We start from the raw sequence: 72,089 nt of genomic DNA on the forward strand, positions 1-72,089 counted from the left end.
TTTCCATGTGTTTAACTAATTTATATAGTTTGAAGATGGGGTAAAAGTGGAATAAAATTAAGTAAAAAATCTGAAATAAAAAAGCTATTTTTATTTTTTATTTCATACACTTCAGGAAATAGTAAACTTTAATAAAATAAAATAAACTTGAAGAGTTGTTTATAAATAAGTACCTCTAGGACTGATCAATATTATTTTCAAGGAATCTGCTTAGAGTGATGACCAGTCTTGCAATTTTTTTCCCAGTCCAGCAGTTTTTCATTGTCGTACTTGTACTGTGTAAAATAGGTCTACAAAAAATATTTAAGTGGCAAAGGGGAAAACACACGTTGAAAGGTACAAGTTACAACGTCCTTTTTCTGGCTTAAGAAGATTATGTACTCTGAAGGAATAAATGGGAAATAGGAACTGAATATTTAAGTGGAGCGCCCAATCAGAATATTAATTATCAAAAGAATATTCCAGCACACACTCATTGACTTTAGTCAGCATCAATTTAAGGTCTTAGCAATGAGGATTTAAAAAGGACAGAACATCAAGGAATTAAAGATCATATAATATTTTTTTCTCAGGAAATGGAAATGAAAAAGTGGAAAGGAAAATATCTTTCACTTTAATATTTAATTCATTTATTGTCTTACATTAATATCTAAAATGTTATTATCTGGGTAGACTTCAGGGACTTTTTAAAAAATCTAGTTTAAGTTTGTGTCTCCCTTTTTTTTACAATTAAAACATAACTTTGTCTCTAGTTAAAATAGAAACAACATAAAAATGTTTCTTCACTTTAGAATAGCTATATTAGATAATGGTAAACAACACATTCATATTTTGGAAAATATGACAAATAAACAAATGCTAAGGTAAACCAATTGAGCTCATCAGGTCCCAAACATATGAATGTTCGGTTCCATGGCAAAAAATAACTCTGCTGATGTAAAAGCGTGGACCTTTGACTAATGAGAGGATCCTGAATTATCCAGGTGGGCCCAGTCTTATCAGACAAGTCTTGAAAAGCAGAGACGTGTCTCCAGCTAGAAGAAGAAAAAGGCCGAGATGCAGGAGAAGGGAGGTTGGAGAGATTGTAAGTCTGAGGGGAAGAGGGCCCAACCACCATTGGAGGGGTGCACAGAGGTATTGGAAACACTTGGAAAGTTTAAGAATAAAGAAGCAACCTCTAGGAACAGCTAAGAAGCAGCATGGACGCAGACCTCAGTCCCAGGAGCTAGTGCCTCCACAACCAGAAAGTCTGGAAGCTCCCTCATGCCCAGAGCCTCCTGAAAGTGACAAAGCCTGGATGACACCAATTTCGGCCCTCGGAGACCCTAAGCAGAAAATGTGGTGAGCTCTACTGAATTTCCATACTACAGAGGTTAGTTAATACATGTGTTTATTTTCAGCTAATAAATGTGGTAATTTGTTAACGCATTAATAGAAAAGTAATATAGCAGTATAGAAATCTCTACCAGAGAATTGTTTCCTCCCAAAGAATCAGTGTTAAGTGCCTTAAACTTTGAAATGTGTTCAGGACATTAACATTGTGTATAAATTCTAATATTAATATGAAAAATGAAAGAAAAACATCCACACACATATGTGTTTTTTAAATTTTATTTATTAAATTGATTGAGGTGAGATATATATATATATATATACACTAATAAAAGAGAAACACGGTAATTAGCGTACGACCGCTACCCTTCCCATTGGCTAATCAGCATATCCTTATGCAAATTAACTGTCAGCCAAGATGGCGGCCGGCAGCCATGCACTGAAGCGAAGAGGGAGGCTCGCTTGCTCCAGTGACTGCGGACTTCAACGTTCCCCGCCTGAGTTGCCGGCCTCTCAGCTGCAACTCTAAGCAACTATGTACTATGTTGCAAATATAGAAGCTAAACAAAATCCCAGAAACCAGCTTTCAGTTAGCCTGCTTTCAGCCAGCCTGACCGCAACATTATATCAATGTTTTCAGCAGCGAGGCCTCAGAGCTAAAGCTGGCCCAGAATAGAAAAAAAGAAAAAAGAAAAAAAGGAGCAGTTGGGAGCTTCAGTCACCCGCCAACGTGAAAACGGCCCTCAGCCCCTCAGCCAGACTGGCCAGGCACCCCAGTGGGGACCCCCACCCTGATCCAAGACACCCTTCAGGGCAAACCAGCCGGCCCCCACCCGTGCACCAGGCCTCTATTCTATATAGTAAAAGGGTAATATGCCTCCCAGCACCGGGATCAGTGGAGCAGTGAGGCCTCCCGGCACCGGGATCAGCGTGAAGGGGGCAGTGCCCAAACCCCCTGATCGCCCTGCAGCTCTGTGTGTGACAGGGGGCGGGGCCACAACCTCCCTATCCGCCCTGCTCTGTTCGTGAAAGGGGAAGGCGCCCCAACCCTCTGATCAGCCCTGCTCTGTGCCTGATAGGGGGGAGCTCCCCAATCCCCTGATCGCCCTGCGGCTCTGTGTTTGACAGGGTAGAGCCATAACCTCTCCATCGGCCCTGCCCTGAGTGTGACAGTGGCGGCGCCCCAACCCCCTGATCGGCCCTGTTCTATGGGTGATAGAGTGTGGTGCCCCAACCCCCCTCCATGGGCCTTGCTCTATGTGTGACAGGGTAGAGCCATAACCTCCCCATTGGCCCTGCCCTGAGTGTGACAGGGTGCAGCGCCCCAACCCCCTGATCCACCCTGCTCTGTGTGTGACAGGGGGCGGTGCCCCAACTCCCCTATCGGCCCTACTCTGTGAGTGACAGGGGGGAGCTCCTCAACCCCCTGATGGGCCCTGATCTGTGAGTGACAGGGGGCAGCGCCCCAACCTCCTGATCGACCCTGCTCTGTGTGCGACAGGGGGCGGTTCCCCAACTCCCCAATTGGCCCTGCTCTGAGCCTGACCACGGGCTGCACCTAGGGATTGGGCCTGCCCTCTGCCACCTGGGAGCAGGCCTAAGCCAGCAGGTTGTTATCTCCTGAGGGGTCCCAGACTGAAAGAGGGCACAGGCCGGGCTGGGGGACCCCCCCCCCCCCGAGTGCACAAATTTTTGTGCACCGGGCCTCTAGTATATATATAATATGCTAATTAGCCGAGCATCAGGACCGCTCAGGAGCAGGCTGCATCAGGACCACTCAGGAGGAGCTGCGTGTGCAGATGGGCAGGAGGGGACTGCGTGCTGCCCCCACCCCAGCAGCAGTGGGGAGGCTGGGGCTGGGGGCAGGCCAGAGTGGAGACACAACACACAGGAGCACCTGCCCCCACCCCAGCTGATACATGCAGGTCAGGTGCGGGTCCCAGCACCAGGCGGGGTGCCTCCTCGCACGATTTCAATTGCACACTGGGCTTATAGTTGGTTTCTATGTTACAAGATCTGTATATTGCACCGTGTGGCCACCACCCAAAGTCAAATCTCCTGTCACGTCCTATTAGGAACCCCTTCTCCTCCCACTCCCTTTCCTCTGGCAACCACCACTCTGCTGTTTGTATTTATAAGTTTCAGTTTTTATTTTTAATACAAATATGGGTACAATATACTTCAATATCTATTCAAATGTGGAATTAGGGAAAACTAATATTCAAAATTGCATGTGAGTAGAAAAGGGAAGCTGCCTGGTATCCATTTGTTGTGATGACCCATCTAAAAAAAACCTGGGAAGCAGATTCAGGTCTCCTTCCGGAGCCTCCTCTCCCACACAGGCTCAGACCTGAACCTCTTCTAAGTTGGTGCTGTTAGCAGTGAAGTTGCTCAGATGACCTGACTTTTGTAAAAATGTTATTTCCTGACCTCATTCCAGAGAGGCAAACAATTTGCAGATGGGGAAAATATATTTTTTCAAAATCCTCTTTACTCATTTAGATGCCCAAATGAGAATCAATGAACTGTTACCATCTCTGGATTTATAACAGCAGAAACCTTTCTGCATCCTCCTTATTTCTTATAGCAACTGTCTTGCTGCTTTTTGTTTGTTTGTTCCTGAATATTGCTAAAAGCACACAACCTTGCCATTGCAATTTCAAACTGATTTTCTTTTCATGGTCTCTATCTAGTTGCCTAGATCCCAAAGTCATCTCTTAATTCCCCCTGTAGGCGCTAATGAAAAGGTAAATTAAAAAAAGAATGCAGGTAAGTCTCTAAATCCCTTCTGTGACTATGCCAACAAATTACTTACATAACATTTTAAACTGTTCATTTAAAATATGAAGATGTCTTGACGTGAAAACAATGGGAGATAAAGACATAGTTGACCAAAAGATTAAAAATGCAGTTTACGATATACCGATGATATGTTACAGAATTATACAATTTAAACCTCTATAATTTTATTAACCAATGTCACCCCAATAAATTGGATAAAAATACAAAACTGAAATGAAATGCATATTTCTTGAAATATTGGAATAACAGGAAGTCCTTATTAACTGAAATAATGCAAATAAAATTGTAGAGAATGAATGCTATACTCTTCAGCTGATTGTAATTATGTAGCCACATTAGGCCTTCTATGCATGCTCATGATCTGAAAAAGTAACACATCTCATATTTTATCATTCATAACATTAAATAGATTATTGTTCATTGGACTTATAAATTGCAGTAACAACAACAATAATAGTAATACCAGTATTTTGTCTAACACAAAATGTCATTAAAAAAAAATAATGATAAAAGATAATCAAAATATAGTTTTTTATTGTAGTTCTAGTATAGGAAACAAATAGAAAAAAAAGTATGGTAAAAGCAAAACAGACCAGTAAATTCAAGGTACATTGTTCTGATGTGATTTAATTGTTATAATATGAATTTGAAATATCTGCAAGTAATATAATGTGATAGTTATCTAAATATAGTAAGGTCTGAATCTTCAAAGTAAAAAATATTAAATATATTGTGTAATGAAAGAAAAAGTTCCTAATTTGAAACTATGTTCAGGAAATAAATTAGTTGCTAGATATTAAGTCATTTAAACATTATATGATTTGTAGTTATCAAAATCATTACTTTTTTAAATTTTAAATTAAATTTATTGGGGTGACGGTTAATAATATTTATATGTTTTAAGTGTACAGTTGTAAAATACCTCATCTATATATTGCATTGTATGTTTACCATTTTAAATAGAGTAGTTAATAAGACAAAAATATAGATATACTGAGTGATAAATTTTATTTCAGATGTCTTATAATGAGAGTACTTAGCTTATACTTGAAAATGTTAAATTTTAATGGTGTCTTTAAGCTCATCCCATGTATTTATAAGATTCTGTTATACAATAGTGATGCCATAAAAAAAACTAAATACCTTAAAATACTTTCTACTAAGCATCATAAGCAATAGAACATAGCACATGTGTCTATTAATATGATAGATGCTGTTGTGCCTCATCCATACATAACTGCTGTGATGGTTGGTTTTCTCTCTGAAGTTGTAAAGGCTATAGTGCACAGCTATTTAATCAAACACTAATGCAGGAACTGCTGTGAAGATAGATGTAGTTTGCAGCTACACAATCAGTTAAGATTAAGAACAGGTGGTTTCTCTCAGTCACATGGGTGCACCTCATGCCGTCACCTGAAAGACCTTAATAGCAAAACCTGATGTGTCCCTGAGAAGAAGAAAGGATGCTGCTCAGGACTGCAGCGTCTACTCTGCTTGAGTTTCCTTTCTGGTGGACTGACCTATACATTTCAGACTTGCCAGCTCCAAGGATTAGGGGAGCCAATTTCTTAAAATAAATCTCTTTACACATGAAAAGATATATAATATATAATAGAACAATTCTATTGGTCTGGTTTCCCTGGAGAAACCTGATTGACACACCATCACATAAAATAAAATGTAAAAATTAGAGGCATTCAATAATGCTGCAACAAAAGATATTTTTGACATCTAAAAATGAAATTTACAAAAACTCTTCCTAAATTCAGATTTCTGCATTTATCCAATTGCTTTAATACCACCAGATTCTGATATAGCACATAATCCTAATTGAGAGCTTTCTCATAATCACTGGTTTCCATAAAAAGAAATTAAATAGGAAGAGCATTAGAAGCTGAGCTAAAGTTTCAAGTCCTTTTCTGTCTAGTCCCTGCATGTCCTTGGGCTTTTCTAACTACTTTTGTCTGTGAGCTTACTTGTTTTCGTATCTCTAAGTGGATTTTTGTTTGTGATTAACACTCAGCCTACAAAAGTATCTGGATCTGGGTTTATTCTGTGGTTATTTTGATAATATTTTTAATATAAATAGTGATTACCATGTATTCCCTACTAACAGAAAAATAAGTTCATTGTATGTAATACCCACTAAATATTGTCACTTTACTATTATTTAAAGTAATGAAATGCATAGGTATTTTTTGCTTTTTTAATATTGTAGTTTTAAATCGCCAAACTCTATTTCTCCCTTTTTTGTTCTTCCATCCCTCTTCCCTCTTCTAAATCAGGTGACAGTGGAAGATGATACTACTGTATTTTTGTCAGAAATCTGAAATCAATTAAATAGTTAGCAGCAAAAAATTAAGTGAGTTGATACATAAGCTATTCTAATAACATGTGTTTATTGGTGCTTTGTGACTCTTGTGAGTTTATATACCACATACTTAGGAATATACATAAGCTAAGTTTGTTGGTTTCAAGAACATCCCAGAGACTCAGAGCTGTTTTGTAGAAAAGGAGGAGGAATTGGGTCAAAATATGTGTAGCATGTACAAATAAACATTGAAATTTATGTAGTATACTGTATTCCTTTCTATAAGGAATTAGGTTATAATTTCGGTTCATATTATAGAATTAAGTTCCAAGAATTAATTTAGTGAAGGGTAACTTAGTTAGCTTAGAAGTCCAAGTGAGCAGCCAGTATGTCAGGCCTGAGTCCATAAAATTAGCCAGTAGTTGAGAAAAGTTTTGGTAAAATATATATGTAATAGAAAATACAGGTGCAGATTGGCAAAGTGTGAATGCAATAATATTTTGAATAATTAAAGCAGACATAATGAATCTAGCAATTATGAGGGTTTTTCTTCCTAGAAATAAAAATTAATTGCAGATAAAACACATATATATTTTAATATAATTTTTAAATCTATATTTACCTTTTTTCCTTAGAAACAACTTCTACACTCTGGCAGACACTTTGTATAAACTTACACACTATTGTTTTGAAAAATAGGAAATGACTGTCATAAGTAATTGATATTAGTGAAATATAGAAAGTCAAACATTTTACTTTTGAATAATTTGATTTCACTCTATTATCTACCCAGCCACTCAATTACATATACTTAAAAATAATTTAGATTAATGAAATTGAGAAAGTGAAAGTATAACCCACCATTCTCTGTGAAAATATCTATTTATGAAAGATGTGAAAAATTGTACTTTTATAAACTAAACTTTTTGTAACTAAAATTTTAGATCCAACCGGAAGTGCTTAAATTTAGCATTCATGGAAAAACTATAATGTACACACAATTTATTTGAGAACAAATGTTCATAACAGTGGTTAAAATAATTTCATATTTCTAATTTCAGAATTGTTAAAAGTTACATGTACTTTTTTCACATTTATATTAGTGTCTGAAACATTTAGAGGAGAACCTATAATAACAATTACATAAGATTGTGGTCAGATTAATTTGTTTTTAATTTGTACTCCATTCAAACAGTAACTGTTCAGTATATTGCAGGCACTGTTTTGGTTCCTGTGGGTATTAGGAATGAGAGTTTAATGAGTCTGTAGCAAAGATAAGAGAAGCCATTGATTAAGTTTTGTGCATTCTGGACCCTAATTGCAGCCCTTCCTGTCCCTTGCACTCATAACGAAGAGGTGAGAATGTTAGGTTGTCAGGATAGTTTTGGATCTGAAGTGGTTTATAAAATAAAAGCTAAATGCATCCAGCATCGACTGTCTGCCTGGGACACAGCCACAGTCACAACTGTGACAACACTGTCAAGATAGGCTGTTTCAGAGGACCCAAGACTACCCTCCTTCCATTCGTTGTTTACCTCACTAGTCAGCATTGATGGCGCAGAAAACCCTAATCAGATTTCCAGAAATCGGTAGGTTTGTGGGTTGGAGAGCAGAAATTTGAGTGAGTACTCATCTGAGGGACTTTTTATTTTCTGTGAAGAAAATGGTGGCAAAGATTGAAGGAAAGAGATGCCGAAATTAAAGGTTAAGAAATGGAGGAGTTATTGCGGAGCAGGAGTGGGATCCGGGCTGTCATTAGAGACAGAGAGACTAATGTGCAATATATAAGAAACTCGTTCAAAAACAAAAACAAACTATCCCATTAAAAATGGTCCAAGGACCTGCACAGACAGTTTTCCCAAAAAGACATACAAATGACCAGCAGATATACAAAAAGATGCTAAACTTTACTAGCCTTGGGGCTTCATAGTCAAAAATGTGTCCTTCACTTCTTCACTAATTATACCACTGAGTTGTCGCAGAAACAGAATGGAGATCCACCCATATTTATTAACCACAATATATGAGGAACTTGCCTTGCTCCAGTCTGCACTAGTATCATTAATGATAATTCTGTCAAACTAGAGTGGGGATTTTGTTGGATGAATAAAGCGCAAAAGGCCAAATGAAGAGAGTATTGGTAAATTGAGTTTTTCTAAAGAGTGATTTAAGTGATAATCCATGCATCAAAAAGAAGGGGAGCAAGAAGAGGAAAACAGAAAATGAGATAGAAGAGCAGACATGCTAGAGATTTAAAAGTAGAAATGTTAGAAGACTGTGATCCTATAGTATAAAAACCTAGTTGATCATGTTAAGAATTTCGTGGAATGGTGAGCTCCATTGATGTTGGTCCAAATATTAGGGATCCACCCGAGGGAAAATTTCCTTTTGACTTAGACTTGCAGATGATTTTCACTTTCTCTTTTCCTCCACTGTCTGCTTTTTCCCGCAGTGCTCCCCAACTCTTTTCTGTACTGTCTACCTCATGCCAACCTTATCTCTCCTCAGAATAGCATGTAGAGCAAAGAAATCTGTGTTCTTATTATTGCTGGAGTCTGCTAAGAGATTTACTAAATCTTACGCAAAGAGTATTTTCCGTATAAAGATAACTCCAGTGCCTTCCTATATTAAACGTTCCAAGCAGTATTTACATAATAGCAGAAGCCTAATATTCTTACTTTCATTAAACTATAAATGGCAAAACTATTGTATAATTGAAATTCAGAGATGAGGAAAATATTGGTTTGGCTTATGCTACCCAGGACTCTGCTTTTGTGATACTACCCATCCAACTATTAAGGCCTCTAAGGAATTCTAGGTCTCAGAATAACGCAACTCAGAGTTGGCAAGTAAACAGCATGAATGCGGCCTAATTGATAAGTGCATTTTTCCTAGCTGTGTAGAGAATTAACTAAAGATTTCTTCTTGACATACTGTCTCAAGCAGTCACTTTCAATTCGTCAGAATTTATACTTCAGAAGCAAGCTATTTGACACTTTTCTAGGATTTCCTTAGACAACCCAGAAAGATTCCACATACTGGTCTTTGGCTGTAGCACCACAAGCAAATGTTCAAGGACATGCTACATCTAAAAGGACGGGGATGATTTTATTTGATGACATTCACAAGCACAGTGGGCTTCCTGAATTACAATCAACCCAAGACAGAGCTCCACAGAGACTTCTAAAGTTGGGGGGGGGGGAACCCAGACTTCCTTCTTTTCTACAAAGGCTCCTGTGGGGCTTTAGCAATTCTAGATTTCACATTATGAAGGGTGCATTGATTCTGCTTTCCATCATGGCTATATCTCACTTCCCCATATTTCATGTAAAGCAAACATATGTTTTATGTACCTTCGTAGGCTATTTGTCTTAAGAAATATGAAATCATTCTAGAAATGTAGCTAAAAAATCCATATCACATACTAGTGGCCTGGTGCATGAAATTCGTGCACATTAAAAGAGAATTAATGAGAAGAAATATTTTAATATTGCTATTTGCCCTTTCTCTATAATAGAAGAGTCAGGGATGAAAGAAAATTAGTAAAATGTATATAAAATCTCCCTCTTGTCAGAGTCTGGGGCGTGTCGCGGGACCTAGAGTCTAGTTCCCACCCACCACACTCACAAGCTTTGAAAACACAGGAGACCCAGACCTTGCTGCCCCTCCCCGACTGGGCGAGACCCAGACCTGGCCGGCTCCACCCTCATCAAGCCCCTCCAGGCGAGAAACACAGCCTCAGGTACCCCAGCCTGGTGCTGTGCGGTGCACAGCCTCGGGTCCCTCGGCCTGGAGCTGAGGCAGGGGGTGTGGCCTGAGGTCCCCTGTCAAGTCCTGCCAGGCAAGGGACACAGCCTGAGGTCCCCTGTCAAGATCCGCTGGGCAGGAGGCACAGCCTGAGGTCTCCCGGCCTGGAGCCTGGACAGGGGTCCCCCGTTAAGCCCCACTGGGCGAGGGGCATGGCCTGAGGTCCCCTGTCAAGGCCCGCTGGATGGAGGGTGCATTCTGAAGTGCCCCATCAAGCCCTGCGGGCAGGGGGCATGGCCTGAGGTCCACTGGCCCAGTGCCAGGGCGAGAAGTGCAGTCTGAGGTCTCCTGGCCCAGAGCCAGGGTCGGGGGCACAGCCTGAGGTCGGCGCAGAGCTGGGGCGGTGGAGTGGCCTTAGTTCCCCCGTCAAGCCCAGCTCCCCCCTCCCCTGCAGCGATATACCAGTGCTGAACTGGGATGCACACGGGCAGCGTGATGTTAGCGCTGGGGGCGGAAGTCCCCGCCCCTAGCCCTGCCCACAGACTAGTTGTGACGGGGACACCATCATGGACAAATTAGCATATTCTCTCTTTATTACATAGGTGTTTTGTAGTATTCCCGAAATGAGTACTATACATCTAGTCAGTGTTAACCTTGTGCGTTCATTCCAACATGTCAAATTTAGGTTTTTCTAATGCACAAAGGAGAAAGTCCGCTTCATATTTGAACTCTCAAATTTTCCAAATTTCTTCAATACATTTTAAATTGAGTACAGTTTACATTAACTTTTTTGAATATTGGAAGTAGATTTTCAGATAAACAAGCGTTTTGTTTTAGGGTAGTCATATTTTATCAGCTTCTACATAAATATGGGAATATATAATATATATGGGTCTGTCTGGGCTCTCTATTCTAGTGTATTGAAATATTTGGTTGCATTTTCAATAATACAACATTGCTTTAATTATATTAATTGTCTATATTAAAAATGATATTATTTATATTAAATTTTCAAATCTATAAATCATTTGATTTTCAGAGAGGATATGGCCTCCTCTTTGTTTTGCATTTAAACATTATGGTTTTCATTATGTCACATTTAATATTTCTATATTTTTAAGATTAGTTTGTCAAGGGAAATGTATTAAACATTTCCTAGTGATTCAATGATATATCAGTCAAAATATTGCCTCTTTTGTGGACTACTACACACATCTGTGTTTGTTTGCTTCTTTAGACATAAAAAAAACAACAAACACTTCCATGATTTTATAGCTTGAAGTTATATCACAGAATGTGAAATTTTAGTTTAACAGGTGTCCTATATATATGTCATGTTACCACTTCAAGATGACAGTAGTGGCTTCACTATAGTCCTTTTATTTATTGTCTACATATATCCCTTAAAGTCCTGAGACAGAAAGTAGCACACCCATTTTAAAGAACTGTATGCATTTGCTTCCTGATTCTTATGTGTGACTTAAGTTTCACACTGAGTCAGCTAATGTGACAATTCATGAAAGTCCAAATGTATAAAAATTTCCCGACATATTGAAACAGTGATAATGTTTTATTAAGCACATTTTACATGAAAAAATATGACATACAAAATTAAATGATGATTTTTATTTCATAGAAAGACCCCCCCAAGTTTTTAGAATAAGCATTTCAGATATGATTTAGTTGGTCAGATATGCAAATCTGTTTTGCCATAAACATTGCTTCTATTGAGATAAAGTATATGTGTAATTATTTGTTTGACCACTACCTTGATGTTATGATACTTAACATCATAAATTCTATGATCTTGAGAAAACTACTTAAGTTCATGGAGCCTTGGTCCTTATTTTATTTTTATTTAGGAAAATTATACTTTAGATTTCCAGTTTTGGCTATGGGAAATAAACTGGGGACACTACATTACAAGCTCCTATTAGATAAATTGTGAAAAGTTATTGTGACATACTTATGACACATTGCAGCTCCCAGTTTCTTGCAAGACTGTCAGGTTATATTTTATTCTCTCATTTGTTTTCATTGCTATGTCATATGCACAATTGCATGGGTGGCAGAAGCCTGTAACAGATTTCAACAGTTTTTTTCCAGGGAGATTTGTAATGAATTTTTTCCCCCAAGACCTACTTAAGAGGCAAAGTAACAAGTACTTGAATCTGTTACTTTTAATCAAATGTGTTATAAAAGCTGAAAAATTTAATGTAACATTTTATGTTTGTAGTGTTTTATCAGGAGGTAAATTAGAGACTATGAATTATATTGTTGTTTACATATGGAAAGAGTATAAAAGAAATTATGCATTTAAGAACACATATCATATTCTTGGAATATTATATTTCAAATAGACTTTTTAAAATTTTGATTGGGATAAAACAGAAATGTTATTCAATTGTCATTCCCTATTCATTCACTTAAGTTTTTAAGAGAAAATAAATTACATGGATTTTTCCATTTCCACCTCTGCATATTTGTCAGTTGAAGAATTATCTTTCCATTCCCCCTTTATTCCCACCCTCTGTCCTCCACATATACCTTAAGAGTTTTACCCAAACACAGAGTAGGTGACATTCAGTGCAACAAACTTAGGAAATATACAGAAGGCGCTCCCTTTGCCCATCCTGCAAACCAACTTTATCTCTGATAAGGCTGGTGTCTTTGTCTGTATTAGCTTGAAAACTCAGACCATTTTCTTCTATTTCTGATGAACTATCATATGACATAAATTACAATAAACATATCTCCCAAGAACACAGTATCTCATGTTTATCTGGAAGTTTTTACCAATAAGAATGTCCTATCATAATTTTCTCAAAAAATTTTAAAAAATAAAGTTGTTTGCTTTATTTTAACCCATTTTGTATCTTATCAATTAAAATATCATGTTATTAAGGACACATACTATAATGCTTATAAAAATTGCAGTCATATGCCTACCCACTTCATGCTAAAGTTGACTGCTGACTTTATATTATTTTATATTTTATTCATTTCCCTTTTACATACATACACACACAAAATGAAAAACCTACTCTGTTACTTCCTGATCTTTCCATTGTAGACATAATAATTGATTTTTATTATGGAAAATTAGCATGAAGTCAACTTAATACATAATTCCCCTCATCCCCACACCCAGACATACTACTTGTCCTATCCTCTCTGTATATTATATACTTTTTTGATAATTATTCAGGGCTTAATTTTTATATCTATAGAAGTTTTATTAGTGTGATATGGTTATAGTTTGTCTCTTATATAACATTAATGTGAGGGTTTGCAATCTAAATTTTTGGTTTCCTTTTCTTTTTTTCTACTTGAATTAATCTTAAAAAAAAGCACAAAATAATTAAAATCTCAATACAGAGAATGAAATTAGGTAATATCAGGTTAATTTCAGTCAGGAGATAGAGGTATTTCTTCTAAAATCCTTCTTTCTGATGTGTTCTGAATTCATTCAGGTCTTATTGGTTAGATCTAATTTTTACTACTTTCTTTTCTCATAATCTTCAAAAATTCCTAAAGGAAATTGTTCTCTCAACTCTGGTTTTATATCTTCGTTCTTGTTTTCCTGCCTGTTTTGTCAGATGACATTCACCATTAGTGCTTAAAAATACTCTGTAGGAGGATTTTCTTTTAGAAATTGCATCTTTGAAGAGGTTTTATTTTATGTTTACAGTTGATTAAACTTTAGGTTAAAAATATATTTCCAATGTGAAGACAGTGCTATATTGAAGTTTATTCTTCAATGTTGCTTTTTGTAAATTTAATGCCAGATCATTTTTACGTGAACTATAACTTTTTGTTAATTTATATACCCATAAAAATAACATCATTTAGGAATGTAAAATACTACACAGTTACACAAATCAATTAAATATGACTTTAAGACTAGTTTTAGTTTAACTAAACAATGTGATGAGAGAACATTATGCAAATCAGCATTTGAAAATGAGCCATTTCCTCATCAGTTTTGCATATTTCTTTCTAAATTTGTGTATGAAGGGCTAAGAGAGTAAAATGAAACTTGCAAAGCTTGGCTTTATGTCTGTCTATTCTAATCATTGTATCAAAAGACATTATATCAGAGGTTTGTGGACTAGAACTGAAGGCCAGTCTTTTTTTTATAGCTTTTAAACAGAGATAGACTATGACTACCTCTTCTGCATCTCCAGAATTAGCATAGGATATGGTACATAGGAAATATTCTCTAAGTGTTAAGTGAATTTTATATAATATGAATTATATAGTATCTATAATAATAAAAGTATAATATGCTAATTAGACCAGACATCCTTCTGGATGTCCTTCTGGATGACCTTCCAGACAAAGCCGTGGCTGTGAGGGAAGCCCGGATCCTGGGTGCCAGAGGGAAGCAGATGCTGGCAGCCGGGAGAAGGAAGGCCTACTCTTGCATAAATTTCATGCATAAGGCCTCTAGTACAATTATATAATGAACTACATAATATATATGATAAATATATGAATTATGTAATATAATGGAATTATATAAATACATTATAATACACATATATACAAATCTTAGTAACATTATTAACCAAAAATGCTGGCATGATTTTTGTGTCACCAGGCCAAAAGATCTTGACAACAGAACAATACTCTTTCTGACCATATTATTAACTTGATGGATGAAAATTCAGTTTGTTTGTTTGTTTGTTTCTGACTTTCCTTCTATTAACTACATGGTGTGGAACTGCTATAGCTTCTTTACATCTGTCTCTAGTCTGTCAAGTTAAGCTTTGTTGTTGTAGTTAAACCTGAAGTCTTTCCTAAGGTGGTTTGGGGATATTGAGAACTTGTGTGCTAAATGAAAGTTGAGCTTTTTCTGCAAATAAATTAATAGATAAATAGTCTAATCAAAGATTTTCAGAGGCCTGTTTTGGTACCAGATACGTAAAAAATAATCATCAGTCCTAGTACATACCAGTATATGAATCACCCTGACTGATCTCTTTAGAATTCAGAGATTAAACTGGTATGAAGCTGGGATAAGAGTATGCATTTTGAATTTATGTATTTTTAACACTATTAAAATAAAATTTCTCAGATGTAAAGGAATATAATTATTAGATTATAATTATTGAGAGACTTTGAAGAAAAAGAAATACTGAACAAATAGCTTGATCAGAAATTTTAGGCATATTCAAAGGGAAACTGAGAATGCTATATTTTTCAAGAGTTCATTTGAGTATACATCAATTGAAATTAGCAGTGCCAAAACAAACATGATCAGGAGTACTCCATAGACAGAAGGCAAAGGGGAAATTTTTGTACAGAAGTCATGGAGGCAAAGCAAGGGCATTGAGTTACAACTTAAGTAGTTGCCTTATTTGGGAAAACATTTTGTAGGCTATCTATCAATGGTTGTTCCTAAATTTCATTTTCTTGAATTTGAGTGCACTGACTCTGGCTGAGGTATTGTTGTGCTTACATAAACTACCAAGGCATTAGAGCTACCTCCTTGTTTAATAACTTTAACCGGTGTTTTTTTGTTTGTTTTCATTGTAGAGAGAAAGAAAAACTGATACTATTTTTCAATAAGATAATATTTTGCCTTTAAAGAACTTTACAACTTATATCATGGTTTACCAGATCTTTTAAATTGTTTTATAAAAAACAGTCACTTAGAATATTAATAAGGTAGATAATAACTAAATGTAAAGGGAAACACATCTATTATGTGTGATGCATATTTTTTTGTGATTCAATATTTTTTTTACCTTAGTATTTTGAGAATTACTAAGTTATAAAAATAATTAAGAATTGAAGATAATTAATAAGTATTTTCTTAGGTGGGTGATTTTAATCCTATCTAATAAAAGAGTAATATGCAAATTGACCATCACCCCAACACACAAGATAGCTGCCCACTGTGGTCAAAGATGTCCTCCACAAGATGGCCAGCAGGGGAGGACAGTTGTGGGTGATTAGGCCTGCAGGGGAGGGCATTTGGGGGGATCAGGCCTGCAGGTGAGGGCAGTTGGGGGTGACCAGGCCATCAGGGGAGGGCTATTGGGGGTGACCAGGCCTGCAGGGGAGGACAGTTAGGGGCAACCAGACTGGCAGGGGAGGGCAGTTAGGGGCAATCGGGTCAGCAGGGGAGTAGTTTGGTGTCAATCAGGCTGGCAGGGGAGTGGTTAGGGGGTGATCAGGCAGGCAAGTGGTTGGGAGCCAGCAGTCCTGAATTGTGAGAGGGATGTCCGTTTAAGCCCAATCCTGGTGGGCCTAAATGGGCAGTCAGACATTTATCAAAGGGTCCCAGATTGGAGAGGGTGCAGACTGGGCTGAGGGACACCTCTCCCCCCCGTGCACGAATTTCGTGCACCAGGCCTCTAATGTTATTATAATTTGCAATCCCAAAAACCAAGCACAGGAAGAACATGACAATATCTTTGTCCTTTTGTTTTTGAAAGTTAATTCATGGGGAATCTGTTTTAGTTTATTTAAAACATGTTTCCCCCAAAGTGCTCTGTTTTCCCATGTTTTAATGTTGTGGTCATTATTCTTATTTACTTTAGTTCATTAAGCATGGTAGCTATCAAAGGTAAAATGATGAACAAAACCTGTAGACTTCTGTCTTGAAATAATGTACAGTTCATCATAGAAGAAATATTTAAGAATGGCCATTAACAACAATTATAAATGAATGATAAGGCCTGAGGAGTCTAGTCAGTCAAGGATGAAATATTTTAAGACCACACAGTATTACATCAGATTAGCCACTCTTCAGAAATATAACTTGATTTAATATACAGCTGACTTGTACTGTATATCTGGAACAGATTAATTGTCTGGATAGAGATATAGTATGGATCAAATAATATGTTAATTTAGGTACATATTTGTCATTAGCAGGTCTGGTCTCCATGGCTTAAAATAAAATATTGAGATCTGACAGAAGTTTAGTGAAAGGTCTAAGAAAATGTGTATGTAAGTAAGAAGGTGGATTTTTTGAGGAAGAAACAACTGAACTTGAAAGCTGTGGTGGGGTGGGGTGTTAATACATCCATTACAAGGGTGAAGGGAAAGAGGAAGGTTTAAAGCATTGCCTCATGTGTCTTCCAGGCTCTGTCAAAGCATAATGAGAGTTTGATCATTGTTCAAAGCAAGGAGAGAATATAAAAAAAGAAAGAAAGAAAAGGGAAATCAAGTGGGTATTTGAAGGTAACAATGTTCAACCAATAATTTGAACATGAAAAGTGTTTTGAAGTTGATCTATTTAAGGAATAGTAGTACTCAAAGATAAATAAGTAATGAATTAAGGTTTAGTTTTTCAAGTAAGTACATTTAGTTTTTTAATAGGTTAGCTAAATTGTTTAGAGTTTCATTTTAAATATATTACTCAATTTAAAACTTTAACTGTATTAAATGTATGCTCTGTGGAAATGCAAAGTTTGTTCTACTTAAAACCATTAACATGTTCTCTCATAATAATCTTGTACAAATAAGGTAGTTTAAATCATTTCACAATTTAAAACAGGTACTTGAATCATAATTCTAAAATAATTTAATTAGCAATACCACATTCAAAATTTGGATATGTATTTTATTTATTATATTCTGTGACTTATTTAAGATTATTTATTTAGGATACTTTGAAGATTTTGGTTTTGGTCTTTTTTTTCAGCCAGTTTGGCACAATTGCAGTAAATCTATGTCGGCAAGGGGGAACATCTTAGGGGTGTATGCAGGGTACATAGGTATGGGGGACGACTATGGGGTTTGGTGGGTAGTATATGAATATCATGTAGCTATAGGACATAATTGTATTTAAAACATTCCATGGTGGCAGACATGTTAGTCATTTTTGCTTTTTAAAGTGAGAAGTATATGTAAATACCACCAAAAGAACACCAAGTCTTTGAAACTAAGAAGATTCTTAGTTTCTTGTTTGCACAATTTTATGAGTCTATTCCTGATAAGTTTTCTAACTTTGCATATTCACTTCAGATTAAGCATTACATCGAGCATAATTTGGAGGATTTTCTGGCACTGTGTAATATAGGTTTTTGTTTGCAATAGGAAACCGACTATAATATAAAACCATATTAAATTCTGCAAAGCTACTGTCATTTGTTAGCATAAAGTAGACAGATATAGCTACATGGCATTTTTGTGAGCCATTTGTAATGCAATGCTTAAGAACCCAAAGTAAGAGCCTTTGATTTCCAGCATAGATAGAAGGCAATATTCAATAATGACAATATGTGAATAAAAATGTAAAAGAGCATACACTTAAAGCTCAAATTGCAACCCACTGATTTAAAGAACATAATTTCTACATATTTCTGCAGACTTTCAACAGCCATAGGCAATACAAATTCTATTTATGGATTATAGATATAAAATGTCATCAGAAGTCTCTGAGTTCCTCCTCTTACCTCACAAAACTAATAGTACTGGATTTAAGCCACACTACTGATTATGCAATTGCTATTATAATCACAAAATACCTTAATACCAGGTACCTTGATAGGATCTGCTTCTAAATTAATTTCTATGAGGCATAGTCATTAGGTCCTAAATGAACATAATTATAAAAAACCTTCTTTCCTTCATCAAAATCTAAGGTGTGTTACAACCCTACCCCATTTCATATATAAGATGTCACTACTAACTGAATTTCAGTAAACTGAACTGAGTTTTAAAACCAGGTAATAAAATAAGAACATGAATATTGTGCATGATCATGTATTAGCTATTTTTAACCCAAAATAAAAGTGTCTCAATCTTATTAAAGTTATCCTGTGGAAATCTACTGATTCTACAACATGTCCTACAATTAGACAATTCTGCATCATGTCTTACAATTCTTAGTTACATGTTACCATTCCTTAAAACTTTGCAATAGCAGGGGGAGACAGAGTGTTAAAGAGAAAAGAATATAAGCATTTGAGTAATGTAGACAAATGAATAAACAATAAAGTAGCGCCATACTGTGTGTATCATATATATTGTGCATAATGTATCAATTTATATGTTATATATAATACATATGTGATATATGTATATTTTTCACCACCATGCTGTAGGAATTACCATTGTAATGTTAACTGTTGCATAATGCATATTGGTATAAAAAGTAAATAACTAGTAAAAATCAAGAATCACTGAAGATTTATTAGGGTGCTTTAAATAAGATTGAGGCAATATTAAAGACATGTTTTAGGGACAAACAGTAACTTAAGACATACTAAATTTGCAATGACTTTACTACAGGATATCCAGTAATTATATTTAATAGACATTTATAAATATGGGTCATAAATGTAGCACCAGTATTATAACAGCATTACTTTGTGAGGAATCAGCAATGAATGATGCATTTAAAGCCATCGACATGGGAGATATGTATAGTAGAGGCTGGATAAGGAGGTAGGAAAAGAGTATTGAAAGCATACCCCTGAGATAACTAATATATGAAGAGTCATTAAGAAAGAGAAATGTGTCAAGGAGACTGAGAAATAGTTCTGAACAAAAGGAGAGCATTAGAAAGCGCTATTAACCATATTCAAGGGAGAGGAACATTCAAGACCTAGCCTCCAGTAGCTATTGAATTCTCAACTTTAATAACCCACAATGAATGCATGTTTGGTGAAGAGATAAGACAGAAAATAAAGCTTTTGTAATTCTAAGATGTAAACAAAAGTTGAAGAATGAACACAGCAAGTTCAATATGTTTTGAAAAACATACCTATAAAGGAGAAGAAAAAAAAACATGGTGGGTGTCTGATAAAGGGAGTTTCAAGGCAGAGGGGGTATTTCTAAAATGGGACAATCCTATAACATAGGATGATAGTCCCAATGAAGGAAGATAATCGGAGGATAAAAAGGAACGTGAATATAATTGACAGGTGGTACCCACAGCAAAGAGACAGGAGTTAGCTTTGGATTGGAGGGACACATCTTCTCTGCAATATTAAAATACTAGAGGCCCAGTGCACAAAATTCATGCACTGGTAGGGTCCCTAGTGGCTGCCAGCTGCTGGCTGGGTACTTTCTCCCTTCCCCTGGCTGGCCCCAGCCCCTGGTCGAACTTCCAGACAACTCCCGGTTGAGGGGACAATTTGCATACTATGCTTTTATTATATAAGATGAGGAATAATAAATAAATATCCGTACATAAGTTAGAGAATAAGATGCCAAAATAAATATATCCCAATTTATAATTTTTACATATAAGTCAGAAGTGGGTATTTCTGCTGCTTAGGAAGAGAGTAAATATCTGGAAAATAAAAGTGGTCACAGATGAAGAAAGGAATCAGGGGAATAGATTGCATGAAGATAAATGGTCAATAAGATTAAATGTCTTCGCCGGGACCGGTTTGGCTCAGTGGATAGAGCGTCGGCCTGGGGACTGAAGGGTCCCGGGTTCGATTCTGGTCAGGGGCATGTACCTGGGTTGCGGGCGCATCCCCAGTGGGAAATGTGCAGGAGGCAGCTGATCGATGTTTCTCTCCCATCGATGTTTCTAACTATCTATCTCTCTCCCTTCCTCTCTGTAAAAAATCAATAAAATATATTTAAAAAAAAAAAAACTTTAAGATTAAATGTCTTTTACTTTGTATGGGAATACTTAATATTTCTTTTACCAAAATAACTGCAGTTTCAGAGCAATTAGGTAGGAGGGAGGTTTTTCAGTACAGCCAGGAGTTGTGTCAGAGATGGGACATGGTGACAGTTAATTCTATTAAATTCAAGGAGTTTGTATAGGAAAGAAGATAGATGGGGTTATATAGCTGAAAGAGGACATGAGACCCTGGGATGGTATGTTCATGAGAAGAAAAAATCAAGTATGTTCAAGTAGTCAGTGAATGGATCCAAGAAAAAAAAAAAAGGATTTGAAGACAGAGTACAAACAAAGGTTAATCAGCAGAGAAAGAGGGAAGAATATGATGATTGCTGCTATAAAGGGTAACTCCTTTGAATAAGTAAGAAAAAAGATAACTTTGAATATTATTGGCAGAAAGTTGAGCATTACTGTTTGCTCTATAAATTTGAAGGAATGATTTTCTGTTGAGAATAAGGGCAATGGAAGGTAATGTTTGAAATAATTTCTCTGGAGAATGGATTTGTCAAAAACTTGAAAAAAATTGTTCAGTAATGAAGGAAAGCCCAGATAATATTAGAAACAATGGATATATGCTGGCACAAATCTGTAAAACTGAGTTATTTTTCTCTGGTAAAAAAATGTGACGCCAGTCATTTGCTCTAATTCAAGTTTGGGGTTTGCTGGAGGTGGAGAGAGTGGTGTGATTAAAGAACAAGCCAATGGACACAGACAGTAGGAGGGTGAGGGATGTGCTCGGGGTGGGAGCAGCTGGGGAGAGGTCAATGGGGGATAAAGAAACTCATGTAATACTTTAAACAATAAAGAATTTACCTGGTAAATTAAAAACAATAATAAAAAAAATAAAAATAAACAAAGAACAAGGCACAGGGGGACTATAGCTTAATGACAAGTCAGTGGCTAAAATAATAGAAATGGGGCCTAAACTGATTGTGGAAGAGAGCTGATGATAGGGAAAAAAAAAACAAGAATCAACAGATAGAGGTCTAATGAGTTCACATAATTGGTGAAATGGAAATTCCAAGTAAATGTTGTAGTTAATATCATTAATGATAAAGGTAGGAAAAGTGTGCAGGGATCATTTTTTAAAAATAAAATAAGGGTGCATTATGACAGCTTAGATAAGCCTGAAAGAAGTTGGTATAAAATATAGAAGTAATCATGTGAAAGTGGCAGGGAGCAAGGAATATCTGGGGTTTGGGAGTAAGAGATTCCTTTACTTTACAGGGATACATAGGAGACAGAACCTTTAGGGGAAATCCATTTTTAATGAAGACCAGTAGATTCAGGATCTCTCAGTAAAGAAGTCTATACACAGAACCGTGGCTTCATAGTGAATCATGAAAAGATTTGGGTGAGAGTGGGGCGGTGGAAGTTGTGTTAGGGAAGGGGAAGTAATGAGACCTATGGGGGGAGAGATTACCAAGAGATGATTATAATCAAAGGTAATTTCATCTTGAGAACTAACAAAGGACATGAGGCATAGTGTGTAGTTTTAGTGATGCCACTTAGCTAATTTGAGTCACATGAATCTAAAATATTATTAAAATTTTTTTGTAACTAAGCTTAAGTTGCAGTATGACTGCCTCTTCTTTTTTTCCTGAATCACTTTATTGCGTGCCATAAAATGCACCAAGTGTAAGTGTACTGTTTAAGGATATGTAGTAAATACAGTTTTACAAATAACACAATCTGATTTTAGATAGTATTTATCACCCCAAAACTGTCTTCATGCACATTGGCAGTCAATCACTATTCTTATACCTAGCACCAGTCAACCACTAATTCACTTAAAGTCTTTATAGATTTGACTTTTTCAAAATTTCCTACAGTTGGTATCTGACTCTTTTGTGTCTGGCCTTTTTAGCTGAGCTTACTATTTATTTGCTTATTTGACATTTAATTTGTATAACTTCACATTTCTATCAACAATGCCTAAGAGTACCAGTTTCACCACATCTATGCAAATCTACTGATATCATAACTCATTGATAATCATATTCTAGTGGTGTATAGTAATATTTCATTGTTATTTTGATGTTATTTGCATTTCCTTGAATATATACCTATTGCGCCTACACATATATTCTCTGGTGAAATGTCTACTAAAGTATTTTTATATTTTTAAATTTGTTTCCTTAGAATTGAGTTGTAGGTTTCTTCATGTATTCTGAAAACATTATAATCAGATACGTAATTTGCGAATCTATTGTCTCAAAATGTAAATTGTCTCCTTCTGAAATTCATAATGCCTTTTGAAGAACAAAAGTTTTGATTTTGATCTAGCTCACTTTATGATTGTTTTTCTTGGATAAATTGTGATTTTGTTTTTATATCTAAGAACTCTTCTTTGCCTAACCCAAAGTGAAGTAGATTGTTTTTTCCTGTTCTCTTCTAAAAATGTTTATAGATTTAGCACTTACATTTAAACACCTAATCCATTTTGAGTTTTTATTCTTGTTATGATGTGAGGTGGTGTCTGAATATATTTTCCTGCAAATGTATACTCAATTTTCCCAGCACAATTAGTTGAAAAGACTATCACTTGCCTAATATATTATCATGGCATCTTTGTTGAAATACAGTTAGTCATAAATATTATGGTTTATTTTTAAACTCACAATTCATTTTGATTGATATCTGCATCTATCCTTCTGTCATATCATCCTATCTTATTGATGTAGATTTATAGTAAAACTACTCTTATATTTCAACATTTTAAATTAATATACAAGGTTATTGCATTTAAATGTAATTTTTTGGATTGCTTGTCAATTTGCAAAAAAAAAAAAAAAATTTCTGGGATTTCTGTAGGGTTTGCAATAAAATGAAAGATTAATTTGGGGAGAAGACCAATTCAGTTTTTCCAACTAAGATAATGAAATACCTCTCCATTTTTGATGTTCTATTTTTTTCAGGAATGTTTTGCAGTTTTAAGTGCATAAATTCTGTTTTCTTTTTAAATTTGTTCCATAGCCTTTTAGTCTTTTATATGCCAGTGTAAATTAATTTTTTTTCTTAATTTTATTTTTAGATTTTTGTTACTAATATATACATTATTTATTTTACTGATCTTGTATCATGCTACTTTTCTAAAGTTCTTTTAATTTCATTATACTCATTGTTGACTCTAAATATAGTTCTTAATTTTAATAATGTATTAGTAGGGTCCTTAAAATTTTCTACATACAGAATTATGTTTCTGCAAGTAGAGACAGTTTTATTTTTTTTTCTAACCTGGGTGTCTTTTACGAAATTTTATTGTTCAGGTTAAAATATCCATTACCTTTTTAAAATTATACTTTATTTTTATTGTTGGCATTATTACAGATGTCCCCTTCTCTCCCCTCCCCTTTGCTCCACTCCACCTAGATCCCACCTTCCTTTCCCTCTGGCCCTCACCACATTGTTGTCTGTGTCCATGGGTTATGCATATATATTCTTTGGCTATTCTCTTTATCTTCTTTCATCCCATATGCAAAACCCACCTTCCCTCTGATATCTGTTAGTCAGAGCAATGTATTTATATCTCTGTCTCTATTTTGTTCATCAGTTTATTTTGTTCCTTAGATTCCACATATAAATGAGATCATATGGTATTTGTCTTTCTCTGACAGGCTTATTTTATTTAAAGGGTGTCCCAAAATTTACGCAAGAAGTAATTTTGATAGAAAACATGGGTTTACAATTAAAAATTGTAATTTTTTATTGATTCAGAAAGTATACAGTATAGGGTTATGTATGGAATAGCACATCAGGTAAATGGCCACAGCTTTGCTGGCACATACGCACTCTTTTGTTATTGCCTGAGCAGCCGCATTTTTTTTCTCCCCCCCCCCCCCCGTCCTTGACAAACCCCTGCCCTCCCTTACCCCCCAGTGTCTTATGTCCATTAGTTATGCTTATAAGGATGCATACAAGTCCTTCGGTTGATCTCTTACTCCCCTCCCTCCTGTCCCCCAATCCTCCCTGGCCTTCCCACTGCAGTTTGACAATCAGTTTGAGGCAGCTCTGCCTCTGTATCTATTATTGTTCAAAAGTTTGTAATGGTCTTTATTATCCATGAATGGGTGAGATCATGTGGTATTTTTCCTTCATTGACTGGCTTGTTTCACTTAGCATAATGCTCTCCAGTTCCATCCATGCTGTTGCAAATGGTAAGAGTTCCTTCTTTTTTAGAGCAGCATAGTATTCCATCGTGTAGATGTACCACCATTTTCTAATCCATTCATCTACTGATGGGCACTTAGGCTGTTTCCAGATCTTAGCTATGGTGAATTGTGCTGCTATGAACATAGGGGTGCATATATCCTTTCTGATTGGTGTTTCTGGTTTCTTGGGATATATTCCTAGAAGTGGGATCACAGGGTCAAATGGGAGTTCCATTTCCAATTTTTTGAGGAAACTCCATACTGCCTTCCATAGTGGCTGCACCAGTCTGCATTCCCACCAGCAGTGCACAAGTGTTCCTTTTTCTCCACATCCTCTCCAGCACTTGTCGTTTGTTGATTTGTTGATGATGGCCATTCTGACAGGTGTGAGATGGTACCTCATTGTTGTTTTGATTTGCATCTCTCGGATGATTAGTGACTTTGAGCATGTTTTCATATGTCTCTTGGCTTTCTGAATGTCCTCTTTTGAAAGGTGTCTATTTAGATCCTTTGCCCATTTTTTGATTGGATTGTTTACCTTCTTTTTGTTAAGTTGTATGAATTCCCTATAAATTTTGGAGATTAGGCCCTTATCAGATATGACGTTGGCAAATATGTTTTCCCAAGAGGTGGGTTTTCTTGTTGTTTTGTTGATGGTTTCTTTTGCTGTGCAGAAGCTTTTCATTTTGATGTAGTCCCATTTGTTCATTTTCTCTTTAGTTTCAACTGCCCTAGGAGCTGTATCAGTGAAGAAATTGCTTTGGCATATGTCTGAGATTTTGTTGCCTTTGTATTCTTCTAGAATTTTTATGGTTTCCTGTCGTACATTTAAGTCCTTTATCCATTTTGAGTTTATTCTTGTGTATGGTGTAAGTTGGTGGTCTAGTTTCATTTTCTTGCATATATCTGTCCAATTTTCCCAACACCATTTATTGAAGAGACTATCTTGGCTCCATTGTATGTTCATGCCTCCTTTGTCAAAAATTAATTGAGCATATTGGTTCGGGCTAATTTCTGGACTCTCTATTCTATTCCATTGATCTATATGTCTGTTCTTGTGCCAGTACCAGGCAGTTTTGAGAACAGTGGCTTTGTAATACAGCTTGATATCTGGCATTGAGATCCCACCTACTTTGTTTTTTCTCAGGATGGCTGCAGCTATTCGGGCTTTTTTTTAATTCCAGATGAATTTTTGGAGAGTTCGTTCTAGATCTTTGAAGAAGGCCATTGGTATTTTAATGGGAAGTGCGTTGAATTTATAGATTGCTTTGGGTAGTATGGACATTTTAATGATGTTGATTCTACCAATCCAAGAACATGGTATGTTCTTCCATCTCTTTATGTCTTCCTCTATCTCTTTTTTCAACGTCCTGTAGTTTTCTAGCAGCCGCATTTTTTAAGAAGAATGGTCCAATGATGCCTCCAGCCCAAAATCTGCACCAAACAGTGACACATTGTGGATACATTTGTTTCTCAACAATCACTCATAGATTTTCTGAACCCCAAATGTGACAATTTTGTCGATTAACCAAGCCATCAAGATGAAAATGAGCCTCATCGAAATTCAGCCACATTTATGCAAAAACGGTCATGGAAAATTTCAACAAAAGAATGCGTATGTGCCAGCAAAGCCGTGGAGGCCATTTACCCGATATGCTATTCCATACATAACCTTATACTGTATACTTTATGAATCAATAAAAAATTTATAATTTTTATTTATAAACCTGTGTTTTCTATCAAAATTACTTCTTGTGTGAATTTTGGGACACCCTTTACTATAATAATCTCCAGGTCTATCTATGCTGTTGCAAAATATAAAAGTTCCTTTTTACAACTGCATAGTATCCCACTGTGTAAAGGTACCAAAGCTTTTTTATCCACTCATCTACAGATGGACACTTAGGCTGTTTCCTGATCTTGGCTATCCTATATAATAAAAGCCTAATATGCTAAGTGTCCAGTCATCCAGTCAGCTGTTCAACCAATCAAAGCGTAATATGCTAATGATATGCTAAGGCCACTCAACCGCTCCTATGACGTGCACTGACCACCAGGGGTCAGACGCTCCAACCGGTAGGTTAGCTTGCTGCTCGGGTTGGGTCAATCGGGACTGAGTGAGATGGGCTGGACATGCCCTGGAGCCCTCCTGTGGTCCCTGCCCAGTTGGCCAACCTCCCATGTCCCTCCCTGGCCCTGATCGTGCACCAGTGAAGTCCCTCGGCCTGGCCTGTGCCCTCTCACAATCTGGGACCCCTCGGGGGATGTTGGAGAGCTGGTTTCTGCCCAATCCAGCAGCCAGGCCAAAGGACCCCACTGTGCATGAATTTGTGCACCGGGCCTCTAGTTGTAAATGATGCTGCTATGAACATATGGGTTGCATATATTATTTCTGATTGGTGTTTTGGGATTCTTAAGATGTATTCCCAAAAGTGGCATCTCTGAGTCAAAAGGCAGTTCCATTTTTAATTTTTTGAGGAAACAAACAGTGGCTTTATCAGTCTGAATTCCCACCAGCAGTGTACTAGGGTTCCCTTTTCTCCACATCCTCGCCAGCACTTGTTGTTTGTTGATGTAACCAGAGCAAGCATGATTGCTTAGTTCTTATTTCAGGAAAAAACATTGCCTTTCACCATTAAATACAATATTAGACACATGTTTTTTATAAATGATTTCTAATGGATGACTATGTTCTCCTTTACTTGTATTTTGTAAGTTTTTATCATTAATGTCTTGGCTCTTGCTAACACTTTTTCTATAACTATGATGTGATTATTTATTTTTTACCCTCTATTATTGTGGTGTAAAGTAATTTTTAGATGAAGAACAAACCATGCATTCCTGGAAAAATTCTAGTTGGTCTTGATATATAATACTTTTTATATGTTGTGGCATTTAGTTTGCTGTTGTGTTGTCAGTAATTTTTGCATCTTGTTCATGTGATTTCTATAGTTTTCTTATGATATCTCTGTCTGGTTTCGATATATCAGCAATGCAGTTTTCATAGTTTTCCAAGAGTTTGTATAAATTTGGTATTATTTCTTCCTTAAATGTTTCATTAAACCAGTGAATTTATAAGGATCTAGAATTTTCTCCACCACAGATTTTAAAAATTTATTAATTCAATTTCTCTATCAGGACTAGATATATTCAGATTTTCTGTTTCTTCTTAAGTTGGTTTTAGTAATTGTTGTCTTTATAATAAATAATTGGTCAATTTCACTTAAGTTGTCTGATTTGCTGGCATAAAACAGCTCAATATTTTCTTGAAATACTTTTAATTATTATTACATTACTAGAGGCCTGATGCATGAAATTCATGCAAGAGGAGGCCTACCTTCCCCCAACTGCTGGCACAAGCTTCCCTCTGGCACCAGGGACCTGGGCTTCCCTCTGGCCACTGGCAGGTATTCACCAGGGTTCCCTCTCAGCCCTGGCTTTGTCCGGAAGGTCAGCCAGAAGGATGTCCGGTCTAATTAGCATATTACACTTTTATTATTATAGATTATGTAGGAACCTCATTAATGACTTTTTCAACTTTTCATTTTTGGTAATTTATGTTTTCTCTCTTTAATCTTAGTAAGTCTAAAATAATGGCTTGTCAATTTTTGTGATCTTTTCACAGTCATCTTTTAGTTTTAGTGATATTTTAAATTTTATTTTCTGTATTCTCCTTAGCTGGTTATTATTTCCTTTTTTTTTTTTTTTTTTTCTGTTTGAATCTGTTTTACTACCCCTCCTGTCCCCTTTTGGCAATTTTCTTAACAGTGAAGTTTATATTATTGAATAAAGATTTTTCTCTTTTTCTAATAGATACACAAAGTTATACATATCTAAGCACTATTTAACAGAAGCCAATATATTTTGACATATTTAGTTTTTATTGTCATTTAATTCAAAATATTTTCTAATTTTCCTTGCTATTTTTTCAACTATAGGCTTATTTAAAATTGCTAATTAATTCCCAAATATTCAAAGATTTCCCAATACTGTTTCTTTTGTTGTTTATAACTTAATTCTATTATATTTAAAAAAATATACTCTAAATTGCCTCATCCTGTTTGAGTTGTCTTATTTTTAACATAACATGTCTTTTCCTGAAGAATATTTTATAGTCACTTGAGAAGAATATGTGCTATGTTTTTGTTCTGTGCTGTATTCTACAAGTAACAGGTCAAACTGGTTAGTGGTCTTGTTCAAATATTCGGTATCTGTGCTGACATTTGTCTAGATATTTTCATAATTATCTATTATGTGGCATAAAATAATCCAACCACAATTTCTGAATTGTCTGTATATCCTTTCTTCTCTAAGTTTTTGATCCATGTATTCTGAGATACATTCTAAGATGCAAATATGTTTATAATCATTTTATTTGGATGTATGGACCATTTTATCTTTATTAAATTTTCTCTGTCTCTGGTAATACTTCTTGTTTTAAATTCTATTATGTACTAGATCAATATTGCTGCTTCTATTTTGTGTGTGTGTGTGTGATCATTCTGTTGCATGTATATCTACATTCTTTGTTTTACTTTCAACTATTGGTCTTTGATCTAATTATGTTCCTTGTGGACAGTATGCATTAAATCTTGCTTTTTCATCCTCCATTTTGATTGAATGATTAGTCAAAGCACATTTAACTATCAATATGTTCGCATTTCTGTCTACAGCATTGCTGTCTGTCTATCTATCATCTATTTATATTTTTCATATCTTTTTTTGCTACCTCTGTTCCTCTTACTCCTGGATTTTGTGTTAACTATTTTTTAGTGTTTGTTTTCATTCCCCTGGTGATTTTTTTAAACAATGTACATATATTTTTTCTTTGTTGTAAGGATTATAATATGAATTTTGCCTTATCACAATCTACTTCAAGTTAATTTTAAAAATTGTAAAAATTTAAAGACTTCACCCTAGTTTCAATAACAAATAGCCTGCCACAGTCTCATGGATACTGACAGGAGATATATGACTATGGATCAGAAGCAAAGAACATTATTACTCACAGTAATGTTAGAAGCCAGCAGATTAGCATTTTCATGCCCTGGTTCTCTGAGGCCTAGTTTCCACAGAGCAGACTGAAAAGCGCAAAGTGGTACTTGCACACACACTGAGTTTTATTACAGGAAGGAAAAGCTAAGGTTAGCTTACCAGGATCTTATATACAGGACAGTAGCTTGTTTGTGCTTTGCTTCTGTGGGAAGACACTATGTCTATCTTCCATGGCTAACCACTATCAAATATCCTCAAACAGATGAGCAGAAATGTCTCTGCTGAACAGATATATGGAAATAAGGGAGGCCTTATAACTACTGGCTTAATTCCTATTAAATAGAGCAACTTTAAGATAATTCCATACTGTACTCTCCTTTGTGCTATGATTTGCATATATATTACATTTATATATTTGATAATTAAAAAAAAAACAGTGTTATAATTATTGCCTTATAGAGCCATGCTCTTTTAAAGAAATAGAAGAAAAGAAAGGCATATTCATGAACAATTTACACTTAACACTTACAGTGCTCTTGATTTCTTCCTGTGTATTTGTATTAACATCTATTATAATTTCCTTCATTCTAGTAATTTCTTGTACTACAGTTTGAATGACAGGTATACTAGCAATGATTTGTTGTAGTTTTTGTTTATCTAGGAATATTTTCATTTCACCTTCTTTTGAGAGATAGAACACACACACCCCCCAGCCCCACACACACACACCATACCATCCTATAGGTTTTAGCCTCCAGTGGTTTTGATAAAAACTCAGATATGGTTGCTGCCCTGTACACAGTGAATTATGTTTTTCTTGCTCCTTTCAAGATTTTTGTCTTTGTGTTTGGCTTTCAACAGTGTGGATCCGAGTGTGGATCTCTTTGTACTTTGATGTCATTTTAAAAAATATAATTTGGGGAGTTGTGTGCCATTATCATTCATTGTTTCCCTGTCCCTTTCTCTCTCCTCTGCCTCAGTGCCTGCCAATGCATCTGTGTTGCTCTACCTGATGTTGTCCTCCAGGTCTCAGAGGTTCTGTTTATTCTTCTTTCATCTTTTTTTTGTTCTTCAGATTATGTACTTTCTATTGATCTATATTTAGGTTCACTGATTTGTGGTTTTGTTTTGTTTTCTGCTATCTCAAACCTGCTGCTGTCAAGTCTATCTAGAAAATAATTCATTTAGATTGTTTTTACTTTTTACATTAGAATTTCTATTTAGCATATTTTTAGAATTTCTATTGTTTATTAAGATTACCTTTTTGCTGAAACATATTTTTGTTTTTCTATAATTCTTTAAGTATTGTTTTCTTTGATTCTTTGAACCTAGATATAATAGGTGTTTTAAAATCATTGTCTACAAAATCCAATATCTGGGCCCATCAGAGACAGTTTCTATTAACTAATTGTCTTTCTGAGTAAAGTTCACACTCTTTTATTTCTTTACTAGAGGCCTGTTTGCAGAAAGATTCCTGCAAGAATAGGTCTTCGCTCCTGTCTGCCTTTACTACCCTGCCTGTCTGTGCTGCTCCTACCCTGCCCTTCTCTGCCTCTTCTCTCCCACCCTTCTCTGCCACTCCTACCCTGCCTTTCTCTGACGCTTCTCTCCCAGCCGTCTCCATTACCTCCGCTCCATTGCTTGGCTTCCTTCTACGGTGTCTTCAGTCTTCGCTCCCAGCCTGTATATACAAATTAGCTGCCATCTTTGTTGGTGGTTAATTTGCATATCACTCTGATTAGCCAATGGTGGGCGTAGTGAAGGTATGGTCAATTTGCATCTTTGTCTATTATTAGATATGATATGTCTCAGTTTTGTTGTTGTTGTTGGAAACTGTGCATTTACACAACATATTGTAGCATTTTGGAATTCTGATTCTTTTTTTCTGAGAAGTGGTGTCGCCAATGCTTTTAGGGGATTTTTGTTTTTGTTTTTTTTTTAGTTTTTTGCTTGTTTGTTTGTTTGCTTTATGCAGTAACTTTCTTGGACTTAATCTGAGACTTTCTCTCCTCTGCAGTTTGCATTCACTGATTCTTCGGTTCAGTTGTTTGCATTCTAGTTTTATTTTTTAGCTTCGGTTCTTAACGATTATAGCTGTGTCTGCAGAACTTAGTAGACAGCCGATAATTGGAAAAGTATGTGCTCAAACCTTAAATCAGTAAGGCTTCCACTCTCTTACAGTGGATCTTTGTACCTGATTGGAGAGTATTTCTGAAGTTCAGGCATTTTTTAAGTCTTTCCATCAGACCCCCTCCAGTCTTTCATGTGCATGGGCATAGTTTCCTGTTCAGCCATAGTTTCTTGGTGATCTTGGGTCCTTTTGAGTTTCCTCTCCTTGTACAAATAGCTACTCCTTATGCTAGGAATATGAGGGAGCTTATCAAATTCTATTGCTTTCTTTTTTTCCCAAAATCTCTCTGCTAAAATCGATGGGCCAGTGGACTTCCACTCAGTCAGAATTGCTACCTGAAGCTGGATTTGTTTGCAATTGTATTTGATATTTTTATTAGTAATATCATTGGGGTTGGATTTCCTACCCTCTGAAACAAACTAAGTCAGTATCCCTACCAGAAAACCTTCTCGCTTTCACAGACAGCAGACAGCACTGGAAGAACTTCCACGCTGACTGAGATGAGGTAGGGGTATGGGAACATCCCTAGCAATCAGGGCTCAGAGTCCCACTGTTGTTATCTGAGGTTCTTTGTTATTTCATAACTAAGTGCTCATTCTTTTTCCACTTTGTCTTTGACTGATTTCCAATATCTTAAAATGGATATCTGGGACAATGTTGTTCACATATACATTTGCTTTTGGGGGAGAATTTCCTGACCTCTTTACTCCTCCATAACTAGAAATTCTTTCTATTTTTTTCTAATAAAAACTAAAATGTAATTTAAATTATTTCTGCTTACTAACTTCTGAATTATTTTTTTCAGGTACTTCTTAGTTAAATTAGTGTCATCCCTTCTCACTTCGTAGAGTTTTAAAAATCATCTAAAAAATATCCACTGAGTTTCTCTTTTGCCCTCATTAGATACCAGTTTTAATGGTTCCCTTTTACACCTTCTGCTGCTATGTCCCTTCTATCTGACAGTGAAAGCTCCTGTAAATTCTCCTGTTGGTGTATCTCCCCTTAGTTAATTTCTGTGCCAAATCTAGGTATGAGCAAGTGAGATTATATATTTCTTTTTTAAAAATTATTTTTATAATCCTCACCTGAGGATATTTTTTCCCATTGATTTCTAGAGAGAGTGGAAGGAGAGGGAGAGATGGAGGTTGGGGGGAAGGAGGGAGGGTGAGAGGGAGAGAGAGAGAGGATAAGAGAAAGAAACATCTATGCGAGAGAGACACAGCGATTGGTTGCCTCCAGCAGGCACCCGGACCAGGGCAGGGGAGCAAACCTGCAACCCAAGTACATGCCCTTGACCAGGAATCATACCTGAGACTCTTCGGTCTGGGCCAGTGCTCTAACTACTGAACACACCAGCCAGGGCGGGAGTGTAGATTTCTATTATATTCCTACACTTCAGGAATTTTAGAAATTATATTTTCATCCTCTGGTATGTGACATGTAATGTTAGTGTGATGACCCAGGAGTAGGCTTTAACTTGAAATTGCAACACTGGTTTTCTTTAAAATAATTTCTCTAAGTATCAATAGAGTTGTACATTCCACAACACTCAAATCTGAAAGACTACACCTAAAAACAAAATAAAATAAAACAAAAATATTCCCAGAAAATTATAATCTAAATATCATATCAATTGTTCTGACTCCCTATCCCCACATGCCCTCTTTTTTTTTATATATATAGTTTAGAGTAGAGTAAGGCCTGGGAACAGAGATTCAATTTCCTTTATATTTCCACTAGAGGCCTGGTGCACAAAATTTGTGCACTTGGGGGGGGGGTGCTCAGCCTGGCCTGCACCCTCTCAAAGTCTGGGAGCCCTTGGGTGTTGTCTGACTGCTGGCTTAAGCCTGCTTCCTGTGGGGAGCGAGCCTAAGCTGGCAGTCGGACATCCTTAGCGCTGCTGCGGAGGCAGGAGAGGCTCCCGCCACTGCCGCTGTGCTTGCCAGCTGTGAGCCCGGCTCAGGGCTTCTGGCTGAGTGGCGCTCCCCCTGTGGGAAAGCACTGGCCACTAGGGGCAGCTCCTGCATTGAATATCTGCCCCCTGGTGGTCAGTGCACGTCATAGTGACTGGTTGTTCTGCCATTGGGTCAGTTTGCATATTAGCCTTTTATTATATAGGATTTTACAGCTTTATTGAAGATTTTTTTTTATTTAAAAACTCAGTATTCCCCAATTCTTCTCCTTATAATCTCTTCTTAGACAATGTCATTCCCATGTCTGATGGTGTGATTTGAGAAGGTTATCAGATACATGTTAGATAAGCACCTCAGTTAGTATATATCTTCCTGCCTGCCAAACCTGAAACAGAATTTTCAAAATTTAATAATTCCCCGAAAAATAAAAGACAATCAGGCCTGGACTGATAATAATTCAGAGTGAGTTCTTGAGCAGAGGCACAGACTGACAATGTGAATACCACCAGGTACTAGAGGAATGGTGGCCTCTTTTGGAAATAGTTGACTTACAAGAGATAAAGGAGGCCAGGGAGACTCTAGCCAAGTGGTCTCAATTCTTGCTTCACATTACAATCAGCTAGGGAGGCCTTAGTCTATACCACTCTTTATGTTCCACCTGGAAATAATTATTTAATTGTTCTGGGGTAAGACCATCCTTTAATTGTATGAAGTAGGCACTGCTTGCTTGAGCCTTTCTGGGAGTGGCAAGCAGAAATCTTGATGGATTTTATATATTTTCTGCATGCACTCTTGGGGAGGGATCACATAAAGTAATGAAGGTCTCGGGTAGTAGAAAACTGCCTGGGCTGTAGTCACAGTGTCCAAGGCACTGGTGGTTAGAAAGTCTCTACTTCCTATTGTTAGTCAAAAATTATCATTGTATTCTTCAGTAAGGTCATGGTCTCGGGCTAAATCATCCTTGGGCTCTGATAATATGACTCTTCGGGAACATTAAAGCAGGAAACCTAATCTTGAACATAGTGACACTCTTGAGTTTTACCTGTTGAAGTTCTGCACACTGTAAGCACTTTTTCTTAAATGTTATGTCCTGAACTTCCATCTCTAAACAGTATTTGTGTCAGAAGAACCAGGTAACGGAGGCTAAGGCGGTATGTTATTTTTTATTTTTTATTTTTTTTCGCTTAAAGTATTACAAAGGGTATTACATAAGTGTCCTTTTTTCCCCCCCGCCCTTGACAAACCCCTACCCTCCCTTACCCCCCAGTGTCTTATGTCCATTAGTTATGCTTATATGCATGCATACAAGTCCTTCGGTTGATCTCTTACTCCCCTCCCTCCTGCCCCCCAACTCTCTCTGGCCTTCCCACTGCAGTTTGACAATCAGTTTGAGGCAGCTCTGCCTCTGTATCTATTATTGTTCAAAAGTTTGTAATGGTCTTTATTATCCATGAATGAGTGAGATCATGTGGTATTTTTCCTTCATTGACTGGCTTGTTTCACTTAGCATAATGCTCTCCAGTTCCATCCATGATGTTGCAAATGGTAGGCGTTCCTTCTTTTTAACAGCAGCATAGTATTCCATCGTGTAGATGTACCACCATTTTCTAATCCATTCATCTACTGATGGGCACTTAGGCTGTTTCCAGATCTTAGCTATGGTGAATTGTGCTGCTATGAACATCTGGTTACATATATCCTTTCTGATAGGTGTTTCTGGTTTCTTGGGATATATTCCTAGTAGTGGGATCACAGGGTCAAATGGGAGTTCCATTTCCAATTTTTTGAGGAACCTCCATACTGCCTTCCATAGTGGCTGCACCAGTCTGCATTCCCACCAGCAGTGCACAAGTGTTCCTTTTTCTCCACATCCTCTCCAGCACTTGTCGTTTGTTGATTTGTTGATGATGGCCATTCTGACAGGTGTGAGATGGTACCTCATTGTTGTTTTGATTTGCATCTCTCGGATGATTAGTGACTTTGAGCATGTTTTCATATGTCTCTTGGCTTTCTGAATGTCCTCTTTTGAAAGGTGTCTATTTAGATCCTTTGCCCATTTTTTGATTGGATTGTTTATCTTCTTTTTGTTAAGTTGTATGAGTTCCCTATAAATTTTGGAGATTAAGCCCTTATCAGATATGACGTTGGCAAATATGTTTTCCCAAGAGGTGGGTTTTCTTGTTGTTTTGTTGATGGTTTCTTTTGCTGTGCAGAAGCTTTTTATTTTGATGTAGTCCCATTTGTTCAGTTTCTCTTTAGTTTCAACTGCCCTAGGAGCTGTATCAGTGAAGAAATTGTTTTGGCATAAGTCTGAGATTTTGTTGCCTTTGTATTCTTCTAGAATTTTTATGGTTTCCTGTCGTACATTTAAGTCCTTTATCCATTTTGAGTTTATTCTGGTGTATGGTGTAAGTTGGTGGTCTAGTTTCATTTTCTTGCATATATCTGTCCAATTTTCCCAACACCATTTATTGAAGAGACTATCTTGGCTCCATTGTATGTTCATGCCTCCTTTGTCAAAAATTAATTGAGCATATTGGTTTGGGCTAATTTCTGGACTCTCTATTCTATTCCACTGGTCTATATGTCTGTTCTTGTGCCAGTACCAGGCAGTTTTGAGAACAGTGGCTTTGTAATACAGTTTGATATCTGGCATTGAGATCCCACCTACTTTGTTTTTTCTCAGGATCGCTGCAGCTATTCGGGGTCTTTTTTTATTCTAGATGAATTTTTGGAGAGTTCGTTCTAGATCTTTGAAGAAGGCCATTGGTATTTTAATGGGAAGTGCGTTGAATTTATAGATTGCTTTGGGTAGTATGGACATTTTAATGATGTTGATTCTACCAATCCAAGAACATGGTATGTTCTTCCATCTCTTTATGTCTTCCTCTATCTCTTTTTTCAACGTCCTGTAGTTTTCTGAGTAGAGGTCTTTAACCTCTTTAGTTAAGTTTATTCCTAGGTATCTTAATTTTTTTGGTGCGATGGTAAATGGGATTGTTTTTCTAATCTCTCTTTCTGAAAGTTCACTATTGGTGTATAGAAATGCCTCAGATTTCTTGGGGTTAATTTTGTATCCTGCTACATTGCCAAATTCATGTATTAAGTCTAGTAGCTTTTTGATGGAGTCTCTAGGGTTTTGTATGTATAATATCATGTCATCTGCAAATAAGGACAGTTTTACTTCCTCTTTTCCAATTTGGATGCCTTTTATTTCTTCTTCTTGCCTAATTGCAATGGCTAATACTTCCAGTACTATGTTGAACAGGAGTGGTGAGAGTGGGCATCCCTGTCTTGTTCCTGTTCTTAGGGGAAATGGTATTAGTTTTTGACCATTGAGTATGATGTTGGCTGTGGGCCTGTCATATATGGCTTTTATTATGTTGAGGTATGATCCTTCTATTCCCACCTTTCTGAGAGTTTTTATCAAAAATGGGTGTTGGATTTTGTCGAATGCTTTTTCTGCATCAATTGATATGACCATGTGGTTTTTTTCTTTCAATTTGTTTATGTGATGTATCACATTTATTGATTTACGGATGTTGTACCATCCTTGCATCTCTGGGATAAATCCTACTTGGTCATGGTGTATGATCCTTCTGATGTACTGCTGGATCCGATTTGCTAAGATTTTGTTGAGGATTTTGGCATCTATGTTCATGAGGGATATTGGCCTGTAATTCTCTTTCATTGTGATGTCTTTATCTGGTTTTGGTATTAGGGTGATGCTGGCTTCATAGAATGAGCTTGGAAGTGTTCCTTCCTCTTGAATTTTTTGTAGTAGTCTGAGGAGGGTAGGTTTTAGTTCTTCCTTGAATGTTTGGTAAAACTCCCCTGTGAAGCCGTCTGGCCCTGGGCTTTTGTTTGCTGGAAGCTTTCTGATGACTGCTTCAATTTCTTCCATAGTTATTGGCCTATTGAGGTTTTTAGATTCTTCCTGATTGAGTTTTGGAATGTTGTATTTTTCTAGGAATTTGTCCATTTCCTCCAGGTTGTCTAGTTTGTTGGAGTAGAGTTGCCCGTAGTATTGTTTAACAATCATTTGTATTTCTGTGGGGTCTGTTGTTATTTCGCCTCTATCATTTCTGATTTGGTTTATTTGGGACCTTTCTCTTTGCTTCTTGGTGAGCCTGGCGAGGGGTTTGTCAATCTTGTTTATCCTTTCAAAGAACCAGCTCTTGGTTTCATTGATTTTCTGTATTGTTTTTTTGGTCTCTATGTCATTGATTTCTGCTCTAATCTTTATTATCTCCTTCCTTCTGCTCACTCTGGGGTTTTCTTGTTGCTCTCTTTCTAATTCTTTGAGTTGTAGAGTTAGATGATTAACTACCATTTTTTCTTGTTTTTTGAGATAGGCCTGTAGAGCTATAAACTTCCCTCTCAGGACTGCTTTCATTGTGTCCCAGAGGTTTTGGATTGTTGTGTTTTCATTGTCATTAGTGTCCAGGATGTTTTTAATTTCTTCTTTGATGTCATCGGTAACCCAATCAATATTTAATAACATGCTATTCAGCTTCCAAGTGTTTGAGTATTTTGGGTTGTTTTTATTGTAGTTTATTTCTAACATTATGCCATCGTGGTCTGAGAAGATGCTTTTTATGATCTCAATCTTCTTGAATTTGTGGAGACTTTGCTTGTGACCCAATATGTGGTCTATTTTTGAATATGTCCCATGAGCACCTGAGAGGAATGTATATTCCGCAGCTGTGGGGTGTAGTGTTCTGAAGATGTCAATTAAGTCCATCTGATCTAGTGAGTCATTTAGGATTGCTGTTTCTTTGCTGATTGTTTGTCTAGCGGATTTATCCAGTGATGTCAGTGGTGTATTAAAGTCCCCTACTATGATTGTGTTATTGTCGATATCTCCCCTGATATCTTCCAGAAGTTTTCTTATGTATGTGGGTGCTCCTGCATTGGGTGCATATATGTTTACCAGGGTTATATCTTCTTGTTGTATTGATCCCTTTAGTATTATGAAGTGGCCTTCCTTATCTCTGGTTATGGCCTTCACTTTGAGATGTATTTTGTCAGATATAAGTATTGCTACCCCAGCTTTCTTTTCCTTTCCATTTGCGTGAAAGATATTTTTCCATCCCTTCACTTTCAGTCTGTGTGAGTCCTTTCCAATGAGGTGGGTCTCTTGTAGACAGCAGATGTATGGGTCATGTTTTTTTATCCATTCAGCCACTCGATGTCTTTTATTTGGAGCATTTAGTCCATTTACATTTAAAGTTATTATTGAAAGGTACTTGTTTTTAGCCATTTCTTTTTTGTGTGTGTGTGTGTGGCTGTTTTCTTTCTGAGCTTGATATTTCTTCTTTTACACCAGTCCCTTTAGCATTTCTTGCATGGCTGGTTTGGTGGTGATAAACTCCCTTAGCCCTTTTTTGTCTGTGAAGCTTCTTATTTCCCCTTCAATTTTGAATGATAGCCTTGCTGGATAGAGTATTCTTGGATTCAGTCCTTTGCTTTGCATCACTTTGTAGATTTCCGTCCATTCTTTTCTGGCCTGATGTGTTTCTGTTGAGAAATCATTTGATAATCTAATGGGAGATCCCTTGTATGTTACTTTCCGCCTCTCTCTTGCAGCCTGTAAGATTCTCTCTTTATCCTGAACATTTGCCATGGTAATTATGATGTGTCTTGGTGTGGGTCTTTTCGGGTTCACCTTGTTTGGGACTCTCTGGGCTTGTGTGACTTTTTTCTTCCCCACCTCAGGGAAGTTTTCTGATATTATTTCTTCGAATAGGTTTTCTAATCCATGTTCATCTTTCTGTTGTTCTGGCACCCCTATTATTCGTATGTTGCTTCGTTTCATGTTGTCCCAAAGTTCCCTTAGGCTCTCCTCCTGTCTTTTAATTTTTTTCTCCATTTGCAGTACAGTTTGAGTGTGTTTTGCTTCCTTGTCTTCTAATTCACTGATTCGGTCCTCCGCTTCTCCCAGTCTACTGTTGATACTTTCAATGGTGTTTTTTATTGCAGCTATGTCACTCTTCATTTCTTCTTGGGACTTACTTAAGTTGTTGATTTTTTCATCTGTTTCTTCTAGCTTCTTGCATACGTAGTTGAGTTTTTCATCTGTTTCTTCTTGCTTCTTGAACATCCGGTGCATGTACTCTAGGAACCTTATTCTGAATTCTTTTTCCGTCATGTTGCATATCTGTCTCACTTAGCTGTTTTTCTGGCGAGTCCTCCTTTTCTTTCCTTTGGGGGTTTCTTTGTCTACCCATGTTTGATCTCACTGACATTACTAGTTGTTGAATCGTTCAGTGGCTGGACCCTGGGTGGCAGTGGCTGCTCCCTGGGTGGCAGTGGCTCCTCGGTCTGTGGTTGCTCCTTGGGCAGTTGTGGTAGCAGCGGCTCCTCTGTTGATAGCAGGGCCTCTGATGGGTGCTGTTCACAGTTGTGGTGGCTCTTCTGGCTGGTGGAGGGAGGCTTCAGACGCAGCAACTGTTCCCCAGGCAGAGCGTGTGGTGATCAGGAGGCCGCTGTTGCTTGAATCTGTTGCGTTGATCTTTCCGTGGAGGGGTGCAGGTCTCCCCTTGGCTCTTGCAGTCGCGCTTTTTGCGAATCGTTGCCTCCGGGTTAGTAGCCGATCTCTGGATGCCGGTAAACGCTGCCTGAGATGGCGCGGTCTCGCCGCTGCGCTGGCGCCCAGAGGGAGGTTTCAGCCTCAATCTCTAACCATCCGCATTTTTTAGGAGTTTTCTGTCTTTCCTGGCTGCAGACTGTCTCTCAGCTGAACCTCCCCAGCTTGATCGGGCTGATTGTTACCCGTTTCAGCTGCTCGCCCCTATCTGGTCCGGGACAAAGCACCAACACGTCCGTCTAAGCCTCCGCCATTTTCTCCTCCCCTCGGCGGTATGTTATTTTGATATGCATGCCATTAATGAAATACCAGAGACTGGATGGCTTAGATAAAAATGTATTTTCTCACATTTCTGGGGACTGTCCAAGAAGGTGTCAGCAGTGCTAGTTTCTCCCGAGGCCTCTCCCTTTGGCTTGCAGAAAGCTACATTCTTGGTGTGTCCTCACATGGTCTTCCCTCTGTGGGGATGCATCCTGCTGTTTCTTTGTGTGTTGTAAACTCCTCTGTTTACGAGGCCACCAGTTCAATTGGATTAGGGCACCCCTGAAGACCTCATTTTAGTTTAATTGTCTCTTAAAAAACATCATCTTCAAATTTGGTTACATTATGAAGTAATGGGGTTTGGAATATCAACATTCGAATTTCAGGGGGACAAATTCAGCCTATAGCAGGTGCTGTAGCTGCTAAAAGAACACAGAGAGTAAAGCTGAAATGAGGATTGTTCTAATCTGTGATCTTGTGAAAACTACTTAATTTGTTCTTGGTTTCTTTACCTATAAAGTGGGGCTGGGGCTACCATCATAGTAGGTAAAAACAGAAACAGAAAACATCTATCAAGCTGATGCTGCTGTTAGAATACAGTTCTGCATGGATTCCTTATGTTTCTATGTGGTATCTTGACTTGTGTGCAAAGGGCATGTTTGAATACCAACTGGAATTGGAAGTTAGAAATGGAATATCCCTCTGGAAATATTTGCAGTCATCCTAGGATATTGAAGATAAAGCCTGCTCCTTCCCCTCACTTCAAACATTTGCTTACATGATTGGGTAATAACCTAGAGAGGGCATCCTACTCTCCCATGGAGGAGATTGCTTACATTCCACAGTAATGAGCAATCTCATCTTCTGCAGAAGAGAGGATGGGAAGGTCACAAATAGCTCTGATAAAGGTCAGTATTTTCTAAAATTCAGAGTTCCTCTCCTGTGGTGATAAGTCTTCTTGGTGTCTCCTGTGGGAATTGGGACATAGTGAACCCCTGTACAGTATTGCTCTGGCCACTCGTTTTGCAGAAAATAAGGAATTGTCTATGTTTGTGATGCACTGGTCTTGGTTCTTCTGTCAGTACATGAATATAAAAGTCTACCAAGCTAACTGGCTGCTTGAACATAGAGTAAAATTTCAGGCCTTTCACAATATCTGACTTAACACAGTAAGTACTAAAGAAATATTAGTTCTCACAATTATTTTGTCAGGAATGTAGTTTACCTTAAGATGGAAAGTTTACAAAAAACAGGGAAACTGATCATTTCTCTCTGAAAATTATCTATCCAGGTGCACTTTAATTCCTGTGTATTTATCATATGTAGGAATTAAATTTTACTGAAGTCACTTGTTTCATTTACAATGTCAGGCACAAATCAATTAGGATCAAATACTGACTTACATCAATGAGAAGCAAATACTCTGCCTGAAATTTTTTGATTGTTAATAATTAGAATATTTTTGCCAAACTTTGACAGAGTGGATGTGTTCAAAATAACCAACAGTGATTATTATCCTTTTACACAGCTGGTAGAAGTTAATTTTGTTAGATTTAGAAAAATAGAACATCATAGCTGTGCTCTAACTAATGAGTTTGTTTTTCTTAAAAGAAAGTGATTGGGATATAGAAAATATATTTTTTTTATTACTAAAATATGACTTGGTTCCCTGTCTTCAGAGCATAACCTTTTTGGAATCTATGATAAAAAACAAGACACAGTATATATGGCAGCTTCAGACTATATAATACCAACAATGAAAGAACATGGATGAAATATTTTGAAACAAATCTATAGAATAACAAGTATATGGGATGATGCACTTCAAATTTGAATTGTAACGGTTCTATGGCTAATGCCAAAATTTTTGGTAATACTCATTTCTAGTCCCTTTTCATATTTTTGTTCCATTCTTTCAGCACATTTCACTAACCAACATCAACACCTCTCCCACACTTTTTCAAAGTGTGTTTTAAAAGATAATCCAGAATAGTTCTGATGTAATCTAATTGTTGGCTTAGCCCTAGCCACGAAAGTAGCTGCGATTTAATAGCCCTTCCAGCTGATTCTTATGCATGCTAATTTTGAGACATAGGTCCCTGATCTTTACCTCTGAAAGTTTCCCATCATTTTAAAATTCAGGCCTTATATTTTAATAATTTACTTAATTGACTTTCACTAGATCCTCCTGGACTGTACTAATAATACTCATATTGACACTATGCAAGTACTTAATAGATATTATCTTGCCTAATTATTACACCAGTCCTAGGAAAGACTTATTCCCATTTCACATATTAGAAAATGAGATGGGTAGTTAAATAACTTGATGATTCCCTTGCAGCTTGTAATTGGAAGAACTTGGGTTTGAGAATACCAGAAAGAGGCCATCATTGAATAGTCAGAATCCAATTATACCTAGACCCTGGCATTTCTCCCTACAACTTCAATTACACCAGTCACTACCAGGCTGCCTCTATAATATCTATTTAAAATAATTTGCTTCTTTCTATCCCACAGATAGCTCTGCTGAGGAAAGTTACTCAATGTCACCATTATGTAAACAGACTACTCCCACCATTGAATATTCTTTTAGCTTCTACCTGAATTTTAACATGACCTCATCAAATTGCTAATTTAAACCATTGTGAAATCCTCTATCGCCCTTATCAAAATTTCTAGGAAACTGAATTAGATTTTCATGCTTTTGTTCTCAACATGGCTCTGAGGCTAAACTTTTATCGTGTTCTTTTAATAATGCAACAGAATGCTCAGTTGCACTTTGTTTCTTAAAATTGGCTAGTGGGATCCAACATTGGAGGCCAGACACCGCTTCAGCTTTAGGAAGAGGGGCAGAGTGTTCTGCTACTCCAGTTCTAACCCAGTTTCTGAACCCTCCATTTCAAGCCAAGTACAAATGTTTCCAACAAAATCACTTGTAGAGATTTAGAGTTGCCCTCGTCACGTGATTGCAGTGCTCCTTCATCAACCTATCAGCTCCATGTGCCTATTTAAGCAGGAGTGGGGAGGGGATGGACATGACAATCTTAGGCAGGAAGAAGGGGCAAGGTGGAGCAGTGAACATAACCACCGCTTGCGTGACAAGGGCCTGAGGTTTCTATTGTATGTATATACCCTGAACATTTAATCTGAGACATGCTGTAGGTATCTCAATCAGGAAGGATGGTTTACTGACAAATGAACGAAAGACTGTGGGATGGTAGCTGAAGAAGGGTTGAAGAAGCTGGAGGACTCATCCTCTTTTGGGCATCTCTTGTCAGTAGGTTTATCCAGATCTGCAGTGAGATAACCTTCAGACTTTTGTTATAAGAACATCCCCTAGGTAAAGGAGAAAGAAAAATGTGGCCAAAGGAGACACTTGTTTCTTTCTACTTCTTTTGTTCCTATCCTGACCCAGGTAAGGAGAGATGGATCCAACAAAGAAAAGGAGCAGTGAAAAAGCAAACCATAACACTTATAGCATACATGTTACTAGGGAGGGCTATGGGTCAAGCCTGACTTAGGCAGAGAAGTTGAGAATGTAAATATTGAATTAGATAGGAGATGACAGTAATAAAGTTGATTGAACTTGTCTGCATTCTTTCTGTCTGACAAGGACCATAAAATGATGGAATCTGCCCATGACTGGATGAAGGACAAAGTGACGGAATATGTGTACCTCATTTGGTCCACACTGTTTAACAAACTAGTAAAGACTGAACTGCAATCAGATTCTTAAAAATAATGGCAATTTAATTTTTCTTTGCATTTTTGCCCATCGTATGTGCCAGCATCTCCTATTTTTTTGTTAGTCTAGAGTTTTGCAAAGTGCAGCATTTATACCAGCAGCTTTAGCATTACTTTAGCAAGATGCTAAAAATTCAAATGCACAGGCCCCAACCCCAGGGTCACTGAATCAGAAAGTTGGAAGAGGTCATAATGATGTGTGTATTTCTATATGTTTTAATTGAAATATATTTAACAAATGAACTTTTTACATATTTAAGGTGTACAATGTTTTAATTTAATTCTTTTATATGTTGTAATATGATTGCAATTGTAGTAATAATCTGCACCCCTAACATGTTACATAATTATATTTTATTTTTAGTGGTTGGAATTAAGTTCTGGTCTCTTAGCAAGTTTGATGATTGTAATACTACATTGTTGTCTACATGCACTGTACTGCGCATTACATCTCTCGGGCTTATTTTACTACTTGTTGCAAGTTCACACCCTTAACTGACATTTGTCGTATTTCTCAGACCCCAGCCCCTGAAAACCATAATTTTACTTTAAGTTTTTATGAGTTTGTCTTTTATAGATCCCACATATAAGTCATCATACAGTATTTTCTTACTCTTTCAAACTTATTTCACTTAGCATAATATGCTCAATTTCCACCCATGTTGTGGCAAGTGGCAAGATATCCTTTGTCATGGCTGCAATTAATATACACTAATAAAAGAGAAACATGGTAATTAGCATACGACCGCTACCCTTTTCATTGGCTAATCAGTGAGTATATGCAAATTAACTGTCAGCCAAGATGGCGGCCAGCAGCCATGCACTGAAGCGAGCAGGGAGGCTCGCTTGCTCCAGTGACTGCGGACTCCAACGTTCCCCGCCTGCCGCTGCCGGCCTCTCAGCTGCAACTCTAAGCAACTATGTACTATGTTGCAAATAATAAGCTAAACAAAACCCCAGAAACCGGCTTTCATTCAGCCGGGATTCATCTAGCCAGACCGCAACATTGTATCAATGTTTTCAGCAGCGAGGCCTCAGAGCTAAAGCTGGCCCAGAATAAAAAAAAAAAAAAAAAGAAAACAAGGAGCAGTTGGGAGCTTCAGTCACCTGCTTCCAGAAAACAGCCCTCAGCCCGTCACCCAGACTGGCCAGGCACCCCAGTGGGGACCCCCACCCTGATCCAGGACACCCTTCAGGGCAAACCAGCCAGCCTCCACCCATGCACCAGGCCTCTATTCTATATAGTAAAAGGATAATATGCCTCCTGGCACTAGGATCAGCAGAGCAGTGAGGCTCCCGGCACCGGGATCAGCGTGACAGGGGGCAGCGCCCAAACCCCCTGATTGCCCTGCGGCTCTGTGAGTGACAGGGGGCTGGGCCACAACCTCCCTATCCGCCCTGCTCTGTTCATGACAGGGGAAGGCACCCCAACCCCCTGATCAGCCCTGCTCTGTGCCTGATAGGGGGGAGCTCCCCAATCCCCTGATTGCCCTGCGGCTCTGTGTTTGACAGGGTGCAGTGCACCAACCCCCTGATCGGCCCTGCTCTGTGTGTGACAGGGTAGAGCCATAACCTCTCCATCGGCCCTGCCCCGAGTGTGAAAGTGGCAGCACCCCAACCCCCTGATCGGCCCTGCTCTGTGGGTGATAGAGGGTGGCGCCCCAACCCCCCTCCATGGGCCTTGCTCTGTGTGTGATAGGGTAGAGCCATAACCTCCCCATTGGCCCTGCCCTGAGTGTGACAGGGTGCAGTGCCCCAACCCCCTGATCCGCCCTGCTCTGTGTGTGACAGGGGGCGGTGCCCCAACTCCCCTATCGGCCCTACTCTGTGAGTGACAGGGGGGAGCTCCTCAACCCCCTGATCAGCCCTACTCTGTGAGTGACAGGGGGGAGCTCCTCAACCCCCTGATCGACCCTGCTCGGTGCATGACAGGGGAGAGCTCCCCAACCCCCTGATCGACCCTGCTCTGTGTGTGACAGGGTACAGAGCCCCAACCCCCCGATGGGCCCTGCTCCGTGAGTGACAGGGGGTGGCACCGCAACCTCCCCATCGACCCTGCCTTGAGTGTGACAGGGGGCAGTGTCCCAACCCCCCAATCGGCCCTACCCTGAGCGTGACTGAGGGTGGCATCGCAACCTCCCAATCCACCCTGCTCTGTGCATGATGAGGCGGCGCCCCAACTCCCCAATCGGCCCTGCTCTGAGCCCGACCAGGGGCTGTACTTAGGGATTGGGCCTGCCTTCTGCCACCCGGGAGCAGGCCTAAGCCAGCAGGTTGTTATCTCTCGAGGGGTCCCAGACTGCGAGAGGGCACAGGCTGGGCTGGGGGACCCCCCTCCCCCTCCCCCCCAGTGCACAAATTTTTGTGCACCGGGCCTCTAGTATATATATAAACACACACACTGAGTGGTCAGATTATTATGACCACTTGACGTTTGTAGGCAAATTAGCTATAATTTCTCACTGAAGTTGCTACAGGGCCAGACCATTATAAATAGGGAAGCAGGTTGTTTACCACAACAGTAGAAGTGACTTTTTTTTCTGAAGATCTGGGTAAACAATGTGATTTAACAGCCTTTGAATGTGGAATATATATATATATATATATATATATATATATATATATTTTTTTTTTTTTTTTTTTTTTTTTTTTGAGTGGCCAGATTATTATGACCACCCCATCACTACTTCGTTGGGCCACCTTTTGCCTTCAATACTGTGGCAATTCTTCTTGGCATTGATTCCATGAGATCTTGAAAGGTGATATGAGGAATCTGACACCATGCCTGATGAATAACACAGTCTAGTTCTGTGAGATTTGATGGTTGTGGAACCAGCTGCCTGGTGGCTCTTTTAACTTCATCCAACAAATGCTCAATTGGATTGAGATCTGGTGATTATGGGGGCCACCTAAACAAGGTGAAGTCTCCCTCATGTTCTTGAAACCACTCCTGCACAATACAAGCACCGTGGCATGGTTCATTGTCTTGTTGGGAGAAGCCATCTCTATTGGGATACGCCATCAACATGATAGGATGAACTTGATCAGCAACGATACTTAGGTATGTTGTGCTATTCAGACGTTGTTCCACACAAATTAAAGGGCTCAAATCATGCCAGGAAAACATGCCCCAAACCATAACACTGCCCCCACCAGCTTGAAGGGTTGTACTCATGCATGTGGGGTGCATGCTTTCATGCTGTTTCCACCAAATTCTTACTCTGCCATCTGCATGATGCAACTGGAAACGTGATTCATTGAACCACATGACTTTTTTCCAATGCTCGACTGTCCAATCCTTGTGTTCCTGTGAGAATTGGAGACATTTTATCTTGGTAACTGCAGACAGCAAAGGTGTTTGAACAGGCCTTCGGCTTCCATATCCCATATGATGCAGTGTATGTCTAATTTGCCTACAAACGTCAGGTGGTCATTATAATCTGGCCACTCATTATATATATATATATATATATATATATATATATATATATATATATTATACTAGAGGCCCATTACAGGAAGATTCCTCAAGAATGGGGCTTCCTCGGGCCTATTCCTCCAAAAATATGACTTCTCCGCTGCCTCGTTCTCTCCCATCTCCACCGCTTCGCTCCCTCCCTTCTCAGCTGCCTCGGCTCCCACCCATCACCGCTGCCTCACTCCCTCTCTTCTCTGCCACTTCGCTCTCTCCCATGTCCGCTGCCTCAGCTCCATTCCCTTCTCTGCAGCTTTGCTCCCTTCTGCAGCACTTGGCTTCCTTCAGCTATCTTCAGTCTTCCCTCCCTGCTTGTGGATGCAAATTAACCATCTTTGTTGGGTTAATTTGCATATCGCTCTGATTGGCTGGTGGGTGTAGTGGAGGGACGGTCAATTTGCATGTTCTTCTTTTATTAGTGTAGATATATCCCATGTTCAAAGGTTGTTAAATCGCATTGTTTACCCATATCTTCAGAAAAATATCACTTCTGTCGTCATAAACAGCCTGCTTCCCTATTTATAATGGTCTGGCCCTCTAGAAACGTCAGGTGGTCATAATCTGGCCACTCAGTGTATATTACTAAGGGCCCAGTGCACAGATTCGTGCACCTTGAAAGGAACTGTGGGCTGCGAGGCTGTGGTGGACAAAGGGGTGGGTCTTGACCCATTCTCCACGCCCTGACCTGGCCCCTCCTGCTGCAGCTCCTGGTCCCCTGTCTGCCAGCAGCCCCCCACAGGGCCGAGCAGTTGGGATCGGCATCAGGCGCTGGCAGTGGGTAAGACTAGGGGCTGCTGTCCCGATCACCCCTCAGGAGCATAGGGAGGTGGAGAAGCCCTCAGAGGCTATCAGGGCCAGCAGCTGCCACTCACACCTGCTGACGGCGCCGAGCAACTGGTACAGGTGGTGGGTACAAGCAGCGGCTCTGGTGCCAGCAGAGGGTGTGAGTGGGGCTGGCGTCAGCAGCAGGTGCAAGCACCCGGCGGGACCGCAGCACGTGGGAGCAAAGAATTTTCAGTAACCACCAGAGGCTTGCCTGTTGACAGTGACCAGCGCCCCCACTTACCTGCTCCACCATCCCACCGCGGACGATGCTCACCATGTTCCATGCTCTGCCACCTTCCTCTGATGCCCATGTTTCATGCGTGCTCCCTGGTGGTTAGCGCACGTCATAGCAACCAGTTATTTGGTTGTTCCACCATTCAGTCTATTTGTATATTATATATATATATATATGTATATATATATTCAATCACATCTTAACAGGCTTTCCAGATGATTCTACTACATACTGAAGTTTATTTTTAAAGACTCACTATGTATTTTTAAAAATTTATCTTTATTTTTGAAAGTAGTACAGATGTCCCCCTTTTTACCCCATTGACCCTGCATGTTTTTATTATTTTATTTTTTGTTAATCCTCACCCAAGGATATTTTTTCCATTGATTTTTGGAGAGAGAGAGAGAGAGAGGGAGAGAGAGAAAGAGAGAGAGAGAGAGAAAGAAAAACATTGATGTGCGAGAGATATATCCTTTGGTTGCTTCCCATATGCCCCCTTACCAGGCTGGGCATGGAACCTGCAGTGCCTTGGCGCTCTGGCTGATGCTCTAACTACTATACTATGCTGGCCATGCACATATTTTGAATGTCTTGAGGGAAAGATTTAATGTAAAATGAAAATTTTATAGTTTTCTATATTCATCATTTTGCCATTTCCATAGTATCTGATTAAACTTAAAAAGAACTATTTGGTCTTTCATCGTAATATTATATCAGTTTTATTCAATAATTTAATAATAGTTTAGAATTTATTTTTTCCCAAATGAAAATGTCTCATTTCATATATTTATGTCATTAGTTACTGCTTCTTTGATATACACTGTTGAAGAGCTATTGTATGTAGGGGTCAATTTATTTAATTTTATTTGGGGCATTATAATCCAAGGCCTTTAAAAATGTAACCATTTCTGTAATTTTAGTATTTTATTTTATTTAAAATCATAAAGTAAAATGATCAATGCATTCCCAAAATTTGTATCTGGCTCAATACTTCCTTAAGAATTTATAACCGACTAGTAATTTAACTGATAAAATATTTCAGTGTATTTTTGTTAATTTTACTATAACCAGATTAAAATTAGCTTTTTAAAAAGGTTTATTGTCTGGTTTAACCTGTAATATGTACTTCTAACATTAATTCATATCTGATTTTTAAAAATTTACATTTCTTGTCTGTTCTACTATCCAGGAGTATCAACATTTTAAGTTAAAACCTGGCGAACTCATATTCACTTAAAAAAATCAGTGCATTACATTATGATAAAACAATTAAATAGATTGTTTTCTTCCTTTATACCAGAGTCATCATATTTTTCTAAAACTACACACACACACACACACACACACACACACACATTTCTTATTAGACCAAGCCTGATTCTGCATTACTCTAGAGCTAAATTAAGGGTGCATAAAGATTTGTTTAATATCTGTTTCTGAGTAAAATAGTATTTTTAAATTATAGTTTTAAAAATACTTCTCAAATTTTACTGTGTTATTAAATGTAAAGCATTGCCACATTGTACTTTGAAAAGGTATTATAGAGAAAAGAATCTAATGGATAATGTACATATTATCACAAACAAAAATCCACTTCTACAAAAAAAAAAGGTTGATCAGTGCAAAAGATATCTCTTGATTTCATGCTAGTATCTACAGTAATTCACATGCCCTTCAGTGTAATGGAATTTGATTTAACTCTGTTGGAGTGGAATAGTAACAAAAATAACAGCATTACTGTGTTTTTGCATGCTTGAAGGATGTTAGGAATCTTCATAACCACTAAAAATACAGTATAGTATACCAAACAAAGGGATGCTAAGAACATGTGAGGTCTAAAATTTGTGGATTTGTGCCAGCTGAGCACAGCAACAAGTAGCTCTTTTTAGTAGCCTGCACAAACACGTCTTTCATAGAGGAACACTCTGTCACTGTGCCCATCTCCTCCTCTCTCCCTGAAAAATCCCATACATGACATTTGCATTGACTTCATCGGCTTCAAATTGCACCATCATGAATACTAGCATGCATTTTATATTCTTTCCATCAATAGCCATGATGGGAGGCTAATTAACGGGCCACCATTGTTTTAAACATAGAGTTGGCATAAAGAGCAATTCTCTCTCACAAAATCCTCAACTTCAATTGTCAACTTAATCAGGAAAGGGTTTTTCCCCTAACATAAACCAACCTAAGTCACTACCTATGTTAAAAACTTCTAATTTTTTATACTAAAATGTGACCTGTTTTAAAAACTCTTCCAGCTCTAACTAATCTGACTGCTATATAGACTTTAAACTAAGTCATTAACTGAAACAAAGTATTCTGACATGGTCAGAGTAATAGTATTGGGAACAAAATCCAGAACCTTTATTTCCAGCATCTGATCACACAGCTGGCTGTGCTTTGGTCATATTTCACTGGGTTTTGACCTACCACATTTCTTAGAAACTGATAGACTTCTGATAAATAATAATAATTTCTTAAGCTTAAAACGGAATAACCATATATAATATGCAACAGAATACGAATTTGAACATTTTTATGTAAATATTCAATAGTGATGATTCTTTAAAAAGATATAGGCTTCACCCTAACCATTTTGGCTCAGTGGATGGAGTGTCGGACTGCAGACTGAAGGGTCCCAGGTTTGATTCCAGTCAAGGGCATGTACCTTGGTTGCGGGCACATCCTCAGTAGGGGGTGTGCAGGAGGCAGCTGATCAATGTTTCTCTCTCATTGATGTTTCTCTCTCTATCCTTTTCCCTTCCTCTCTGTAAAAAAATAAATAAAATATATATTTTAAAAAAGATATAGGCTTGAAATAACTCAAATTATATAACACTATACATATTTATATATAATGTATATATGTATATATGTGAATTTATACATATGTATAGAGACATGTGCAAACACATAAAAACCCATTTTTTTCTAACTATAATGGAAATTTAAAAAATATTATTTCCTGGATATTTTCTATAAAAACACACTATATATATATATCTCACAGCTGTTAAGTCCACCCCTCACCTTGAACAAATAGATATATGCAGCTTTTTGTATGAATTGGTCGAGGGAAAAGAAGATAAAACATTCTTATGTCACCTGATTGTGTTGCAGTTCTCCACTTGTAATTATTTAATAGTTATGACTGAGAGAAACCTCTCCTGTGATAATTGCCATCCTTATGTGAGTCAGACTGTGTTATAACAAGGCCATGCAGCAAAAATTTCAAAGCACATTTATACTTGAAAACCAATGTTAACAATAGTTTTTGAGGAGCTATTTTGTGCTTTGACCTATGCTTTTAAAAAAAATCTATTTCAAAAGGATCACCACAATAAGTATAGTTAATAAATACAAATATACTTTCTCGTGATGAAAACATTTAAGATGTACTCTCTTGGCAACTTTCAGATATGCAATATAGTATTATTAACTACTAGAGGCCCAGTGCATGGATTCGTGCACATCGAAAGGAAATTAATTAGAAGAAATATTTTAGAGGCCAGGGAGGGACCATGGGAGATTGGCCAGCCTGGGAGGGACTGCGGGAGGGCTCCAGGGTGTGTCAGGCCGTCTCACCCAGTCCTGATCGGCCGGACCCCAGCAGCAAGCTAACCTACTGGGTGGAGCATCTGCTCCCTGGGGGTCAGTGCATATCATAGTGACTGGTTGAACGAATATCGGGCACTTAGCATGTTAGGCTTTTATTATATAGGATAGTCAATATGCTTTACATTACATCCCGTATTTATTTTATTACTGGTAGTTTGTACCTTGTTAACCCCATTTACCCATTTTGTCCACCCTCATCTCCTGCCCCTGACAACCACCAATCTATTTTATCTTTGAATTCAGATTTTTTTTAAAGATTCCATATGTAAATGAAATCACCTGATAATTGCTTACTCTGTCTAACTTATTTCACTTAGAGTAATAACTGCAATGTTCATCCATGTTGTCGCAAACAGCAAGGTGTCCTTATTTTTTATGAGTGAATGCTATTCTATATTGTGTGTGTATATGTGTGTGTATATATGTATGTGTGTGTGATATGATATATATATATATATATATATATATATATAACATTTTCTTTATCCATTTGTCCATGAATAGTTACTTAAACATGCTTTTATGTCTTGACTATCTATAGTATATATAAAAAGCCAGCAACTGGAACACCATAACGACCGTAACAAGTGGTCACTGTGACGCCCACTGCTGCTAGCAAACAGTGGTTGGGGCAGCCGGCCAGCCCCCCTGTGGCCTTTCTCAGGCCGGCCCCACCCTCGATCAGCCAGCCCCGCCCCTGATCGCCCCTCTCACCCCATTAGGTAGCGGGCCGGCCAACCCTCTGCAGCCCCCCCCCCAGCCGGCCTTGCCCCCAATGGGCCCCCTACCCCAATCAGCCTGACGCCCCTCCCCCCATCCAGCCCTGCCCCCAATTTGCCCCCCCACTCCAAACAGGGCCCAACCACTCATGGCCCCTCCCCCAGGCCGCTGGCCCCTGATCAGCCCCCCAACCCTATTTAGGGGCAGGGCTGGCCATCCCACCACCCTTAGCCTCTCCCCATGGCTGGCCCTGACCCCAATCACGCCCCCAATTGGGGGTGGGGCCTGCCAGCCAATCGCCTGCAGCCCCTCCCCCCAGCCGGCTTGACCCTGATTGTCCAGATCAGGGCCAGCCTGCTGGCCAACCTTCTGCCATCTCGTCCTCCTGACAGGCCTGGCCCCAATTCACTGATTGGGGCTGGGCTGGCTAGACCCCACCTGTGCACAGATTCTGCATATATTTTTTTGAGTTAGTGTTTTCATTTCCTTCAAATAAATACTCAGATATGGAACTGCTGGATTGGGATATATAGTTTTAATTTTGGTGGACTTTCCACACTATTTTTCATAGTGGTTGCACCAATTTATATTCCCACCAATGGTATAAAAGTAGAATGCCTTTTATGCTATACTGGAACTACAAATTTAAATACATGATCTCAAAGATTTTAGAATAGATCTTCAGGATTAAGAAAAGCAACTTTGCATTTTTTCTTTGTTTTTGTTTTTCCTTTTCAGAAATCATTAACAGTGTGACTTCTAAATGATTATCCACTAAGGTCTTTATATTAAAAATTTTAAAACTATAGCATGTGTTTTATAACACCAGAGTAACAAGTAGCATATCACAAACAATTTTCTTATTATAGCTACCAAAAACTGAATAAAAAAAATTCAAAACATATGGGATAACATGCAACTATCACTTTTAGAACTGATAGCATCAAACTAATATAAGAGTAAACAAATATATTAATTTAAAAATTATTAGCTCATATATCATTGTAGCAACATTGCTAAACAAACCAGAGTATCTGCAAAGTTTTGAATAATTTAGTGAAATGTAGTCTAAATTCTCCTCTCGCCTGTGTTGAAAATAGATGGCAGATGCTTACATTTCCATAGACTTCACAACATAAGCTTCTTTTGGTTTGAAATAAGAATGCTAAGGTTGCCAAGTATAACATGTATAACTGCTGTTATTTTGGATTATATAGAGTTATGAAAATCCAAATGTTTTACAAAGTTAACAAGTATTCTTTTTTTTGCTCACTTAAAACTCAAAAATCACTAAAGTCATTCCACCAAAACATGCCAAGAAGTCTAGCTTCATGCCATATGCCTGCATAATCTTAACAAATCACTGCTATTCACGTGCACATTCTCACACACATACAGTAAGGGGATGCCAAAGATTAAAACTATATCATATGTATTTTACATAAGCTTGAATTGAGACCATGACCTCATTAGAATGTACCATGTGGCCTATTTCTAAGCTTATTTTTAAACCATCCTTAACAGAATTATGTATGTGTATTATATTTAGTACTTCCTGTATTACCCACTGTAATTTTAATGTATTCTGATACTTACGCTTAATCTAGTAGATACATAATTTATTTTTAAAATTTTACTTACAATGTACAATTTTCTTTGTTCATCAGTTAATTATATGAAATAAATATAATGGTGAATGGTATGCAGGAAGCACCAAATAATCATTAGCTATAATATAATAATAGGTCTAATATTTAATAGTAATAATTCTTATTAAAATACAAATATAAATAGATTCATAGACGATGCCTATAAATTGATGTTTTGAAATAACTAAACTCTTTTTAAAAATATATATGTATATTTTTATTGATTTCAGAGAGGAAGGGAGAGGGAGAGAGATAGAAACATCAATAATGAGAGAGAATCATTGATTGGCTGCCTCCTGCATGCCCCCAACTGGGGATCAAGCTCACAAGCCAAGCATGTGCCCTGACCATGTCCCTGACTGGGAATCAAACTATGACCTCCTGGTTCATTGGTCGATGCTCAACCACTGACCCACACCCAGCCTGGCATAACTAAACTCTTAATAAATTGCTCATTGACTTTTTTTCTTTGTGGAATTTTATAATTCAAACAATCTGTTCTGAGACCATGATTGTCCAAATTTCCATATTATCTGTTTCTAAATACCATTGCATATCTTCATTTAATCTCAGCCTCCAGTTCTGGGCCATTTATACCACCACTGGTATAAAAGTAAAATGCCTTTTATGCTATACAGGAACTACAAATTTAAATACATGATTTCAAAGGTTTTAGAATAGATCTTCAGGATTAAGAAAAGCCCCAGTCCAAGAAAGCAGTTAGGGGCAATCAGGCAGGCAGGCAGAGTGGTTAAAGGTGATCAGGTAGGCAGACCAGTGGTTAGGGGGGATCAGGTAGGCAGGCAAATGGTTAGGGGCGATCAGGTAGGCAGACAGCCCCTCGTAGGGCTGGGCCCACCCCCACCCCCCAGCAAAGTTCTGAGTATATAGGAGGTTCTTTTCCAAGCCCATCTCAGTTCACCCCTCTATCCTAGTATTTTACCAATATTCTAATCCAAACCAACATTTCAAGATGTGTCCTTTCCAGGTTATCATTTGCACCATACACCTTCATCATTCCACTTTCATATCTCTGCCATTTATATTCACAATATCTTATAGTTGAATGTTCATTTTTATGTTATCCAGTAGATAGTAAGCTACTTTAGCTTGCCTGTTATTCTTAGACCTAGTAAAATGACTCAGTGTTTATTTCATATATGAATAAATGAGAGGATTTTTTTCTCTTCTGAGGAATACTGACAACTGTATGTAACCTACCCAGTAGGACTGACATTGCTATACATTTCCACTATTATGAATATAGACCTTTCAATGACTCTCAGCCTTGGATACTGGTATAATCATCTGGAAGCTTTGAAAGAAAGAATGACGAAGGACTCACTAAAACAGTTATATCCGAAGGTAGAGGGCACTAGGCATATCCTATATAATAAAAGGCCAGAGGCATCACAACGAAACGACCAGAGACCAGACGACCATGGCCCCTTGCGGGCTGGCCCCGCCCCCAAGCAAGCGGTTAGGAGCAATCAGGCAGGCAGGCAGAGTGGTTAAGGGTGATCAGGTAGGCAGACCAGTGGTTAGGGGTGATCAGATAGGCAGGCAAATGGTTAGGGGCGATCAGGTAGGCAGACAACCCCTCGCAGGGCTGGGCCCATCCCCCAGCAAAGAAAGAGGGAGGCCCAGGCCAGCCAAGCCACACACCCCAGCCTGTCGCCTGCAGAGGGAGGCCACCAGTGGCAGGGGAGGGGGAGCAGCACTGCACAGATGGCAAGCAGTGGCAGTGGCGGGGGTGGGGCCAGCTGCCTGCAGCTGGGGGAAGGAAAGTCCCAATAGGCCCTGATCTCAGGCCAGGCCTAGGGACCCTACCTGAGGGGTCCCAGATTGTGAAAGGGTGCAGGCCAGGCTGAGGGACCCCCCCAAGTGCATGAATTTTTGTGCACTGGGCCTTTAGTATTAGTTATAAAATCCCCCCAGGTAATTCTAATGAGTTGAGAACCACAGGCACAGATGAGCTTGTGTCTACCTATAAGGTTAATTTTTCATGTACGTACGAATTAGGCGAAGGCATCGATGGACTGGTGTTGGTGAAGTTAGACCATAATGTGGCTAATATGACTCTACTTCTGGGCACTTTTCCATTGCACAAGGATGTTAGACATTCCTCGTGGAGCTCACAATATTTTGTAACCTATTTCTTGTGACCAATTTTGGGCATGGGTTTGAGACAATTGTGTCACTTTAATTCTTTCTACATAATCTTTTGAAGATTTTTTCTAAACTTCATTTGAACAAGTCACTTTGTGTTTCTCTTGTGATATAGTTTATTTCTGTTAATGAATGGTTCTAATTCTAGTCAGTTTTCTTGCTTAGGTTGATAAAGAAAAGCAACTCTCTATAATTTACAAATGAGATAAATCTGCCCCTTTTCACCTATAAGCCCATCAAGTATTTGAAGATGGTTATTATATTTACTTTTCTAAACCATATTTCTGCACTCCCTCTTACAGTATGTTCACTTTGTTTTTGCATTACTCTGTAGCAATTCCAATTAAAGTGAAGTACTGTACAATTATTTACTATTGTAGATGGATAGTGAACTAGCAAACATTAAAATTAATCATATCTTTTGAGATGAAGATTCTCCCTTATTAAACCAAAGTGACCCCTGCCTTCCTACCAATTCTCTATTTTTATTGTTGGGTTTAAGTCTGAACACAGAATTTCCTTTTATCATGGCTAGGTTTCTGGTTGTTTATTTTATTCAATAATCCCTATCAGGAATTTTTGAAATCCAATGTGTTGATGTAGGGAGTAATGTTTTGAGAAAGCTGGAGGCAGAGATATTTTTTCCAGTCATTTGGGCACAGTGGTTTCTCCCTGTAAGAAGAGATGGCCTTGCTGATGCAGACTTTTGTTCAAGACTTCTATACATTTTATTAACAACAGAACATTAATCATTTAAGTTTCCCCAACATGTCAATTAAAGTCTCATGTGTAAATGATAAGAATCATACCCCAAATTGACTCTTTGGACCCTAACTTAACCCTATCTTGTTTAGATGGTGTGCTATAGGTAACTGCCTTCATCTTTTAGGGACTCTGGTTGCATCTTTTTTGTCAAAAGGGAAAACTCATTTCCATTATGATTTATAGCCTTGGATAACTAACTTGGGAGCATAGTCTGTGTAAAGTGTATTTATCTATATGTATGTATATGGGCATGTTTAAGTGTATGCATGTTTTTGTTTTGTTTTGTTTTGTTTTGTTTTGGTAGATGAACATTCCTTTTCTTCTTATTCAACTTATTTGAAAGGCAATATGCAAGTATGAATTATTTCTCTCCCTGCTCTGGCTGATCTGTGTCATTAACAACCAGAATATCTTTACCAAACACATTAACAAAAATGTTGAAGAGAATAGGACCAAAGACAGGACTTGGTAACATACCACTTAAGACAGCTCCCAAAACCTCTTATCCCAAGTTTGAAACAATTTTCTACTAAACATTCATATAGTTATTTGTAAAAAGCAACTGTATTATAATTCACATAAATGTCTTCATTTCACCATGAGTTATAATGTGAAACTTTTTCATATGCCTTAAGAGGCTAAAAATATATGTCTGAATACCCTGCAGATACAGTAGAAATTATATAGGTTAGTCAATTGAAAATATTTGTAAGGACCCTAGCCGATTTGGCTTAACGGTTAGAGTGTCTGGAGGGTCCCATATTTGATTCCGGTCAAGGGCACGTGTGTGTGTGTGTGTGTGTGTGTGTGTGTGTTGCGGGGGGTGGGGGTGGGAGGCTAACCAATTATTGATGTGTCTCTCTCACATCAATGTTTCTCTGTCTCTCCTCCTCCCTTCTACTCTCTCTAAAAATCAATGGAAAAAAATATCCTCAGGTGAGGATAAATAAACAAGGAAGATATTTATTGTAAGGTATGTTAATATGAATGTGGCTCTTTGGTCAGAAACTATCGTTATAAACTTTTAAATCTCCAGGCAGCCTTCACTAATTTCAGTGAGTGTTTTGATGAACTATGAAATAATCATATCAGTAAGTGATCACAATTACTAAATGGCGATTTCTGCAAACCCCCGTGTAGTCCTCTAGTGGATTGAATTGGTCGAAGAGGAACAATTTTCTTAAATACAAGCCATTGGGAGTAATATCAATCTCTGAAGAGAAATTTCCCCAAAGCTCTATAGAACCAGCTGAGGCTGTTATGACTTTGTTAAATGAAGGTATTAAGTGGTGTACAGCATGCCAGACTGTGAGCTGTTGTTCAACAACAGGCCACAGGAGACACTGGAATAGAGAACTTTATTTCTCACAGGTCCTGGAGGAAGTACAGGGCGTGCTGTGAGAGGCCACAGTGGGAGGTCAACACCGAGTGCAGGCAGTGAGAGAGGCAGAACTAGGGCATGTGCCTTTATTAGTAATGATAGGTAGAGTGCGTTGAGGTTCCAGGACTAGGGCCAGATTGGTCAATTCAAATCAAAGAGGATTTGGGTAGGTCCCACAGGGCTCTTATCTAAGAGGTACACTAGGCATGCGACAGGTGAGGCTTGTTCACGAGAGCTGTTGGACAAGTCCTAACAGTACATTGTTACTTTGCAGGCTGCTGTCTAGGGCATGTGCTTACATGAGATGGCTAGAGTCAGTTTAAGGTCCCTGCAGGCCACATGGCCATGCAAAATGGATGCTGAGACAGCCAAAGTATGGAATAGCTTAACTAAACTCTCATCGAAGGGGTATCTACAAAATGGAAACAGGACTTTATTCTCCATCCATTATTACCTAGAAAGTTCTACTTTAGCATCAAACCTCAGTAATTGTCCTTGAATTTGAGCTAGCTATATCTTGAGTCAACAAACTAAGGCCCGCTCCCGCTGTGTGTTAGGAATTCATAAGGTAAAAATAATTTTTATATTTTAAAAGATTGAAAAGTAAAAAGAAAAAGAAAAAAAGGAATAACATTTCATGCCATTTGAAAACTGTGCAATTTAAATTCGTATCTATAAAAATATTTTTTGGAGCAAAACTGTATTTAGTCATTTGTCTGTTACCTGCAGCTGCTTTTGTGCTACAATGGCAGGGTTCAGTCTACGCACAGAGACTCTTTGCCTGCAGAGACTGATTTACTTTTGGCATTTTACCGAAAAAGTTTGCCAAACCCTGAGCTACCTCAGCACTGTTCTTTTGTTGATGGAAGTAGTAGAAGATGTTATAAGCAACTCTTAGAAACCAGTGACATTGTTCTATATCTACTGTGAAGTCATGATATAGCCAGGCCTAACATTTGGTTCCAATATTCCAAAAACATAAAATATATATGAAGAGATAACCTAGAAATATTAAGAAAATAAAGCTAAGCAAAACAGAAAATGAATTGAATTCTAGAAATATTGGCACTGTAATGCAAAAAGAGAACAACAAAAAACAACAACAATCACATTTGTGATGGTTTGGAAATTCTAGGTTTAAGACAAAATTGGACAAGATTTTCATAAACACAGACTAAATGAGATATAATTTACTTCAGGAAGAAGATAAAGCATCCTATCTAATAAAGAGGCAATATGCTAATAGACCTTCACACCATCACAAAGATGGCAGAGCCCATAGCCAATGATGAGGGATTATGCTAATTGACTGCTCCGCCCTCAAAGATGGCAGTGCTCACAGCCAATAAGGAGGGAATATGCTAATTGACTGCCATGCCTTCTTAGATGGCGGTGCCCACAGCCACAAGATGTCAGTGCCCAGTCCCCTCAGCCCCTCCCTCCAGAGTCCCCCAGTCCCCTCAGCCCTCCAGCTGCTGAGGGCTGGCCCGAGGCACAGACAAGCCTTATATGGAAGCTGCCCAGCCTCCCAGGGCTGGCCTGAGGCTCAGATAACCAGGGCCGGCCAAGGCTTGTGCTGCCAGCAGTGGCAGCAGCAGACGTGTGATCGGATGTCGCCTTCCCCTGATCGCTGGGTCGCCTCCCGCCCCTGAGGGCTTCCGGACTGTGAGAGGGGGCAGGCTGGGCTCAGGGACCCCCCTCCAGTGCATGAATTTTCATGCACCCTGCCTCTAGTATACAGCATAAAAGAGAAAAAGAAGGAAACATTATTTATGATATATTGACTGATACAGCCTATAAAAGGAAAACATTAAATTAACATAAATGATGCTTATTTCAATGCTACCTTAAATATAGCATCCTTTGTAATACTTTTATCAGCAACTGTCCTTATCTCATGCCTCCACCATCCCCATCCTAGAACCAAAAATAATTTGCTCATATCTAATTCCACAGTATTTTTCATGAACCTGTCTTATAACTCATCAATATGCTATCTTGACTTTTAAAATATAAATTTTCTATAGTTAGCTTTTGCTGTTAAAAAATGATATTGTCCTTCAACATGTGAGGATGCAGAAGGCTCCAGGCATGCACAAGAGGACTCAGAACATGTGACCATGCCAGTGCCCTGAGCACGGATTTCTAGCTCCCAGAACTGTGAGGAATAAATTTCTATTGTTCAGATGCTTTCCACTGTGGCTCTGTTCTGTGTCTTATGTAAGGGTCAAGGCTGAAGGAACAGCTTGTATCTGTGGTATACGTCTTTTGTGACAGGGGGCAGAATAGTTAATGTCAAAAACACACAACGGCTCTTAAAACTTCTGGTTGAATGTGATATGTCACTTTTCCTATATTTCCTTGGCCAGAGAAAATGCTGTAGCCAATCCTGATGTCACTGAGAGGACTGGTATATTCATCACATAGAAAGAAGCACTGAAGTAATGCCTCAAAAATGTGATCAGTAGATTTTAGAAAATATAATACAACCTACTACAGAGTTCTTTATGTTCAAGAGCCTTGCCTTACTTTTAGCTATATTTCTAGAACCAACATTAATGCCTATAACATAATGAGATTTAAAAAAAATTAAATCTTTATTGTTGAAAGTATTACAACAATATCCCCTCCCATTAACCCCTTCTAGACCATCCCACCCCCACCCCAGGCCTACCCTATAATAAGATTTTAATACTTGTTTAATGAAGGAAGGGTTGATGGATGGATTAATGAACAATTGAATGTTTAATTTTGCAGTACAAAATATATGTGCCACTGAATAACAAGCTGAGGCATTTTGTATTTAATGAGACAGAATATTATCTTTATAAAAAAATAGCTAAAAAATTCTAATCAATTATGGAGCAAAATTTGGCCAGAATCCCTTGGAGAGATTGTTAAATATGTAGTTACTGGAATTAGATCTTCTGAATCAGATTCTACAGAAGGGCCTAGATAATTGTATATTTTTTGATGGACATCTTTCATGATTCTAACAGACCCTAAAGTTTGGGAACTTCTCATTGACACATATGAGAAAGATAAAGAACTAGGACCTAAACTTTTAATTTAGAGACTTTGTGGAAAGGTAATTTCTGGAGAAAAGAACACAAAAGAATCATCAAAAGATAAAGCTGTTGATGTGACAAGATTATCTATTAATCCTGCCTTTAGATGTCATGTTCCACCCCCTCTGCCTTCTGTTGATGTTTCTCTCTTTCTCATTCTAAAAATACAAGACTCTTTTTAGGTAAAGTTATCAATTATCCAAAGAGCAGTATATTTTGACTTCTATTTGAAAACTCTAACTTATTGCTAAATTGTGCCCTGGAGGAATGGGATAGAGGTGAAGGTAATATCAAGAGGTTGGAAGAAGGGATAGATTGGGATAAAAGCTAGAAGGGCTACACCAGAAATTGGAGAATAAAAAAATTAGTAGCGATTGTCATGGCATCGTAATTAAGTCTCCAATTTACTTTTACATGTGCAATAAAGCATTATTTCCACTTTCTCAGAAATGCAGAAGCATTCAATATATATTAAGCAATCAAAAAATAATTACCTGTCTAAAGATATATTCTACTTTAGTCTCCTTATACAACTCAATTATTTTCACATAAATGCTTAAGTTCTTTTAGATTTTTCTTTTTCCTATTTCTGCATTTATACACATTTATTAAATATAGTATGCATAAATATGTAATAGGTTGTATTCATATAAAATATTAGTGAATAATTCATTGTTTTTCAGTATCTTTATTTAATTTTAAAAATCTAGAATACTTCATAATGTAATCTATGGACCTCCCTTATGATTATTATTGATATGATATTACCCATATTATTAGATATTATAGGTATTCAATATTATTCCTTATTTTAAACAAACCAATAATAACACCTTAATTAAGAGAACACTGGCATCAGACTACTCATGTTTGAATTCTAATTCTCCTAATTAAACACAACAAACTTCGGTTTACTCATACATAAAGTAGGTATAAAACAGGTATAATACCTATCTCACATAATTATGAGGGCAGACTAAAAAAAATCTTTAAAAGGCAACACAGGATAGAATAAGAAGTCAATTGATGTTAACTATTATTAGATATTGGTATGATCACTTATAAATTGTATGTCAAATATCTATATATTTCTTTGTGCATATATCTGACTATTTCATTAATATCAATACGTATTACTATATTAAATAATCCAACCATTTTAAGAATTTTGATACATTGATTTATTCTTCAGTAATTTTCTACAGAGACCATGCATGGGACATAACCTAGAGTCTTCTATTCTCACAGGTTTATTTTTGTCCTCCCATTTTCAATGTTTGTTTGGTTTAGATATATAATTCTAAATTCCAAGACAGGTACCCTTCTATCTGCAATGTAGTGTTTGAATTACTATGGCTTTATTCAACACAGAGTGCCTGAAAAAAACAAAAAAAAAAACAAAAAAAAAAAAAAAAAACAAGGCCTTATGCATTAAGCTTATTTTTCAACTTGTTCTAAAACATTTTAAACATAATTCAGTTTTAATATTGAGAAAGGTGACACCACTCTTATTTTTATTCTTTTGTAGGCAATTTGTTTTATTTCTAAAAGCTATTCACATTTCCCCCTTTTCCTTACAGTTCAAAAGTTTTACTGATGTTTGTCCTGTGTGCCATTTCTCATTCTTACTTCTTGGTACTTGGCAAGCCCTTTAAATATATTGAAGTCTGTGTTTTTCAGCTCTTAGAAATTTTCTTCTATGAGCCCAGATTTATTTTAAGAGACCCCAGTCCTAATATAATTACTAGATTTTTTTGTATCATTTTACATTTAAATCTATGGTTTATTTTTAGTTAATTTGTGTGAAATATATAAGGCCTGTCTAGATTAATCTTTTAGATATGTTCCCACCAGGCCAGCAGGGGTGTTAGTGAGGGATGACCAATTTATTGAGTAGACTGTCCTTTCACATTGAATTGCCTTTGCCCCTTTGATAGCTATATAATGTAGAAAAAGAACATTTGAGAATTGATTATACAAAAATAAGAAATAAATTATTTGTGTATATAAGCTGTGTGGGGCAACCAGGCTGGCATGCAGAGGCAGGCTGCATGGGGCAACCAGGCTGGCATGGGGGTTAGTGAGGGACGACCAAATGACTGAACAGCAGGATGTGTGGGGCAACCAGGACGGTGGGGGGTTAGTGAGGGGTGACCAAGTCAGCAGGGGGGGCAGTTGGGGGTGACCAGGCTGGCAGGGGGGGCAGTTGGGGGTGACCAGGCCGGCAGGGGGGGCAGTTGGGGAAGATTAGGCTTGCAGGGAGGGCAGTGAGGGGCAACTAGGCCAGCAGGGGGGGCAGTTAGGGCAACCAGGCCAGCGGGTGGGGGCAGTTGAGGGCGACATGGTCAGCAGGGGGGGGCAGTTGGGGGAGATTAGGCCTGCAGGGAGGGCAGTGAGGGGCAACCAGGCCAGCAAGGGGGCAGTTGGGGGTGATTAAGCCTGCAGGGAGGGAAGTTAGGGGTGACTAGGCTGGCAGGGGGGGCAGTTAGGGGTGATCAGGCAGGTGGGCAGTTAGGAGTGACCAGGCAGTCAGGCAGGTGAGCAATTAGAAGCCAGTGGCCCAGGATTGTGAGAGGGATGTCTGACTGCCTGTTTAGGTACAATCCCAGGGATTGGGCTTAAACCGGCAGTTGGACATCTCCCAAGGGGTCCTGGATTGGAAAGGGTGCAAGCTGGGCTGAGGGGAACTCCCCACCCCATGCACAAATTTCATGCACCGGGCCTCTAGTTTTATCTAATAAAAGACAAACAGGGTAATTGATCGTACCTTCCCTACGCTTCCCATTGGCTAATCAGGGTGATATGCAAATTAACTGCCAACAAAGATGGCGGTTAATTTGCATACGTAGGCACAATGATGGAAGGCGAAAGGGGAAGGACTGAAGAATGGTGATTGGAAACCCAGGCAGCAGGCAAGAGCCGGGTGGCTGCCCCCCAGCCCTGGATCGGAGAACCAGGGCGCCATTGTCCGCCCCCAGCCAATGATCGTGATCAGAAAGCCGGGCCGCAGGCAAGGCAGCACCCCTGGGACCCAGGAGCCGTCTTGCCTGAGGCCTGTGATCCTGATCACAAAGGCTTGGAGGCGGCTCCGGCCGAAACAGACACGGACAGGGACAGGGGGCTGGCCTGCAGCCTCCGCAGCTGAGCGCAGGCCCGGAGCGGAGATGGTGGGCCTGTTTCCTGCAGAAGAAGCACGGGGCCCTTCCGCCTCCCACGGAATCAGCGTGGCTCCCTCCTGCCTCCGGTGGAAGCAGCGCAGCTCCCAGTGGTGCACTGCGGTTCCTGCCTGCTCCCGCGGAAGCAGTGGGCAGCTTACTGTGCAATATTGCGCAATGGGCTACTAGTAGTATATAAAGGAAATGTGTTTACTCCAATAAGAACAATCCTAAATGCAGCAAAATAATTTCATTACTTTAAAATGAAATTATTTTTAAGTCAAACCCAAATTGAATCTAGCAATAAGAGATTCTCCCAGAGTTTCTGTAAAATTTCAAGGCATGAGGACCTACACAACAGTCATAAAAGTAAGGAGCAAACATCATAGACACATTCTAGAGACAATAAGATCAATTCTCATTTTCTAAAGGGTGTCCCAAAATTCACGCAAGATTTGAATTTTGCGTGAGCATTAACAACAACAACAACAAAAAATAAAAGCCTAATTTTACTTGGTTTATTGAATCAGATTCTAATATCTGTTGCCCTTTGATTTCAATCCCTTCAATTTGATAAGCATTACCAAGTACCAATTATGGCCCAGGAGCAGGGACAATGAAGACCAATGAAGACCACGGCTTTGCATATGTGCCAGCAAAGCCATGGAGGCCATTTACCTGATATGCTATTTCATGCATAACCCTATACTGTATACTTTATGAATCAATAAAAAATTTATAATTTTTAATTATAAACCTGTGTGTTCTATCAAAATTACTTCTTGCGTGAATTTTGGGACACCCTATATTTATCTTCTCAGGCTCAAATTATGGTCTTCATTATTGTCTTTTGCCTGTTTAATCTTGGCCTTCATTTATGTCCCTTTGTGTTCTACTGGATAGAATGTTGGGAATTTACAAAGTATGTCTCTCCCATGTCTTGCCACCTAGCTTTCTAACTTCTGCCAATAGGAAGCATTGTTGATGGATCAGAGGTGAGAGGAAGTGAGGAGCTTTCTGGTTCTGGCTGTTATTGGCAGCTGCTCGTGTTATTTAGAGCAGTGATGGCAGTAAGGATGTTATTGGGCTTGAGCTCTTCTGTGATTGTTTCAATGCTGGTGACATTGTTGTGTGTCCAGAGCTACTGCTATAGCCTCTTCTGTGCAGTGCCTGATGCAGGCATGTGGCCTCCAGCCCAAAGGCATTGGATTTTTTTGTTATTCTCTCTTATTTCTTTTTCTTTCTTCAACCCCTGACATCTTTCTTTTGATCATTCAGCCTTCTGCCACCGTGTAACCATTCAGCCTGCTTGAACAATATGGATTGATTTTTCTTTCCTTGATTAGACTGTGGAAAACATAGTAACTTGATATATAACAGGAAGGCAATGATGAGAGAATTAGCAATTTGTCTAAAACTCATTTTGCAATACAAATGAGTGAATGTGATATAATGCATAGTAAATGAGCATATTTTTTTATTTTATATGCATATATCCCTCTAGTAATCTGAGCTCTCTTGACCAAACATTGAAAATTGAAGAAATTAATCATACAGGTATCTAGATAACTTAAAATAACTGTCTAAAGTTTAATACCTTAAAATCCATATTCTGTACTCTGTTGCATATATCTTGACTTTTTACTTTATACACACTTCTAACAAGTTCTTTTATATTTTTGTTTAGCCCAAAGTAAACATCTTTGGAACAACAATTTTATGTGGGGGTGTTTAAATGATTCTTAAAACCACAGTGACCAAAACCAAGATTGATAATTGACAGCTTAACCATAGAGGAAAAAGAAATGCTCAAAAAAGAAACATAGCAACTCTTAAAGTATAATGATACAGAATAAAATGTATAGAGACAGCTTTCAAAATGTCCCCAAACGTCTAAAATAATCAATTTTCCTATGACATTTAGTCATTAATAAAATATACTTTCTGTGAGATTCTAAAGTTTAAACCACTAGGAGTATAGAGTTGTTAGGAAAAATTACACAACAAATATAACATGTTTTAAATAAATAGGAAAAGTACATAAAGTGCTCTGATACCTAAATGATATTCCCTATACATATAATTTATATAAGCAGTTTCAATTTATATTGATTTTCTCAGCTTAATTTTATTGGTGTCTCCTTGCCCACTTAAAATTGTTTTGGTTTATACAATAAATTGCATGGCTATCCCATCAATTGGTAATATACTTTCATATATTATTATAAATTATGACTATTGTTACTATCCAGTAGCTAACACAATTTCTGAGACATAGTGGTGATGACAGAGATTGTTAGTTGTCCTCAATATCTAGAGCTCCATTTTTCCAAAATTATACATACCAATTCAGAATATACATGGCTTTCTAGAAATCCAGGTGTGATTGTGTGGATAAGTTGGAGTTAAATAGAATATAGAGAGAAATATTACCTGGAAGCTTCTACAAACCTTCCTTAAGAGAGAGCTGGCAGACCCATTTGGGCCTTCTTTTCATCTCCTCCTCCTTGCAACTTTTTGGGATGTGCTTGCTTTATTTTGGGAATGAAGTTGGAGGCAAACCCTTTCAGACCATGGCTGGGTTCTGAACAGGAAAGTCCTGGGTTCTCTGGGAGTTGATAGAACAGATCAACAACCAGCCCTGGACCACTTATCTCTAGATTGTGTTTATACAAGAGGAAAACAAACATATATCCCACTTAAGACACTTTTATTTGCAGCCACAGTAGTCTTTACTGAGATAGTAGACATTTAATTATTGCTTCAAGAACAAGCTAACATTCAATCCAAAGTAAAGACAGTGTTTTATTTCCAATGATTTCATCTGCAAGGTGCAGAAAATCCAACACACATTACTTTGAACAATATTAACATATATTTATTTTATCATATAACAGGAAGGCTACTGCTAGCATAGATTTCAAGGTCTGACAATTTTTTAATCCTTATTTTTGAAAGTATCACATATGTCCCCCTTTGTTCTCCCATTGACTCCTTATAGCCTCTCCTCTCATCCCACCCCAAGGTATGACAATTTAATGGCACAATAATATACCAATTTATGCATATTTTTCTATAGTTCCACTTGGTCATCTTTTGATAGTCATTATAGATTTAGAATGATTTCTTGAATCAATAACAATTTTATTCTGCAGGCAAAGGATGACTGTGGCCTAAATTTTAAAAGGTGGGAAAGTTTTGCCCTGGCTGGGTGGCTCAGTTGGTTGGAGCATGGTCTCCTATACCAAAAACAGTTGTGGGTTCAATCCCCAATCAGGGAGTGTACAGGAAGCAATCTCTCTCTCTCTCTCTCTCTCAATCAATACAAATCAATAAAAGCATATTCTACAGTAAGAATTAAAAACAGTGGAAAATTTTTATCAGAAGTCAATGATTAACTCTTATTTGTGTTTATTGTACTAATTTCTTGCACTCTGAAAATAGTATGTACTGATTGACTTTGTGAAATTTCTGGAGCAAAAATAGCAAGTGAGATGAGATATTCATTAGCATCTTAGACTATTCACAGCTCACCCAACATCTACATTAAAGTGGAGGTGGTATAGGTGGTAGTTGGAGAAGGAATGAATGTCTGTGGAGTTTAGTATCTTCTATTGTTGACCACTTTGGCCACCTGCCTTCTGTATTTTCTCCCTTTTCATATACACTTTCAAAAATGCTCACTGCACTGTCCCCATGAGTCTCATGTCCAGAATCTTAATACAATGTCCACACAATCACTCCTGGATTTCTAGAAAGCCATGTATATTCTGAATTGGTATATATAATTTTGGAAAAATGGAGATCTAGATATTGAGGACAACTAACAATCTCTGTCATCACCACTTCATCAGGTGTCGATATTTTTCTTCATGGCCTAGTATATCCATATAGTGTAGGCATCCCCAGTAAATGTATATAAATATAGAGTATTTCTAAAAGTTATAATAAAGAATCTCCTTTGTGACAATAAATACCAGTCTCTCCACATTCCTTTGTTCTCCTATGACATCTTGTCGCACAAGTTGTAGTGTTCTCTTTAGGAAGATCCCTGGGTTAATTGTTCCTCATGGCTTCATCTAAGATTAATGCATATTCCAGTGTTAGACTACATTTAAACCTTAAATTATAAGTTATACTAAAAACTGTTTACCTGTACTAAAAATAAAGTATAGATAAAAATGGCAAAGTATTATGTTACTAAAGTACCTCTGCATTATTAATTATTAGTACCATGGTAGAATGAAGACAACTGAAAGAAATCTTATGTAATAAAAGCTTAATATGCTAAGTGTCTGGTCGTTCGTTCAACCAATTAGAACATAATATGCTAATGATTTGTCAAGGCTGCTCAACTGCTCATTATGATGTGCACTGACCACCAGGGGACATCTGCTCCAACCAGTAGGTTAGTTTGCTGCTGGGGTCTGGCTGATTGGAACTGAGCGAGAAGGACCAGACATGCCCTGAAGCTCTCCCGCAGTCCCTCCCCAGCTGGCCAACCTCCTACATTCCTCCCCAGCCCCGCCTTGGCCTGGCCTGTGCTCTCTCACAATCCAAGACCCCTCAGGGGATGTTGGAGAGCTATTTTTTGGCCTGATTCTGCAGGCCAGGCTGAGGGACCCCACTGGTGCACGGATTCATGCACCGGGCCTCTAGTGTAAAATAATTATCTAAAAAAATTAGCTATAGAAACATTGTTTTATCTATGAAAATAATTTGTTATCATTACAAGTTAGAAAATTCTCATTTTATTATAGAAATTACAGAGAAGTTATATTTAATGAAAGTGAGTATTGAAAACACTATGAGATTGGGACAGTTTTCTTATATATTTTTTCTTAGAATTGTTTTATGTGTAATCTTCTATGTATTATTACCTACATTACTAGAATTTGAAGTTCAGCAGCTCATTGCCATATATTTAACTTGCTATATAAAAGTGTAGTCACAAAAATAAAAGTTTATTTTTCTTTAAACATTTAAAAAAATAAATTTAGCTTTAAGGCTACTTTTCTCTAAATATTCCTAGGGATACAATGATTGCTAATACAGAGATTTCAAATCATTTGAACTACAAAGTTACACCTGGAAGGTCTGTCATTTTTGCTCTTTTATTTCTTTTGAGTATTTGGCAGGACTAATCATATGGATTGATATGTGGTGAAAAGGACTGCTGTGGAAACTCCTTCTGGGCAATATGCTGCTGATGAAAATGGTACAATTTAAAATTTTTAAATAGAGATAGGATAACTTTAGTATTAGGTGATTTCAGGGGGGGTTGAAATAAGACTTCTATTTGAACTGATATCAGTTAATAGTCAAGCTAGGGTACAAATGCCACTAGCATTTGCTGTCAAAAAGAGAAAATGAGGCTTAAAAATATCTAGAAAAGTTTTCCTTATGGTTGATTGTTACATTACAAATCAACCTTGAAAAATTAAGTCAGGGGTTTTCAATGATTAGAAAGTTAATTATGCATTTTCCTTCCTTTGATACATATATTTACACTTTTACACTCTATGTTCTTGGTTAAATATAATATGATAACAAATAATAAAACTATATTTTTCAATATCACCCTTCCTATTGCTTTTGAAATTGACTCAATTTATTGTAAAAATATATTACAGTGAAAAGTCTCTTTGGAATGTAAGACTTTTGGAGCAAGGAGATTAGAAGGCTCTGTTAGAATCATGGAGAGTTTACTTCCTTGGGGGAGAAAACTCCATGAACACTCTCAGGCAACACACACCAAATTCCATGAGGCGAGAAGCATATCTGTTTTATTCATCTCTGGACCACCAGTAGCTATCACTGTGCCTGGAAAAAAAATAGATTTTCTATATATATGATGATTATATGAATGGATAAAATTTCACAGATCTTGTCTTCTCTATAAAGGGTATCAGTAGACAAATATCAAATGGGTCTATGAGATTAATTTGATCTAAGTCCCAGTTACCTCTAAGACTATACTCAGTGGTACCACTAAAGAAGAAAAGAAAATAGGAGCTTTTGTTATGTAGAGATATTCTTTACATTTCCCATTAGAAAAACTTACATAGTTTACAAACTTACTGTATTTGTTGCTTATACTAGAGGCCCGAGCTGCCTTTCTGCCTTCCCAGGCTGCCCAGAGGCTCAGAGTAGCTGGGGCAGTGTGGAATGCCTGTGTCATCGACATGGCGGCAATGCAAGCATCCTGCCCCGCCTCTGGCTACTCGGCACCTGTGCATGCAAATTAACCCACCATCTTTGTTGGGTTAATTTGCATACTCACTCCTGATTGGCTGGTGGGTGTCGTGAAGGTCTGCTCAATTTGCGTATTTCTCTTTTATTAGTGTAGATTTGTATGCAAGTGACTAAGAAACAAGGTATGTGCCTTCTGTGCTAAAATATCTATCATAGAGACTTCAAATAAGGAACATTCCCTCACTT

Source organism: Myotis yumanensis, unplaced genomic scaffold (assembly GCF_028538775.1).
Source record: "Myotis yumanensis isolate MYYU_CA2020_CCGP unplaced genomic scaffold, mMyoYum1.0.hap1 SCAF_3, whole genome shotgun sequence".
NCBI lineage: Eukaryota > Metazoa > Chordata > Mammalia > Chiroptera > Vespertilionidae > Myotis > Myotis yumanensis.